Source organism: Schistocerca nitens, chromosome 2 (assembly GCF_023898315.1).
Source record: "Schistocerca nitens isolate TAMUIC-IGC-003100 chromosome 2, iqSchNite1.1, whole genome shotgun sequence".
In the NCBI taxonomy this organism is placed as follows: domain Eukaryota; kingdom Metazoa; phylum Arthropoda; class Insecta; order Orthoptera; family Acrididae; genus Schistocerca; species Schistocerca nitens.
In genome coordinates this window covers 658,033,453-658,105,541 of record NC_064615.1, presented here as the reverse complement: position 1 = coordinate 658,105,541, position 72,089 = coordinate 658,033,453, and positions in this window count along the sequence as shown.

Sequence of the window (72,089 nt, the reverse complement as noted above, 5' to 3'; positions counted from 1 at the left end):
GTAACAGTAAGGAGGTGAAAGTACTGATGTGTCAATAACGCATTACGTATTTTGCGTTTTTATCATTCAACGGAAGATCACCCGTGAGAATAATTTTTATATTTGTTTCTCCCGCCGATGAAAAGATGAGACACGGCCAATTAATTGTTTAAAAATATTCAAGAAATTTTGGACTCGAGGCAGTATCAAAATCAGATGAAAAGAATATAAGTTTGCTGAAAAGGGGAGGGGGTCGTAATACCACTTCGTTTAAATACATTTGGTGCCTGGTTTTCATTATCAGTTACGAAAACTTAAGAATAGCTAAATTGATCGTGTAAAATGTTTTAGGGCATCAGGAAATGACAAACAAATTAGTACCGACATTTCCGGATGCATTGTGTACAAGGAAAAAGATGTTGGGCAAAATAACGGATTGTTACATATTAACACCCTGGTGTCTCACAAATGAAATCACCAGAATTCTGCATATCTTGGAGGACACGAACACGGAGCTGCATTACTCATTTACCGCTGTTAAGCGTAAATCCGAAGTTGGCGTGAGGGATAGAGAAAGTGCCATCCGACTGGCTGGGAAGAGCTGCGGGAACGGGTCTGCCATGAATACTGCATGCACCTTGCTCGGCTCGGCGCACCCAGGTGGCTGAATGCGAGATACAGCCAGTTCTGCCGCCGACGCGCAGTTATCCCTCCTTTGCCGCTGCTTCGCTACCTGCTGTTGAGCGATTCAGGACTGAGATACGCCCCTTCAGATACACAGTACTCCTTTCTCAGTTTTGTCTCCAGTCACTGAGCAGCAGAAATCCTCGGCTGCCTAAAGCATCTTGCACTGACAACAGTAAGGTGGGCTCAGATGTACAGAATACTGAGAAGTAACATAAAGAGTTGAAATGGGAGGCAGCCTGCTTGTCCTTTGTCTTTTGTGAGCATATTTAAAGGGGTTCTTGGTTAGGCTAGCTCACAGCCTTACATAAGAAGAGCTGACGCCCACCGTACGTGTCAGTGACGTACTGATTCGAGATTTCATAAAGAACATTGAACCTCTGGTTTCTATGTTTTATACTATAAAAGGAAAGACAGTGGAAACACAAGAGATCTCACACGACCATGCAATAGAGAATGGATTTATCCTCGCTCAGTGTACGTTTGTCGAATTACGGAAATAATATGAGTATCTTATAAGGAAGTAACTGATCTTCAGTGACACTAATGCTTCTTAAGATTGATTGTCTTTTATGGAGTTAATTTACAGTTTAATATGAATCACAAAATCTTAACACAAACATGAGAAATGAGAGAGGTTAAGCAGAACACAAATATCAGTGGGAAGACTTCTTTGTATACATAAGGCTTTTGATCTGCTTTAAGAAAAATTAATGTCATGTACATAGGTTGGAAACTAGGATGATGATGTTTGGTTTGTGGGGCGCCCCTACAAAGCCCCAATCATTGCACAGTCCAAACACGGCACTTTCTCGAATGATTACGAAATGATTGGGACAACACAAACACCCAGTCCCCAGGCAGAGAATCATATGCACCGTTTTTGACTGCAGGGAACACAGGCTGCTGGAGTGGTAGGATCAAGCCCAATTGAGGATACAAAACGTATTTCAAACTATATTTTTAAAGTCACAGCACTGAACACATATGCTGGTGATAACATGTGAAAATTTCATGAAGTTAAATTTTTTATAACTGGCATTCACTCAAGGAAGTGCCCTCAAAAATTGGACATTGAGATCAATATACCGAAAATTTACAATTTGGATACATGGTTCAAAGATTGTCACCGAAACCACTAAGTCGCCTGAGCTAAATCTTTTATAAGTGAAAGAATGAGTCAAATTAATTGCGGCAAGTTAATCAACAAGCAAATCTTTGATTTAATTACAAGAGACTACCGTAAGGACCACAAGTTGCCAATATGCCTCAAATATATTAAAAACGAGAGATGCTTATCACAGGAATTTAGATTACCTTAATAAGTCACCAGGTTTAATTTAAATAGCTCAGAGAACACTTCCTTTAGAATTTTAGCTATTGCGCCCAATCCGGCCAGAAAAACAGGCGTTGTATTTTTCGCATATTCCTAAATATATCCAGCACATATATACAAGTTTCGCAAGTTTTTGTTGCGAAGTTGCAGGATTGTATTTTTCGCATATTCTTAAATATATCCAGCACATATACACAAGTTACGTAAGTGCTGCAACTTCGCAACAAAATCGAGCGGAATTTTCGACGGCAACAACACACCAAAAATACTTCGCCACATGGAATAATAAAAATCGAAAACGGATGATAATGTAAAGTGTATCTTGAAAATCATGTGAACAGCCGTCCGATGATGAACATGCCAGTTCGAAATCGGCCACGGCGCTATTTAAATAAATTAATAGCAGTATTAATAGTGGCTGGTTTCTGTTTTCTTCTTTGTAGGAATTATCTTACGCCGGATTATCTAGGTGGAGGGCAACTTCAGCTCTTTAACAGTGAGTGTTAGCTTAACTGGCTGCCTGATGATTCAGTCGAGGTTACTTTGAACATGCAAGCAAGTAACTACTAGTGATATTAAAAAAGGATAGCTAAATTCGTAAATGAAAACCACTGGTTATGCACATCAGAGTACATAAATGCATTTCTCTCAAACTCAGTGCAATGCAGAACAGACTGTGTAACATTAGGACCGATACTTGTCAAACAATGCGCAGCCACATCCACCACATAACGATTGTTAAGGGATTCAGCTTCCTTTCGAAACTGATGCGCCGGCCGGAGTGGCCGAGCGGTTCTATTCGCTACAGTAGGGAACTGCGGGACCGCTAGGGTCACAGGTTCGAATCCTGCCTGGTGCATGGATGTGTGTGATGTCCTTAGGTTAATTACGTTTAAGTAGTTCTAAGTTCTAAGGGACTGATGACCTCAGAAGTTAAGTCCCATAGAAAAAAAAAAAAAAGACAATGTCAGGCTTTAGCCCACAGGCTCAAGTATACTTTAGTATAAGTTGTAACTTGGAAGAAAACAGCGTGTGCATGTAGTCTTGACGAATTTCTTTTTATGCAAGTAACACCTACTTTTCCACTTTATGAAGACAGCTGCTTGGGAGCTGGTGTGAACGTATAAACATTCTAATTCAACCCCAGACAGGTGACAGAACAGGGGACCGGGACGCCAGTATAAGATTCGCAGATTTCTCAAGTCTTTATTTTGTGAACTGCAGCTTAGCGCCCTGCGTTATCCTGCTGAAATATGCTACTTCAAACGCTAGTCGTAAGGGAAAATCAAGAAGATTTACCATTGGTTTTACATGCTGGTGATCATTCCGCCTCCCTTTAAGAAAATCTATATAAGCACTGGTTTCATTTCCGAAAATTTCACAGACCTCTATTACAGGTGTTGTGGAGGTATAGGTCCTCAGAACCGCTGTTTCTATGACCATTAACTACTCCATTTACGAAGATTATAGTGTCTCTCTGAACACAGTGGACACCATAGAATGCCATGCATTGTGCCAACTTGTCCCATTGGCCCTACACTGTGCAGACCTCCATTATGGAGTGAGTGGTAAACGAAAACTGGGATTTCTAGATCGGAATCCAGCAATCTATTCCTTACAGCTCGTGGTGATACTCTGCCTTCAACTTCTGCTCCAGATTCAACTGTTTTCATTCACCTGTTCGTCAAATCCACTCCATCAATCCTACGATTGCCTCTTGGAATAGTCCTTCTGGAAGGATCTGTGCTTTCCATTCCTGCTCTAATTCTTGAGTCTATCTGTAGACTACCGGTTCGACATTAACTGCAACACAGCCAACAGTCCGTACGCTGTATGGCACCATATTATTGGCAATGATTCGATGTTCCTCAAAGGTCGACTGTGATGAGCGGCGCGTTAACATTTTCAGTGTTTGCTCTGACGGGATCCGTATTTGAAACGTTCCAGTAGCATTGTACACACCCAATAACATTCGTTTGAGGTGAAGAGATTTGCACAAGAGAGAAATTCGTGGCCAGCCGCATCAAACTAGTCAGAAGATTAACAACTCAAAAAAGAAATCAAAGGCACTTCCTCTCTGCAGTCAGCACCGTAGAGACGCACACTGGTCCTGAGCAACAGTGGTTATTTAGCACATCACCTGGCTGCAGAAGGTGTGTGGAGGCAGTCGTTCGTCTAGCCAGACCGATGGCTGCAATGAAGTTAGGCATCAGTGGGAGCTGAGATTTACTTCAGGACCAGACAGCCTATAAAACATAGCCGCTAATTTCGACACAACCCACTCACACTATTTACCACAAATGAGCAACCAGCCAGCGGCCTGGGTCGGGCCCATTTCAAGAGCACCCTGCACAGACTGCGAACTTAGGACCCCTGTGAAAACGCCTCGAAGTCGCTTGAAGTCAGCTAGCAGTGGCCTGGAGCTGGAAGGGACGCGTTCGACTCTTGCGGGCATCAGGCATAGGTGGAATCCTTAGTTACATACCTAGTGGAGACAGTGTCTGGTAGTAGTTGAGACTGTATGACTCACACAAGGTCGACAAGGGTTTTGTCGTACTGGTGGTGTATACCAAGGAGTTGTTAGGTTCTAAGACAAAGAGCAAAGTAATGAGAAGCACAGGTAGCGTTTGATAAAAAACTTCAACTTAACGTTAATAACAGTACGTCCAGAGACCATGTAGAGTACTTCTCAGAACTGGCTGCAGACGAAGATTCTACATATCCCAAGCAGGTGATATTTGTGGCCACTCCATTTGGCCCTGTTATAGTAGGACATCATATTTGACCGAGCCGACTCTGGGTGCGGCATAGTACCAGACACAGGCAAGGGGAAATCCATGTCACCACTGTGACCGCCTGTTCCTCTTACTGTACCGCGTCAATAATATTCCAGCCTGGGGAAAGTGCAGCAGGGCTAGACTTGTGGCATACAAACTTGCCTTGGAGCATGATGGTGACTTCTGTCACGTCACGTTAGGCCCTCCACCATCTTCTAGAGAAGAATATGGCGACAGCCTTTTGCTTTGCTTTGGAAGTAGTGGTGTAATGGTATGTATAGCATATTTCTGAACTACTAACACTTGAAAGAAAATTAAATCTACATATTCCATATCATATAAATACTGGAAAAACAGTTTGGCAGCTTTACGTCTAAATTTTTATTTTGTAACACTTTCAATTTCCGTCATTCTCATAACAAAAAATGGTTCAAATGGCTCTGAGAAGTATGGGACTTAACTTCTGAGGTCATCAGTCACCTAGAACTTAGAACTACTTAAACCTAACTAAGGACATAACACACACTCATGCCCGAGCGGTCGCGCGGTTACAGACTGTATCGCCTAGAACCGCTCGTCCAACCCGGCCGGCTTCTCGTAACAAAGCACTATCTGTTCCGTAATAAGCTTCATCGTCTGCAGCATCAGATATCTTCCTTCCTTCGCATAAACGTCACTATCGTGCGTTTACCTCGGCGAGAGTCACGTGGGAGAGACGTATGACTGTCGGAAACAGAGGAATCGGGTGAAATGATAGCAGAGGCAGGCAGCAGCGCCGCTTAATTTGCACGGCTGACTGCGGTGGGGAAACGGCACGGCAGACAATTGCCGGTGTGGGCCGCGCGACGCCATATGCTAATTGCTGCGGCCGAACGTTAATATTTCAGCGGTGCGACAAGTCGGAATTTACACGTTGCGGGGGATGGGGAACGCCGCTTGATGGCCACGTGTAGCGCGGAGCGTCCTCATCCAGCGGACGTCGCACCTGTCAGCGGGGGAAACTGATTGTCCCGCCTAATGGCTCTCCTCTCGCAGCACGAAAAACGACTCGACTCTAACAAGGGGCTAATTTCACGAGGTTCATTCTTTTGAGTTGAACATATGTTTCAAAGCTGTGTTAAGTTTCATTTTATATGTCAGACTTTTTAAGCAGTCGACTTTATCCCGCCTCAGTATTTCGTTTAATTGCGGAGAACTTCGCCATAATTTGAAAGCGCGATACTGTGCCACCCTACAGTTCTTCTTTCCTAACCAAGTTAGTGTTACATATCCTTTAACTAACACTATCACATCCTAGTTTCGTGAAATTCACTATCATCTTAAAGAGATAAATACAAAACACTATACAGTTTAGTGATGGACTTACTACGAGACCGGGTTAGGGCTTCTGGTAAATTTGAACAAAGTAGGACGAATTTGTTAACTAATACCACTACTGAGAAAGCGGGATATTTATATCTGTTTCGTCCACTCTTTCACGCAAATAAGTCGCAATATCTTGTTGGCAGTTGTCTTAAGTACAATTTTTAAACATTACTCAACGAGAAAATATATTTATTTGCAGCAGAAACAGAAAAGAGCATTAATTTTACAGAATGAATGCAGAGGAGTTGATGACCATTTATTACAGGATAAATCAACTGCAGGTTCAACGTTCACCCGCGCAAAGTTGACATGATCTGAGATTCCTGATGAATAAATGATAACAGATGAAACACTAACACGACAACTCCTGAAATGTGTTTTAGACTGCAGGCAACTTGTGATGCCGTACTTCTTTACACCAGACGAAAAGACATCGAGGGATACCAACTTGATGACCAAACGTGATCTATGATCTGATAATTGTCTAGGGTGTTCATACAGTTATACACGTCATATGGATCAACGATAGCACTCTGTACAAAAATCAGTAGTAAATAAAGTGGGTTTATCAATATGAAAGTGGAGCCACGAATACCGGTACCATGTTTTCAACAAATACAGGGAGTCGATACAGTACCTTTACAACTTAAAAAATCTTATTACAACGGCAGTTGTAGAAATATTTTAACAAAATTCCCTTTATTGTAATAACTGTTTACTAAAGTTTTTATATATGCTAAAATTTGTGTTTCAGATACTCTGTAGATGGAAGGAAGTGAACCTCAATAAAATGGCAACCCCTGAAGAGAAGGCACAATATGTGTCCTGGTTTATTGAGACAAAATCGGATGTCCAGATTCAACGAAACTTCAGAACGAAGTATGGAAGAGATCCATCATCGCGCCCTTCAATCCGTGCATGGAACAAAAAAATTTATAGAGACAGGACCAGTGTTTTGGATAAAGGGCGGAGCGAGCGACCAAGAACATCCGAGGAAAACATCGATCGCCTTTTAAACGTCTTCACTCCTTCACCTACGAAGTCCATCCGCACTGCTACTAGATAGTTGCAACTACCACGTTCAACTGTGCATAAGGTCCTCCACAAGAACTTACAGTTGTACGCTTACAAAGTGCAACTGTTACAGACACTTGAGCCAAATGACAAATCAAAACGGACAGAGTTTCCATTCAGCATGCTAGAACGCCTTTCGGAGGATGTAGCATTCCTCAAGCGTGTTTGTTTCAGTGATGAGCCGTGCGTGGCTATCGGTAATGCCGTTTATTGCTCGTCGGCTTCTTTTGGTGGTTCCGTCGCCTCGTTTCTGCTATTCTATTTATTGGCGTCACTAAATTGCTGGTTTGCTTGTCCATGAGTGGCAGCAGCAGCGCTTACCGGTAAGGGCACTCTCGTACTATTTCTGGAGGGACCACTAGTGTTTCCGGGTCGTCGTTTGTCGGGAGTCGAGTCGGAACGGAGCAGCAGTGAAGTCGGGGACGGAGCGCCGATGAGGTGGGGACAGCCAGTGCTCGACGACCGCTGGCGACATACATGAACTGTCCGACGGAAGGAGATAGGAGTGGGCCAACAGTTGGTCGGTTGTTCGCTTGGTCGTCTCATCGGGCGACGTGTATTCGGTCCTTTGGCCGCTTCTGGGCCTCGCCAGTTGATCATCTTGCCAGACGTGGGTCGGTTCCTTTCTTGTGCAGAGATGTCGTGGCCAATAGGCAAGGGTTACCCACGCATGGTTGGGTCAGAGCCAATGTGCCTGGGTCATCGTGTCTATGAATTCCGAACGAACATCGAGTTTAGTCGGGTTGGAGCTGCAGTCAGCTTCGGACAGCCAAAACTGGGCCGACCGTTGCCGACACATAAGGCTTCAGTTGGAACGACCTGGGTTGGTCTTTCGGTCGGTCGTCTCGTCGGACGACGTGTATTTGGTCGCCGACCCTTTGTGGAAACTGTGTGTCGAATTGATTCGTCCTTGTTATTCCACAGTGATTGCTTTTACGATTTTTTTCGAGTTCTTGTGCAAGTATGTATACGTGGAACAGTGTGTAGCTTCTGTCATTTCCGCTGAGCAGACGAATGCTGTCTGCGCACTGGAGTAGTCAGTCGGTCGGTTGAAATAGAGCAGCGAGTGTGTCGTGTGGATGGGAATTGATTAGGCTGTTGGTTGCCTCTTCAGCCGTCCCTGGGTCGTGTTGCCACCCCATTGTTTAGTGCTACGCTTGGCTGCCTGTCTCATCTAAACTATTGTTAGAGTTTCCTCCCCAGGCCGACCCAGGGACACTTCTGAACACCATAGTCTGTTGTTTGTGAATGTCATTTTATTTGGTCGCAGACACTGTGCCAGGGCTTCAGCCGTGTATTAATATTGTCTGTTTTATGTGTAGTATATGGATTTCCCCCCTCCCCCCACCAATTAACCATGGAACTTACCGTTGGTGGGGAGGCATGCGTGCCTTAACGATACAGATAGCCGTACCGTAGGTGCAACCACAAAGGAGAGGAATCTGTTGAGAGGGAAGACAAACGTGTAGTTCCTGAGAAGGGGCAGCAGCCTTTTCAGTAGTTGCAGGGGCAACAGTCTGGATGATTGACTGATCTGGCCTTGTAACATTAACCAAAACGACCTTGCTGTTACTGCGAACGGCTGAAAGCAAGGGGAAACTACAGCCGTAATTTTTCCCGAGGACATGCAGCTATACTGTATGATTAAATGATGATGGCGTCCTCTTGGGTAAAATATTCCGGAGGTAAAATAGTCTCCGGGCGGGGAATACTCAGGAGGACGACGTTATCAGTAGAAAGAAAACTGGCGTTCTACGGATCGGAGCGTGGAATGTAGGATCCTTTAATCGAAAAGGTAAGTCAAGAAAATTTAAATAGGGAAATGGATAGGTTAAATTTAGATATAGTGGGAATTAGTCACGTTAGGTGGCTAGAGAGACCTTACATTTCGTCAGGTGGATACAGGGTTATAAATATAAAATCAAATAGGGGTAATGCAGGAGTTGTTGTTGTTGTTGTTGTTGTGGTCTTCAGTCCTGAGACTGGTTTGATGCAGCTCTCCATGCTACTCTATCCTGTGCAAGCTTCTTCATCTCGCAGTACCTACTGCAACCTACATCCTTCTGAATCTGCTTAGTGTATTGATCTCTTGGTCTCCCTCTACGATTTTTACCCTCCACGCTGCCCTCCAATGCTAAATTTGTGATCCCTTGATGCCTCAAAACATGTCCTACCAACCGATCCCTTCTTCTAGTCAAGTTGTGCCACAAACTTCTCTTCTCCCCAATCCTATTCAATACCTCCTCATTAGTTACGTGATCTACCCACCTTATCTTCAGCATTCTTCTGTAGCACCACATTTCGAAAGCTTCTATTCTCTTCTTGTCCAAACTGGTTATCGTCCATGTTTCACTTCCATACATGGCTACACTCCACACAAATACTTTCAGAAACGACTTCCCGACACTTAAATCTATACTCGATGTTAACAAATTTCTCTTCTTCAGAAACGATTTCCTTGCCATTGCCAGTCTACATTTTATATCCTCTCTACTTCGACCATCATCAGTTATTTTACTCCCTAAATAGCAAAACTCCTTTACTACTTTAAGTGTCTCATTTCCTAATCTAATCCCCTCAGCATCACCCGATTTAATTTGAATACATTCCATTATCGTCGTTTTGCTTTTGTTGATGTTCATCTTATATCCTCCTTTCAAGACACTGTCCATTCCGTTCAACTGCTCTTCCAAGTCCTTTGCTGTCTCTGACAGAATTACAATGTCATCGGCGAACGTCAAAGTTTTTACTTCTTCTCCATGAATTTTAATACCTACTCCGAATTTTTCTTTTGTTTCCTTTACTGCTTGCTCAATATACAGATTGAATAACATCGGGGAGAGGCTACAACCCTGTCTCACTCCTTTCCCAACCACTGCTTCCCTTTCATGCCCCTCGACTCTTATAACTGCCATCTGGTTTCTGTACAAATTGAAAATAGCCTTTCGCTCCCTGTATTTTACCCCTGCTACCTTCACAATTTGAAAGAGAGTATTCCAGTTAACGTTGTCAAAAGCTTTCTCTAAGTCTACAAATGCTAGAAACGTAGGTTTGCCTTTTCTTAATCTTTCTTCTAAGATAAGTCGTAAGGTTAGTATTGCCTCACGTGTTCCAACATTTCTACGGAATCCAAACTGATCTTCCCCGAGGTCCGCTTCTACCAGTTTTTCCATTCGTCTGTAAAGAATTCGCGTTAGTATTTTGCAGCTGTGACTTATTAAACTGATAGTTCGGTAATTTTCACATCTGTCAACACCTGCTTTCTTTGGTATTGGAATTATTATATTCTTCTTGAAGTCTGTGGTTATTTCGCCAGTCTCATACATCTTGCTCACCAGACGGTAGAGTTTTGTCATGACTGGCTCTCCCAAGGCCATCAGTAGTTCTAATGGAATGTTGTCTACTCCCGGGGCCTTGTTTCGACTCAGGTCTTTCAGTGCTCTGTCAAACTCTTCACGCAGTATCTTATCTCCCATTTCATCTTCATCTACATCATCTTCCACTTCCATAATACTGTCCTCAAGTACATCGCCCTTGTATAAACCCTCTATATACTCCTTCCACCTTTCTGCCTTCCCTTCTTTGTTTAGAACTGGGTTGCCATCTGAGCTCTTGATAATCATACAAGTGGTTCTCTTCTCTCCAAAGGTCTCTTTAATTTTCCTGTAGGCCGTATCTATCTTACCCCTAGTGAGACAAGCCTCTACATCCTTACATTTGTCCTCTAGCCATCCCTGCTTAGCCATTTTGCACTTCCTGTCGATCTCATTTTTGACACGTTTGTATTCCCTTTGGCCTGCTTCATTTACTGCATTTTTATATTTTCTCCTTTCATCAATTAAATTCAATATTTCTTCTGTTACCCAAGGATTTCTATTAGCCCTCGTCTTTTTACCTACTTGATCCTCTGCTGCCTTCACTACTTCATCCCTCAGAGCTACCCATTCTTCTTCTACTGTATTTCTTTCCCCCATTCCTGTCAATTGTTCCCTTATGCTCTCCCTGAAACTCTCTACAACCTCTGGTTCTTTCAGTTTATCCAGGTCCCATCTCCTTAAATTCCCACCTTTTTGCAGTTTCTTGAGTTTCAATCTGCAGTTCATAACCAATAGATTGTGGTCAGAATCCACATCTGCCCCTGGAAATGTCTTACAATTTAAAACCTGGTTCCTAAATCTCTGTCTTACCATTATATAATATATCTGATACCTATTAGTATCTCCAGGATTCTTCCAGGTATACAACCTTCTTTTATGATTCTTGAACCAAGTGTTAGCTATGATTAAGTTACGCTCTGTGCAAAATTCTACAAGGCGGCTTCCTCTTTCATTTCTTCCCCCCAATCCATATTCACCTACTATGTTTCCATCTCTCCCTTTTCCTACTGACGAATTCCAGTCACACATGACTATTAAATTTTCATCTCCCTTCACTACCTGAATAATTTCTTTTATCTCGTCATACATTTCATCAATTTCTTCATCATCTGCAGAGCTAGTTGGCATATAAACTTGTACTACTGTAGTAGGCATGGGCTTTGTGTCTATCTTGGCCACAATAATGCGTTCACTATGCTGTTTGTAGTAGCTAACCCGCACTCCTATTTTTTTATTCATTATTAAACCTACTCCTGCATTACCCCTATTTGATTTAGTATTTATAACCCTGTAATCACCTGACCAAAAGTCTTGTTCCTCCTGCCACCGAACTTCACTAATTCCCACTATATCTAACTTTAACCTATCCATTTCCCTTTTTAAATTTTCTAACCTACCTGCCCGATTAAGGGATCTGACATTCCACGCTCCGATCCGTAGAATGCCAGTTTTCTTTCTCCTGATAACGACGTCCTCTTGAGTAGTCCCCGCCCGGAGATCCGAATGGGGGACTATTTTACCTCCGGATTATTTTACCCAAGAGGACGCCATCATCATTTAATCATACAGTAAAGCTGCATGTCCTCGGGAAAAATTATGGCTGTAGTTTCCCCTTGCTTTCAGCCGTTCGCAGTACCAGCACATCAAGGCCGTTTTGGTTAATGTTACAAGGCCAGATCAGTCAATCATCCAGACTGTTGACCCTGCAACTACTGAAAAGGCTGCTGCCCCTCTTCAGGAACCACATGTTTGTCTGGCCTCTCAACAGATACCCCTCCGTTGTGGTTGCACCTACGGTACGGCCATCTGTATCGCTGAGGCACGCAAGCCTCCCCACCAACGGCAAGGTCCATGGTTCATGGGGGAAGAATGCAGGAGTAGGTTTAATAATTAATAACAAAATTAGAAGTGCGGGTAAGTTCTAAATACAGCATAGCAAATGCATTATTGTGGCCAAGATAGACACAAAGCCCATGCCTACTACAGTAGTGCAAGTTTATATGCCAACTTGCTCTGCAGATGATGAAGAAATTGATGAAATGTATGATGAAAGACAAGAATAGTGAAAGAAGGCTGTATACATGGAAGAACCCTGGAGATACTAGAAGGTTTCTGGTAGATTATCTAATGGTAACCCCAAGATTTAGTAACCAGGTTTTAAATTGTAAGACATTTCAGGAGCAGATCTGGACTCTGACCACAGTCTATTGGTTATGAACTGTAGATTTAAACTGATGAAACTTCAAAATTGTGCGAATTTAAGGAGATGGGACCTGGATAAACTGAAAGAACCGGAGGTTGTACAGAGTTTCAGGGAGAGCATAAGGAACAATTGACAGGAATGGGGGACAGAAATACAGTAGAAGAGAAATGGGTAGCTTTGAGAGATGAAAGAGTGAAGGCAGCAGAGGATTAAATAGGTAAAATGACGAGGGCTAGTAGAAATCCTTGGGTAACAGAAGAGATAACGTATTTAACTGATGAAAGGAGAAAATACAAAGATGCAGTAAATGAAGTAGGCATAAAGGAATACAAACGTCTCAATAATGAGATCGACATGAAGTGCAAAATGGCTAAGCACGGATGGCTAGAGGACAAATGTAAGGATGTAGAGGCTTATCTCAGCAGGGGTAAGATGGATACTGCCTACAGGAAAATTAAGGAGACCTTTGGAGAAAAGAGAACCACTTGTATGAATATCAAGAGCACAGATGGAAACCCAGTTCTAAGCAAAGAAGGGAAAGCAGAAAGGTTGAAGGAGTATATAGAGGGTCTATACAAGGGCGATGTACTTGAGGACAATATTATGATAATGGAAGAGGATGTAGATAAAGATGAAATGGGAGATATGATACTGCGGGAAGAGTTTGACAAAGACCTGAGTCGAAAAACGGAGCCGGGAGTAGACAACATTCCATTAGAACTACTGACAGCCTTGGGAGAGCCAGTCCTGAAAAACTCTTCCATCTGGTGAGCGAGATGTATGAGACAGGCGAAATACCCTCAGACTGCAAGAAGAATGTAATAATTCCAATACCAAAGAAAGCAGGTGTTGACAGATGTGGAAATTACCGAACTATCAGTTTAATAAGTCACAGCTGCAAAATACTAATGCGAATTCTTTACAGACGAATGGAAAAACTGGTAGAAGCCGATCTCGGGAAAGATCAGTTTGGATTCCGTAGAAATCTAGGAATACGTGAGGCAATACTAACCCTACTACTTATCTTGGAAGAAAGATTAAGCAAAGGCAAACCTACGTTTCTAGCATTTGTAGACTTAGAGAAAGCACTTAACAATGTTGACTGGAATACTCTCTTTCAAATTCTGAATGTGGCAGGGGTAAAATACAGGGAGCGAAAGGCTATTTACAATTTGTACAGAAAGCAGATGGCAGTTATAAGAGTCGAGGGACATGAAAGGGAAGTAGTGGTTGGGGAGGGAGTGAGACAGGTTTGTAGCCTCTCCCCGATGCTATTCAATCTGTATATTGAGCAAGCAGTAAAGGAAACAAAAGAAAAGTTCGGAGTAGGTATTAAAATCATTGGAGAAGAAATAGAAACTTTGAGGTTCGCGGATGACATTGTAATTACGTCAGAGACAGCAAAGGGCTTGGAAGAGCAGTTGAACGGAATGGACAGTGTCTTTCAAAGAGGGTATAAGATGAACATCAACAAAAGCAAAACAAGTGTAATGGAATGTAGTCGAATTATGTCAGGTGATGGTGAGGGAATTAGATTAGGAAATGAGACAGTTAAATGAGTAAAGGAGTTTTGCTATTTGGTGAGCAAAATAACTGATGATGGTTGAAGTAGAGAGGAGATAAAATGTAGACGTGCAATGGCAAGGAAAGCGTTTCTGATGTAGAGAAATTTGTTAACATCGAGTATAGATTTAACTGTCAGGAGGTCGTTTCTGAAAGTATTTGTATGGAGTGTTGCTGTGTATGGAAGTGAAACATGGACGATAAATAGTTTGGACAAGAAGAGGATAGAAGCTTTTGAAATGTGGTGCTACAGAAGAATGCTGTAGATTAGATGGGTAGATCACATAACTAATGAGGATGTATTGGATAGGAATGAGGAGAAGAGAACTACAACTTGGCTACAAGAAGGGATCGGTTGGTAGGACATGTTCTGAGGCATCAAGGGAGAACCAATTTAGTATTGGAGGGCAGCGTGGAGGGTTAAGATCGTAGAGGGAGACCAAGAAATGAATACACTAAGCTGATTCAGAAGATGTAGGCTGCAGTAGGTACTGGGAGATAGAGACGCTTGCTCAGGATAGAGTAGCATGGAGAGCTGCATCTAACCAGTCTCAGGACTGAAGACCATAACAAAAAAAAAAAATGGTTCAAGTGGCTCTGAGCACTATGGGACTTAACATCTATGGTCATCAGCCCCTAGAACGTAGAACTACTTAAACCTAACTAACCTAAGGGCATCACACAACACCAAGTCATCACGAGCAGAGATAGTCCCTGACCCCCCCCTAAAATCGAACCCGGGAACCCGAAGACCATAAAAACAACAACAACAACAATATGGCCTTCAACTATTTTAAGAATTGGTTTTCAGTCGTGTTTTATTTCAAATTATTGTTGCTCTATATTTAGGCCGTCAGACGCGTTTCTTTCAGAATCTGTGGCTTTAATATGTAAATCCTTGCCTGTTAGATCCCTCTTTAATTATCTTGAATTCTTGAAAGGGCCTTTAGCCGTGTTCTCTTTAATTATTCTGCGAAGAGCACTTGCCCGCGAAAGGCAAATGTCCCGAGTTCGAGTCTCGGTCCGGCACACAGTTTTAATCTGCCAGGATGTTTCATATCAGCGCACACTCCGCTGCAGAGTGAAAATCTCATTCTGAAAAGAAATCTTAATATATTTTAAGATCTGCCGTTGTAAATAAAATTTTGAAGTTGTAAAGGGACTTTATGGACACCCCGTACTTAAGTCGTTTCACTGTTTCCCCGTAAATTTAAAATCTTTGACTCATAAAGTCTTAGGTATTTTGGACTTCGGTACCACTGTCAACATGTTCCAAGAAGCAACCAAATAAGTAACTGGGTTACGTCCTTGGATATAAGGGACAGTATATGACGCAACCGTCACCATAAGTTGTTGATATTGTTTTTAAAACGAAAGAAAACAGGCACCAATGAAAGAAACTAAATTTTGAAACATCTGTATCTATAATAGTTTGTTTTGTTGAATAATTATTATTATTTATACTACCTCCTTATCGGGTGAACTCTGTCAAGGCAGACTGACTTCCGTGTCACTTAATGCGAATATGGAGAGCATGTGGTCATCATACCGCTCTCCTGGTCGTCGTCAGTATTCGTGACCGGAGCCGCTACTTCTCAATCAAGTAGTTGCTCAAGTGGTCTCTCAAGGAATGAGTGCACACCTCTTATGAACAGTTCTCAGCAGACCCAGATCGTTACCCAGTCATGTGCTAGCCAAGCTCAACAGCGTTTAACTTTGGTGATCTGAAGGGAACCGGTGTTACCACTGTGGCAAGGCCACTGGCACTTCATTGGGTAAAACATAGAAGGAAAATTATAAGTTATTTATGACAACATAAGACATTACAAGAGCCATCTGTCAGAGTAGTGAAATGGAGAGGCTACTTAATTTGGTGTTTGACTGGAGAGTAATAATAACTGACAAACATTAAATTAAAATGATAACAATGTCGCCATCAGTGCAATGAGAATAATTAATAAATAAAGTTAGAGAATGTAGCCAAATAATTGACCACGTAAGAAAGACAAATGGTTGAAATGGCTCTAAGCACTATGGGACTTAATATCTGAGGTCATCAGTCCCCTATAACTTAGAACTACTTGAACCTAACTAACCTAAGGACATCATACACATCCATGCCCAAGGCAGGATTCGAACCTGCGACCGTAGCAGAAACTCGGTTCCAGACTGAAGCGCCTAGAACCGCACGGCCACAACGGCCGGCACAAAGACAGAGATGCACGGCACAGACATCATCAAACTACACCTACCAACTTCGTGTGATATTAGATGGAGTCCAAAGAAATTCCTACGGGACCAAACTGCTGAAGTCATCGGGCCCTCAGCTTACGCAATACTTAATCTAACTTAAACTAACTTACACTAAGGATAACTGACACACCCATGCCCGAGGGAGGACTCGAACCTCCGACCGGTTTGGGGGGTGAGTGGGGGTGGGAGGGTCCGAACCGTGGCAAGGCGCCTTACACCCCGCGGCGTGGACCATAGGTACCCATGTGCTACAGGTCGCCTAAGGTATAAGAGGAAACGAATGCAGCTAGCCGTCCTTTCGGCAACAATATCAGTCTATTAGTTCTCCAATGTTCGCATGATTGCGTAGGCTTCCACGGCCGTTGATACAGACACAGAAGTTTTCTGAACATTGCACTGCATCATGATATAAAAAACTATAAATGGGAAAATCACGTTTCGGTCACCGTTACAGTGGTCTTAGTCTGGATCTAATGACGTGCTTTAGCTATATAGAGTCGCTTATACTTTGATATTACAGCTCACAGATCATAACGTTACGTCACAAATTAAAAAAAAAGGAATAGTCATTTGGACACATGAGATGACAGGCATGGGAAGTTTATTATAAGGGGTTGTTACGGTGGGGGGAGTGGGGCTCTCCTGTCGCCTGTTGCTTCTTGCTTCGTTTGCTCTGGTGCTCATCGGCGAATGAGGAGTGGGCCTCCTGCGTTACTCCCGCTTGACGCAGGCTGCTGCGTGGGGGCAGTTACTCGCCGCTAGCGCCCGCGTCACGTGTAGTTGGTGCAGCCTGTTGGACTATGAGGGCTGGCAGTCAGGATCCGGCAAGCACGTATCCATTCTCTGTGTTCATGTCGTAAAAGAGTTTTATTATTTCTATTACGTTCTTTGACCATGTGCTTCGTCAAATCAGGCTGCTTGGTCAGAATGCAGGTTTCGTTAAATTTGATTTCCTTGACGCATTTCTGCCGGTGTTCTGCCACTGTAGACACTCGGTGCTGCTCTAGAAGAATGTAGTTCTATGTTCTCCTATGCGCATTGTTGTCGCCTTGTCGGTCTCATCGACGTATACTTCTCTACACTCCTGTTCCACCTTGTACTCTCCTACAGTGTATAAAGCATTTATCTTTTCCAACGTTGAGCGTAGCACATCTTGGATATTGCGGCTGCTGTGGTAGAGAAGCTGGAGACCAACCCGCGAAGCAGACAGACGCTGTTGCAAAGGTGTCTCATTTATCACCATTAGCAGCATATATTCTCATAGAGACCCTTGAAGGAAGGGCACTCTGTTCCACATCTTTACGCCCGCGATGCTGGTTCAGATACTGGATGTTTCGTTCGTTATATGGGCTCTGGGTGAAACAGAGTTATACAGGTTTCACGAATATTTGATTAAAATTCATTGGAAGATACAGTTCACGTTTGAGGTAGAGAATGGCACAATTCCGTTCCTGACATGGAAGTATAAAGGACTATGGATTGGACACTAAAACACCTTGTATGTCGAAGTCTAAACGTAGGGACAGGTATTTGAACATCCAGTTCAACCACCAACCAGCAAAAGAAAACTCAGTTATCCGTCCTTTGGCAGTCTGTATTCGGCGCCTAACCGATATTCAAAACATAAAATATGTGGTCAAAAGGCTGCGTACAACTTTAGTTCAAAATGGTTCAAATGGCTCTAAGCACTATGGGACTTAACATCTGAGATCATCAGTGCCCTAGACTAAGAACTACTTAAACCTAACTAACCTATTGAAATCACACACATCCATGCCCGAGGTAGGATTCGAAACTGCGACCGTAGCAGCAGCGCGGTTCCGGACTGAAGTGCCTAGAACCGTTCAGCCACAGCGGCCGGCACATCTTTTGTGACCATTGGATACAACTATAAATCGTTCCAAACAGACATGGAAACAAACAAAACGAAGTGAGATAGCCAAGAAATAGTCCAACTGCAGCCAACAGGGCGTTTACCTTACGAGAAGAATGTAGCTGACCTGACTAGTGAACTCCTTCGCCTTGTTGGTGTCCAGGCTGTCTACCACAGCAGTCGCAATATCCAGGACGTATTACTCTCCACACACTACAGATGTGTACTAGGCGGGATATCAGTGTGGAGCATTATACGTGGATGAGACCGTCAAGCCGATAGGAACGCGCATAGGAGAACACGGGAACTACATTCGTCTGGGGCAGCAGGGCGAGTCTGCAGTGGCTTCACGACAGAAGAAATGCGGCAACGGTATCAAATTTAACGAAACCAGTATATTAGCCAGTCAGCTGGTTTTATCAAAGAGCAAGATCACAGAAGCCATAGAAACAATAAAATCCCCCAACGCAATGAACAGAGACAATGGATACGTGCTTACCGCATCCTGGCTGCCAATCCTCCGCGTCCAACAGGCCGCACCAACAACACGTGCCGGCGAGCGCTAACGGCTGGTAACTGTTGTCGCGCGTTCTGTGTTCAGCAGTAGGAAAACACGAGTCCGCCGACGAGCACTATTCGCAGAAAACATTGCAAGAATCGATAGACAAGAGCGGTTCCTCACTCCCTTGACGGTAGCAACCTACTATAATAAAATTCACGTTCATTCAGCCGGTAGCGACCAATCATACGAAGGAACTCATTAAAATTATGACGCGACGTCATACTCAGTGTGCATCAATGCCAAAATACAAGCAACCCCACACAGATAAAACTCATCTGTAGAGCCAGAAGAAGGTAACTGTAATTGTGATCGAAACTTTGGTTTCTTCTGTATGATGTTTTACATTACCACGCGTTACGATTCTCAGATAAAGTTCTGCAGTTTGTTGATTGCTGCATGCTGGATTTCTACGGCACCCAGTATCCTAAATACTGTCAACTTTGGAGTACCACTTCCTCTCAGCCCTGACGTATTCTAGAAACTAGCTCACTGATATTTTCCCAGTATTTTGCTGCAAGTGGCCCACGGTCTCCGTTGGTTTCTTGGAGAGTAATAGCATTTAGTTTGACCTGTTACCTTAATTTATATTATTATCGGTATTGCAATGAAAATCTCTGCACTACCGAGGAAATCTCAACAACTTTTACTGTGTGCATTGTTTGGAAACAAAGTTATTCAGTTCATTCAAGGTACTTGTTGTCGCCTACAGTAACGTCTACGTTACCCTTCGCCCTCAAGTCTGCGTTATTAAGAATTTCAGTGATCAGTATAAGTAAAGGACTCCATCTCGCCAATGAAATTATCACAAGGATGTTATGTTGCAACCATATCTCCTGTTCACAGCAAATGTATCCCTTTTTGCCGTTAGTACATCAGTAAAGGTGTCTTTGTGTAAAACTGAAATATCTTGAATGTCGTTCTCTGATCGAATGTTTGGTTTGCCACTTGAGTGTATTCACAACAGCACATTGCGTATCTATAGAAATAAACCACACCTAAATAACAACTATGTTACGTTATGGTGATACTGCCAGTTTCAACGGACTCATTAGTTATTTTAAAGTGCATTGTTCTTTCTAAACTATCTTGACAGCTTTCCATTATGCAAACACCTCCTAGGTGCGGTGAAAAGAACCCGACTCCGCACTGAAGAAATAAAGCCATTGAGTAACACTGTAGTTGTATCAAAAGTATGTTTTAGTTTCTTAATGTAGAAGCTATTCCTTATTCAGTAAAACTGACTCCAGTAATGTCGTCGACTATATCATTATGTTTGTGTTTGTGTTTGTGTTTGTGTTTGTGTGTGTGTGTGTGTGTGTGTGTGTGTGTGTGTGCGCGTGTGTGTGTGTGTGTGTGTGTGTGTGTGTGTGTGTGTGTGTATGTGTGTGATCAGAACTGTCATAGTTATTTGGGACTGCCAGATATTAGCTATTTTTGGTGACTTACAGAGTACATTGGTTCGATTCCCGGTACTTCCAGGGATTTTTCAGGACTTGCATAGGATGCACTCAGCATCGTGAGCCCAACTAAGGAGCTACTCAAGTGATCTGTACCGACTCCAAGGCCAATAAAACCGCCAACGAACAGGGCAATAGTGTGCTCCCCAAATTTCGCAACATACCGCATGACGCCATTGCGAGATCATGACATACCTGTAGGCCGGATTCGATTGGGCCGTCAGGGGCCTGATAGCGGTCCTTTGCGTCTCTTGCCTTATTATGTGGTATTTTGACATCAGTATGACACCATTACGTTTTGGAATTACAACAGCACGTAATATACACTCCTGGAAATTGAAATAAGAACACCGTGAATTCATTGTCCCAGGAAGGGGAAACTTTATTGACACATTCCTGGGGTCAGATACATCACATGATCACACTGACAGAACCACAGGCACATAGACACAGGCAACAGAGCATGCACAATGTCGGCACTAGTACAGCGTAAATCCACCTTTCGCAGCAATGCAGGCTGCTATTCTCCCATGGAGACGATCGTAGAGATGCTGGATGTAGTCCTGTGGAACGGCTTGCCATGCCATTTCCACCTGGCGCCTCAGTTGGACCAGCGTTCGTGCTGGACGTGCAGACCGCGTGAGTCGACGCTTCATCCAGTCCCAAACATGCTCAATGGGGGAGGGGATCCGGAGATCTTGCTGGCCAGGGTAGTTGACTTACACCTTCTAGAGCACGTCGGGTGGCACGGGATACATGCGGACGTGCATTGTCCTGTTGGAACAGCAAGTTCCCTTGCCGGTCTAGGAATGGTAGAACGATGGGTTCGATGACGGTTTGGATGTACCGTGCACTATTCAGTGTCCCCTCGACGATCACCAGTGGTGTACGGCCAGTGTAGGAGATCGCTCCCCACACCATGATGCCGGGTGTTGGCCCTGTGTGCCTCGGTCGTATGCAGTCCTGATTGTGGCGCTCACCTGCACGGCGCTCAACACGCATACGACCATCATTGGCACCAAGGCAGAAGCGACTCTCATCGCTGAAGACGACACGTCTCCATTCGTCCCTCCATTCACGCCTGTCGCGACACCACTGGAGGCGGGCTGCACGATGTTGGGGCGTGAGCGGAAGACGGCCTAACGGTGTGCGGGACCGTAGCCCAGCTTCATGGAGACGGTTGCGAATGGTCCTCGCCGATACCCCAGGAGCAACAGTGTCCCTAATTTGCTGGGAAGTGGCGGTGCGGTCCCCTACGGCACTGCGTAGGATCCTACGGTCTTGGCGTGCATCCGTGCGTCGCTGCGGTCCGGTCCCAGGTCGACGGGCACGTGCACCTTCCGCCGACCACTGGCGACAACATCGATGTACTGTGGAGACCTCACGCCCCACGTGTTGAGCAATTCGGCGGTACGTCCACCCGGCCTCCCGCATGCCCACTATACGCCCTCGCTCAAAGTCCGTCAACTGCACATACGGTTCACGTCCACGCTGTCGCGGCATGCTACCAGTGTTAAAGACGGCGATGGAGCTCCGTATGCCACGGCAAACTGGCTGACACTGACGGCGGCGGTGCACAAATGCTGCGCAGCTAGCGCCATTCGACGGCCAACACCGCGGATCCTGGTGTGTCCGCTGTGCCGTGCGTGTGATCATTGCTTGTACAGCCCTCTCGCAGTGTCCGGAGCAAGTATGGTGGGTCTGACACACCGGTGTCAATGTGTTCTTTCTCCATTTCCAGGAGTGTACAATGAAGCACCAAGAAAACCGGCATAGACATGCGTATTCAGATACAGAGGTACGTAAACACGCGGAATGTATCGCAGCGGTCGGCATCGCCTACATCAGGCAACAAGTAAGTGTCTGATGCAGTTGTTAGATGGGTTACTACTGCAACAATGGTAAGTTATCAAGATTCAAGTTAATTTTTAGCACACTGGACTCGCATTCGGGAGGACGACGGTTCAATCCCGTCACCGGCCATCCTGATTTAGGTTTTCCGTGATTTCCCTAAATCACTCCAGACAAATGCGGGGATGGTTCCTTTGAAAGGGCACGACCGATTTCCTTCCCCATCCTTCCGTCACCCGAGCTTGCACTCCGTCTCTAATGACCTCGTTGTCGACGGGGCGTTAAACACTAATCCCCTCCTCCTCTTCAAGTTAATTTAAACGTGGTGTTATAGTTGGCGCCCAGGCGATAGGACACAGCATCTCCGAGGTAGCGATGAAGTGCGGATTCTCCCGTACTACCATTTCACGAGTGTACCGTAAATACCAGGAATCCGGTAAAATATCAAATCTCCGACATCGCTGAGGCCGGAAAAGATCCTGCAAGAAAGGGACCAACGACTACTGAACAGAATCGTTCAGTGTGACAGAAGTGCAGCTCTTCCGCAAATTGCTGCAGCTTTCAGTACTGGTCCATCAACAAGTGCTAGGTGCGAACCATTCAACGAAACATCATCGGTATAAACTCTCCGAGCCGAAGGCCAACTCGTCTACCCAGATGACTGGGTCCCGTCAACAGCAACATTGGACTATTGATGACTGGAAACATGTTGTCTGGTCGGACGAGTCTCGTTTCAAATTATATCGAGCGGATGGACGTGTACGCGTATGGAGACATCATCATGAACCCATGGACCCTGCATGTCAGCAGGGGAGTGTTCAAGCTGCTGCATACTCTGTAATGATGTAGCGCGTGTGCAGATGAAGTGATATGGGACCCCTGATACTTCTGGATACGACTGTGACAGGTAACAAGTACGTAAGCGTCCTGTCTGATCACCTGCTTCCATTCATGTCCATTGCGCATTCCGACGGACTTGGGCAATTCCAGCAGGATAATACGACACCCCATACGTCCAGATTTGCTAGAGAGTAGCTCCAGGAACATTTCTAAGTTTAAACACTTCAGCCGGCCACCAAACTCCCCAGACGTGAACATTACCGAGCAAATTTAGGATGCCTTGTAACATGGTTTTGAAAAGAGAACTTCATCCCCTCGTACTGTTACGGATTTATAGAGAGCCCTGATGGACTCATGTTGTCAGTTCCCTCCAGCACTACTTCAGAGATTAATCGAGGTCATACCACGTCGCCGGCCGCGGTGGTCTAGCGGTTCTAGGCGCGCAGTCCGGAACCGTGCGACTGCTACGGTCGCAGGTTCGAATCCTGCCTCGGGCATGGATGTGTGTGATGTCCTTAGGTTAGTTGGGTTTAGGTAGTTCTAAGTTCTAGGGGACTGATGACCACAGATGTTAAGTCCCATAGTGCTCAGAACCATCTGAACCATTTGAACCACGTCGTTTTGCAGCACTTCTGCGTGCTCGCGGAGGCCCTACACGATATTAGGCTGGTTTACCAGTTTCTTTATCTCTTCAATGTGGTTCTATGTGTTGCTAACTTCAAGTAGTCGCTGAGTATTTTAAGTTTAAAATGGTCACTTTTCTTAACTACACACAAAGTAGTTGTATCAATAAAAATATTTTTGCTTGTTTTATGTACGCGTTAAATATTTTTGTATTTAATGTAACACTTGTTTATTCTTAAACAGCCTTATCGTCGTAACGTATGTCTGCTTCACATATCCTGTGCAGAAAGACACGTAAATTTAAGTATTAACAGTGTTTCTCTTACTTGTCACTTCTTTTTCCGTGTGTTTTTGCATTTAGGAAGCTTTAATTTTCGAGTACTAGCAATAGTGTACCATATATTTCTTGTTTTGAATACAGTCCAGAGACAGTTAGTGCTGATTTTCATTGTTTCCAGCAAGATGTGTCTAGTAAATTCAGTTTAGTCAGCTATCAGCCGCCTGTAGTGAATTAGCAGTCTAGTTAAAAGTTCATTACTGAACTCTCTACAGTAAATTGTTGATTTCTTAGGATGGATAGGATGTGTGACTGCTGTGTACGGACGCAGGAGGAGCTGGCCACTGTTTGCGAACAGCTGAACGTGCTGATGGCCATGATCAGCCGTCTTCAGGCCGCTGCCTCGGAATGTAGCGGCAGTGGGGAGTCTGGTGCGTCGCATGGTACACCCCAGGTGTTACACGCTTCACCCACGGTCCCTGCTGTCGATACATCTTCGCGGGTACTGTTCGCGGTTGGGCCACCCTCTCCCCAAGAAGAGTTGAGGGTTCAACGGCGTTCGCGTCTCACGAGGTGGAGGGTCAATGTGGAGGCTGGCCCTGTGGCACCGCCCGCTCTGCCTATGAGTGGACATGTGGCCGCTCCTTCAGCAAGGCCCGAGCAGGTACACGGGGGGATGGGTTTATTAGTGATTTGGAGCTCCAATGTTAGGTGGGTGATGGAGCCCCCTTAGGGAAATAGCGGAAAGGTCGGGGAAGAAGGCCGGTGTTTGTCTGCTTTGTCTGCTTGCTGGAGGGTCTCATTCGAGATATGGAGGAGGCCCTGCCGGCGGCGATAGAGAGAACTGGGCGCACCCGACAGCAAATTGTTGCTCATGTTGGCACCAGTGACTACTGCCGTCTGGTTTCAGAGGTCATCCTCAGTTAATACAGGCGGTTAGCGGACTTGTTGAAGGCGGAAAGCTAACTATTTGTAGTGTCGTTCGAAGAACCGATCGCGGTCCTCTGGTTTGGAGCCGAGTGGAAGGCTAAACTAGACGCTCATACGATCCTGCGGAGATCTGGGGTGCAAATTTCTCGACCTCCGCTATCAGGTGGAGAAATGTAGGGTCCCCCTGAATTGGTCAGACATGCACTGCACGCAGGAAGCGGCTACAAGTGTAGCGGAGAACGAGTGGGTTTTTGTAGGTTAGAGAATTTCCTCCCTAGGCCCAACAAGACACCTCCTGAGACGTTACAAGGTAGCACGTGGCAAAACGCAACAGGGAATGACAATATTAATGTGGTAATAGTAAACTGCAGGAGCGTCTATAGAAAGGTCCCTAAATTGCTCTCATTAATAAACGGTCACAAGGCCCACACAGTACTAGGGACGGGAAGCCGGCTGAAACCAGATGTAAACAGTAATGAAATTCGATACTCAGATTGGAATGTATACCGCAGAGAGAGGCTGGACAGTGAAGGGAGAGGCGTATTTATAGCGAGAAAAAGTGCAATATTATCGAAGGAAATTGACATGGATCCGAAATGTGAAATAATTTTGGTGTAGGTCACGGTTAAAACAGGCTGAAATATGGTAACTGGCTGTCTCTATAGGCCCCTTGGCTCAGCTACTGTTGTGGCAGAACACCTCACGGAAAGTTTGGAAAATATTATGAGTAGCTTTCCTGACCATTTTATGGTTTTGGGTGGAGTTATTACTTTACCAGATATAGACTGAGATACTCAAACGTTTATAACGGGTGGCAGGGATACACAATCCAGGGAAATGGTTTTAGTGCATTAGCTCAAAACTACCTTGATCAATTAAACAGAGAACCGACTCGAGGCGACAACGTATTAGACCTTCTGGTGAAACAGTTAACGCAGAAAAGGGAATAAGCGATCATAAAGCGGTAAATAGAAATATTAAAAGAGGTAGGAAGATTTTTGTTTACCAAAAGTGACAAAAAGCAGATTTGAGAGTACTTGACGGCTCAACACAAAATGTTTATCTCAAATGCAGATAGTGTTGAGGATCAGTGGACAAAGTTCAAAACTGTCGTACCATATGCATTAGATGAGTATGTGCCAAGCAAGATCGTAAGAGATGGAAAAGAGCCACCGTGGTACAGCAACCATGTTAGAAAACTGCTACGGAAGCAAACGGAACTTCACAGCAAACACAAATATGGCCAAAGCCTTGCAGACAAACAAAAATTACACGAAGCAAAATGTAGTATGAGGAGGGCTATGCGAGAGGCGTTCAACGAATTCGAAAGTAAAGTTCTATGTACTGACTTGGCAGAAAATCCTAAGAAATTTTAGTCTTATATCAAAGTGGTAGGTTGATCAAAACAGAATGTCCAGACACTTTGTGACAAAAATGGTACTGAAACAGAGGATGACAGACAAAAGGCCGAAATACTGAATGTATTTTTCCTAAGCTGCTTCACAGAGGAAGACTGCATTGTAGTTCCTGTCGCACAGATGACAAAATGGTAGATATTGAAATAGATGACAGAGGGATAGAAAAACAATTAAAACAGCTCAAAAGAGGAAAGGCCGCTGGACCTGATGGGATACCAGTTCGATTTTAAACAGAGTACGCGAAGGAATTGGCCCCCCTTCATGCAGTGTTGTACCGTAGGTCTCTAGAACAGCGTAGCGTTCTAAAAGATTGGAAAAGGGCACACTTCTTCCCCGTTTTCAAGAAGGGACGTCGAACAGATGTGCAGAACTCTGACGTCGATCAGTCGTAGAATTTGGAACACGTATTATGTTCGAGTATAAGGACTTTTCTGGAGACTAGAAATTGTAGGAATCAGCATGGGTTTCGAAAAAGACGATCGTGTGAAACCCAGCTCGCGCTTTTCGTGCACGAGACTCAGAGGGCCATTGACACGAGTTCCCAGGTAGATGTCGTGTTTCTTCTACAGGACGCTTGATACAGTTCCTCACAGTGGTTTAATGAACAAAGTAAGAGCATATGGACTATCAGACCAGTTGTGTGATTGGATTGAAGAGTTCCTAGATAACAGAACGCAGCCTGCCATTCTCAATGGAGAGAAGTCTTCCGAAGTAAGAGTGATTTCAGGTGTGCCGCAGGGGAGTGTCGTAGGACCGTTGCTATTCACAATATATATGAATGATCTTGTCGATAACATGGGAAGTTCACTGAGGCTTTTTGCAGATGATGCTGTAGTATATCGAGAGGTTGTAACATTGGAAAATTGTATTGGAATGCAGGAGGATCTTCAACGAATTGAGTCTCAATGTAGACAAGTGTAATGTGCTGCGAATACATAGAAAGAAAGAGCCTTTATCATTCAGCTACAATATAGGTCAGCAACTGGAAGCAGTTAATTCCATAAATTATCTGGGAGTAGGCATTAAGGGTGATTTAAAATGGTTCAAATGGTTCAAATGGCTTTGAGCACTATGGGACTCAACTGCTGAGGTCATTAGTCCCCTAGAGCTGAGAACTAGTTAAACCTAACTAACCTAAGGACATCACAAACATCCATGCCCGAAGCAGGATTCGAACCTGCGACCGTAGCGGTCTTGTGGTTCCAGACTGGAGCGCCTTTAACCGCACGGCTACTTCAGCCGGCTGATTTAAAATGGAATGAGAATATAAAATTAATCGTCGGTAAAGCAGATGCCAGACTGTGACTCATTGGAAGAATCCTAAGGAAATGCTGTCCGAAAACAAAGGCAGCAGGTTACAGTACACTTGTTCGCCCACTGCTTGAATATTGGTCACCGGTGTGGGATCCGTACCAGATGGGGATGATAGAAGAGATAGAGAAGATCCAACAGAGAGCGGTGTACTTCGTTACAGGATCATTTAGTAATTGCGAAAGCGTTACGGATATGATAGATAAACTCCAGTGGAAGACTCTGCAAGAGAGACACTCAGTAGCTCGTTACGGGCTATTGCTGAAGTTTCGAGAACATACCTTCACCGAGGAGTGGAGTCAACCAGTATATTGCTCCCTCCTACGTATATCTCGCGAAGAAACCATGAGGATAAAATCAGAGAGATCTGAGCCCACACAGAGGCAAACCGACAATCTTTCTTTCCACGAACAATACGAGATTGGAATAGAAGGGAGAGCCGATAGAGGTACCCAAGGTACCCTCCGCCAGACACCGTCAGGTGGCTTGCGGAGTATGGTTGTAGATGTAGATGTAGGTATTTCGTTTTTAATTATGTGAGTGGGGAAGGAACTGTGAACTGAAAAGTGTAATCAAGCAGCTCGATAATGTGTAATCCTTCCCTTCTTTGTCATTTCTTTGTCGTAAAGATTTTTAATTAGGTACACAGAGAGAACAATAATAATTAAGAGCTCGATACTAATTGAAAAGTAGAGGACGACACACCCTTCACCTCGTAATCGTTAACAGCAACTGCTCACTACGTTATCTTCCAGTTGAGCCTGTATGCGTATCGTATTGTCCGTCGCGCTACAGAATTTCGAGTATAATAATTTTAGCGGCCTACTCAGGACGCATAAAGCTCTTGAGATTTTCTTATATTTCTGTAATGGCTTCTTGGATGTACAGCTTTAACAGTAGTGGTGAAACACTGCGTCACTGTCTTAGACCCTTTTTTACCAAGCACATCGTTGTTGGTCTTCCATTTTTCTTGTACCCTGCTGGATGTTGTATGAGTTGTATTTTATCCGTCTTCCCTTGTTTTTCTGAGAACTTTTGATGGGACAGCGAAAGAGAATAATAAAAAGCACAGGAACTGGTAAGTAGCAGAAGAAGACTCATCGCTACCTTGCAATCATTACTTGCACCTGCCCCCTATGCTATCTTACAATTGAGGCCGTATATCTTGGTTCAAATGGCTCTGAGTACTATGGGACTTAACTGCTGAGGTCATCAGTCCCTTGAACTTAGAACTACTTAAACCTAACTAACATAACCACATCACACACATCCATGCCCGAGGCAGGATCCGAACCTGCGACCGCTTATGGTTTTATATTCCAGTTTTCAATAGTATACCCTGACCTTCCATTAGCATTAATTCATATACTGTGATACATTCTCTGTTAAATTCACCGAAAATTTATATCTCTCTCTAACGTTTAGCAAGAACTACAACGTCTCTAAATACAGACGTAAATTTGTTTTTCCGCTTGACTTTATCTTGTTATGAGAACCCTGAAGTTAACAACGGGTATGATATAAAAAGAGCAAACAGTTAATGCTGAATTTCGCAGGTTTGACGTAGTCGAGATAACTGAATTCAAATTGCTAAATAACGGTTAGGGATAAATCGGTCACGATTAAGATCGGAGTGTGTTGCAAAGAAACTAAGGGAAAATCATGAATCAACTTTGAAGAACTTTTTCTGTTGATGATCAGAATGAAAATTCCCTCGGTGCGAAAGGGAAACAGTCACTGTTTGCCTAACGAGATAGTCTCGGGGGGTGAGAGAAGGAGGTGGAAAATGAAGGCAGGCGAGGAAAGATCGGCAGTCGGCAGGAGAGCCAGGGGTGATTAATTAAGTCACGAGACGGGATAAGATGCTAATTTGAAGGGCCAGTCGATTTGGCGGGCGCCTTTTAAATAAGGCCAGGAACGCCGCCAACCCCGCACCGCGGGGCTGCGCTCAGATTAACGAGCGGCTGGCGACGCGACACGGCGAGCACAGCAACTCATTTAGCGGCTCCGCGATTACCGCCTCCACGGCCGGCGGCAGTTGCCAGATATCGCCGGTAGTTGGCAGCTAGTTGCCTACCGCCTGGTTCACTCCAGCGTCGTGAGTGTCTTTAATCTCTTCAAATCAATAGTACACCTTTTCTGCAACGTTTGTATCGTACAGGTTCAATATTTACAGAAACGACAAACGTTAACGCATTATGAGTAAATATTTCTAGTTTTCTCTAGTTTAGGTACCATAAGGCCTGCAGCTTTCTGTAAGTCAGCAAGTGAAATATTTATTAGGAGTCTCTCGACTAGCTGGCTCAGTGATATTAATTTTTACTCCTTTTCTATTAATACATATCCATTTCGGTTAACATTGCCCTTATGGAGTAACCTGTGGTACAATGCGGATGACTTAATTTTCATTATACATGTGTTATGGTAAAGCATTAATTGTGGGTTGCATCTTACGTATGTATTGGCTAGTTGGATCATCATACATATAAGATCATTGGCAACTGTATTTTTACTGTCTTCTATATTTCTCGAATTAAGTTCGTAGTTAATTTGTTATAACAATTTCGGAGCAACGATGTCACTGGTTTGCAACGTATAAGCATTGTTATCAGATAATATAAACGTTTCTTGGTTGCTCGTATACGTATAGTTTCTGTGTACTTGTAGTATTCTGTGCTTATAGCGATGGTAGGTCTTATTAATTAATAGGTGTTTACTGTGTAGGGATTTCCTTATTTCACGTAAACTCTTTTGTTAACACCTATTTTCGATAATTTATAACATTCTCGTAGGTAGTATATTGCAGCTGTGACATAAGTTTGCATAGTATGTGTATGAGCAACGATGTTAAGGCTTTATAACTATGTGCGTCAATTGCGCTTTGAATTTAATTCGATTTGATTGGTTGTTGCCACCCTATTTCTCAATCTAAAAGGCTGGCAACACATGGTAGATACTATTGATTACAGAATGCAGATACTTCCTAACATTCTGAAAAGTTCTACGATGAATATCCTCGAGAAAATTGAAATTTATTTACTCGTAAGAAACCAACCACAAGACATATTCAAAGAACAAACACATCTTAAACACCAGTACTACTCAAAACATTTTATTGAAATGATCGAAGAAGAAAGCGGATAAATTGAAAAATGCAGTGGCCAGCCTGAGATGACGCACATCAAATTAAAAATTACTGTTAACATCGTTTCTCAGGAAACAAATGTCAGGGTGCCAATACAGTACATACTAAGTCATAATTTACAACAAATCACAAAAGCATTGACGCTAAATAAGAAAACCCCTACTCAATAACACCTATAAATTAATAGCAACTACGATCGTTGGTGGAGGACTTGGCGCACGAACTAACATACCGATTATGTTCCATAAATGTTCGATGGGATTCATGTCGGGCGACCGCTGTGGCCACAACATCCGCTCAGGATGTCCAGAATATTCTTCAAACCGACAGCGAATAATTGTGACCTGTGACATGGGGCATTGTCATCCACACAACTTCCGTCGCTGTTTAGAAATACGAAGTCAACTAACTGCTGCAAATGGTCTCCGAGTAGCCGAACATAGCCATCTCCAGTCAATGACTGGTTCAGTTGGAGCAAAGGACCAAGACAATTTCACGTAAACACAGCCCAAACCATAAAAGAGTCTCCGCCAACCTGCACAGTTCCTTGATCACAACTTAGGTCAATGGCTTCGTGAGGTTTGCGCCACACTCTGACACTGCCATCACTTCTAACCTACTGATGCCGGGATTTATCCGACCAGGCCACGGGTTTCCAGTAGTCTAAGGTTCAACTATTATGGTCACGAGCCCAGGAGAGTCTGTAATGAAAGGCTCTTGGGTCGATCGTCTCCTGCCTTAGCCCATCAACGTCAGCTTTCACCGCACTTTCCTAACGGATGCGTTTTTGCCGTACGTCTCTCACTGAATTCTGCGGTTATGTCACACCGTGTCTGTTATCACTGACAGCTCTACGCATGCGCCGCTTCTCCCGGTCGGCGAGTTGTCCGCGTTGAGAGATAATGCCTGAAATTTGGTATTCTCTGCATACTCTTGACACTGCAAATCTCAGAATTCTAAATTCCCTAACGATTCCCGAAATGGAATGTCGCACACGTCTAACTGCAACTATCTTTCCGCGTTCAGAGTCTACTAATTTCCAGCCAGAGGTCATAAGCACATTGGAAATCTTTTCACGTGAATCGCCCCAGTGCTAGTGAAAGCTCCGCCAATGGTTCAAATGGCTCTGAGCACTATGGGACTTAACTTCTAAGGTCAACAGTCCCCTAGAACTTAGAACTACTTAAAAGTAACAAACCTAAGGACATCACACATATCCATGCCCGAGGCAGGATTCGAACCTACGACCGTAGAGGTCGCGCAGCTCCAGTTTGTAGCGCCTAGAACCGCACGGCCACTCCAGCCAGCGCTCCGCCAATACACTGCCTTATTATACCTTGTCTTCGCGATGCTACCGCTATCATACGATGTAATTAACATTATCGCATGAGTTTTGTCATCTCAGTGTAAAACGACCCTCTCCCAGTAAACATCTATAAGTCAGTAACGCATACGATAGCTAGACACGTAGTTTACTACAAACATACAGCCACCATTGATATATGCACAACAAAATAAAGCGTATAATATACGTACAAAGTGCTTATGCCTTGTAAACGGATACTATCGTAGGTTCAAAACCGTAATAAGAAATTAACAAATAACTTAAATCAACAAATATAGAACGATAGTCAAAATACAATTGTCAACGTGTGTAGTCTTATTAGCTCAAAATTCTTGGTAAGGATCGTTCGTTCTTTCATAGCAATGAGATATGTGCTCTTAAGTACGGTAAAAAATAAAATAAACTTTATTTAACTTTTTATCTTATTCTAGTGTTGATGCACTTTTGTGTTGAGTGAAAAATACACTTTCAAAATTTTACATGTTCCTTCATTTAAGGAATGACAAAAGCCAGCAAGATTAGGGTTTGGTGTCCTATCAATACTGGGATAATTGGAGACATACTAGAACCTCTTAATAGTTCAAGAATGGGTAGGAATCATACTGGATTTCGCTTGGAATGATTTAGGGAAATTGCGGCGTACCACATTCCGCCTGGGCGGACGTGGATTTCACCTATCGTTCTCCCGAATGCGAGTCCAGTGTGCTAGCCACTGCGGCACCTCGCTTGTCGCAGTCCATATTATTGCGTGCTATGAAGTGGGGAAGTGATGGAATTTTTCGATATTGTAAGCAAAATAACACATGGCGAACACAGATGAAGCAAGGAGAACGTGAAAAGCAGGCTAACACAGTAAGGAGGGTATTCGTCGCCGCAATATGTCAGTCTGCTACCATTAAACATCAACTTTAACTTGAGGAAGAAATTTATGCGAAGTAAGTTTGTAGAAAGCGAATTATAGAGTGTAAGGAAACGAAAAAAAACTAATCGAAGTGTTTTAAATGTTATAGCCTTAGAGCAGGGCTGGGCCAATACACTACTGGGCATTAAAATTGCTGCACTACGAAGATGTGCTACAGATGCGAAATTTAACCGACAGGAAGAAGATGCTGTGATATGCAAATGATTACCTATTCAGAGAATTCACACAAGGTTGGCGCCGGTGGCGACACCTACAATTTGCTGGCATGAGGAAAGTTTCCAACCGATTTCTACACAAAGAGCAGTTGACCGGCGTTACCTGCTGAAACGTTGTTGTGATGCCTCGTGTAAGGAGGAGAAATGCGTACCATCACGTATCCGACTTTGATAAAGATCTGATTGTAGCCTATTCCGATTGCTGTTTATCGTATCGCGACATTGCTGCTCGCGTTGGTCGAGATCCAATGACTGTTAGCAGAATATGGAATCGATGGGTTCAGGAGAGTAAGACGGAAAGCCGTGTTGGGATCCCAACGGCCTCGTATCACTAGCAGTCGAGATGACAGGCATCTTATCCGCATGGCTGTAACGGATCGTGCAGCCACGTCTCGATCCCAGAGTCAAGAAATGGGGACGTTTGCAAGACAACAACCATCTGCATGAACAGTTCGACTACGTTTGCAGCAGCAGGGGCTATCAGCTCGGAGACCATGGCTGCGGTTACCGTTGACGCTGCGTCACAGACAGGAGCGCCTGCGATGGTGTACTCAACGACGAACAAGGGTGCACGAATGGGAACACGTCATTTATTCGGATGAATCAGGTTCTATTTACAGCATCACGATGGTCGCATCCGTGTTTGGCGACATCGCAGTGAACGCACATTGGAAGCGTGTATTCGTCATCGCCATACTGGGGTATCACCCGGCGTGATGGTATGGGGTGCCACTGGTTACTAGTCTCGGTTACCTCTTGTTCGCATTGACGGCACTTTGAACAGTGGAAGTTACATTTCAGATGTGTTACGACCCGTGGCTCTACCCTTCATTCGGTCCCTGCGAAACCCTACATTTCAGCAGGATAGTGCACGACTGCATATTGCAGGTCCTGTACGGGCCTTTCTGTTTGACTGCTGCCCTGGCCAGTACATTCTCCAGATCTCTCACCAACTGAAAACGTCTGGTCAATGGTGGCCGAGCAACTGGCTCGTCACAATACGTTTGATGAACTGTGGTATCGTGTTGAAGCTGCATTGGCAGCTGTACCTGTACACGCCATCCAAACTCTGTTTGACTCAATGCCCAGGCGTATCAAGGCCTTTATTACGGCCAGAGGTGTTTGTTCTGGGGACTGATTTCTCAGGATCTATGCACCCAAATTGGGTGAAATTGTAATCACTTGTCAGTTCTAGTATAATATATTTGTCCAAAGAATACCCGTTTATAAAGTACATTTTCTCTTGGTGTAGCAATTTTAATGGCCTGTAGTGTACCATTTCGCGAACGCGGGCGCTCGCAGATGCCCGCAGTGCGTGCCCGCGGCTCTCCCCCGCCGTGCCAGCCAGCAGTACGACCACCATCTACACGCCTAGCCACGTACGTCACTGCATTGCGCGGAGCCACTCGGTCCTTTTACATCCCGTCGTTTCTATTGTCTGTGTAGACATTGCGTTTGGTGATAAAAACAGAACTAGTGTGTGGAAAATGGCTGATGAGAAGTTAAAATCGTTTCACCCACACTCATTAATCCACAGTGGTAAGATGAGTATATTTTGTTGGAAAGCAAAGCGAACCTTAGTGTTTGATTTGCAATGCAACATTGTCTTCACGGCAGAAGTAGAATGTGAAGAGATATTATCAACTGCTTCACGAGAAGCCTATAGTCGGTTTTGTACAATAAAGAAAGAAAAGCCTAATTTTTCGAACTGAAGCAGAAAAAGGAGAAAGACGTACGTATGCATGTTGATAATTATGACATTGTTTCAATTTGTTACTGTTATTAATAATATGTTATGAGCATTTTCCGTCACTTTTACCTTCTTCTATTCGCATTTACAGGACGAAAACCTCATCATCCACAACGATGCAGTGATGATAGTAAGCTATCATGTAGCTCTTAAAACAGCTGAAACAGCACGGCCCGTCGGTGATGGAGAATTTGTGAAGACTCTTTTGTTGCTGCCGCAACAATGTTGTGCCCAGAAAAATTTCCTGTTTTCGAAACCGTCCCTCTTTCACGGAGAATGGTTTGCAGGCGAATTGAAGAAATGGCACACGATGTGGAAGTCCAATAGAAAAACAAGATCAGAGATTTTGTTTTCTTTTCATTGGCATTGGCCGAAAGAACAGATGTATGTGATGTTGCCCAACTTGCGGTCATTCTCAGATCGCACGGTTTGGCGCACAGACAGTTGAAATCGTTCCTGGTAGATCTCGAATGTGAATACGACGATGTTCAACCTTTTTGTGAAGTACGCTGGTTGAGTCGAGGCGTCGTTTTACTACGTTTTTTTTTAATTTACGTAAAGATATAGCGTTATGCATAGATGCGAAAGGAAAATCGGTGAAAGAACTGGACGACCGTCAGTGGATTTTAGACCTTCCGTTTTTAACTGATGTAACCAAGAATCTGAATAGCATGAATGTAGCTTTGCAAGGTAGAAATAAAGTAATTAGCAAGGCATTCAAGAGAAAACTGATTTTGTGGGCAAAGCAACTGTCAGAAATGTCATGTGTACAGTTCCCGAGCGTTGCACTAGTTGTTAGTGAAAACAATTTGGAATAGGAGAAGCTCAAAGAACATTTTGATTGGTTTGTAACGGTGCTACAGTCTATCGAAGGCATTTTTAATAGTATATTAGAAGACTTCAACCTTTCGGAATGTGATATCAACCTTTTTGCTACTCCTCTTGCAATTAACGTTGAAAATGTGCCTTCTGAAATTCAGTTGAAACTCATTGGCTACCAATGCAATCGTGTGTTGAAGGAGAAGTTTTGCACTGCAGAAACCTTGGAAAACTTCTACAAAGATTTCCTACGTGAACAGTTTCCATTGTTATTTAAAATAGCTGCTCGTGTGTATAGATATTTTGGAACAACATACCTGTGCGAAAGTGTTTTCTCCATAATGAAACTGACAAAATTGAGGCTTGAGAGTAGTCTTACTGATATTCATCTGACTGATGCAGTGCGCCTAGTGACCAGTAATTTGACACCAAATATTGAGATGCTAGTTGGAAATCATTGTAAAAACGCCCAGGATGATGTAAATGATTGCCTACGTCCTATTCGTACGTAGTACCCCTCCTCTGAACTACACACTACTTTGTAAATATAACGTAACGTTTACAATACAAATCTGTCGTCTTTTATTCATTTACCACTGTATCCTAGTTGTGGCCATGAAAGTAGAACGTGTTAAAATTGTTTGAAGCTGTGTTTCCTCCGTGCATGGATCACCGTTGCATGGCACAGGATACACAAACTTCGGGTAAGCATGTTTTACACTTACATCTCACACACGCTTGTTGTGACACATACGATTGGCCTTCCGATAACCGTGTACCGGAGCCGTGTTCACAGACGCCGCACAAGCGTGAAACGACCTCGGACATATTTGCGTTCTACCTACACTACTTAAGTTAGCTTGTCCGTACTCACCTGTGTGTTCGAAGCGCTGTTACAGCGGCACGGTTGCCCCCGTGCAGTGTGCATACCCAAGCGGCCAGACACCTCGCACAGCTCCGCTACCCGCACTACGTGCCCCCACAGATCCTCAGCGTTGCCCTCGCGGATCACCGTGCCCGCGGGGACCCTGTGGGCAGCTCTCGTGACGACCCCTGCTACAAAGCGATGTTTGCAATTAAGAAATAAGATAGTAGATGTGGTTTTTCCTCACAGAACAAACGTGGAATACACAGGGTGTTACAAAAAGGTACGGCCAAACTTTCAGGAAACATTCCTCACACACAAATAAAGAAAAGATGTTATGTGGACATTTGTCCGGAAACGCTTAATTTCCATGTTAGAGCTCATTATAGTTTCGTCCACCTACGCTCAATGAAGCACGTTATCATGATTTCATACGGGATACTCTACCTGTGCTGCTAGAACATGTGCCTTTACAAGTACGACACAACATGTGGTTCATGCACGATGGAGCTCCTGCACATTTCAGTCGAAGTGTTCGTACGCTTCTCAACAACAGATTCGGTGACCGATGGATTGGTAGAGGCGGACCAATTCCTTAACCTCCACGCTCTCTTGACCTCAGCCCTCTTGACTTTCATTTATGGGGGCATTTGAATGCTCTTGTCTACGCAACCCCGGTACAAAATGTAGAGACTCTTCGTGCTCGTATTGTGGACGGCTGTGATACAGTACGCCATTCTCCAGGGCTGCAACAGCGCATCAGGGATTCCATGCGACGGAGGGTCGATGCATGTATCCTCGCTAACGGAGGACATTTTGAACATTTTCTGTAACAAAGTGTTTGAAGTCACGCTGGTACGTTCTGTTGCTGTGTGTTTCCATTCCATGATTAATATGATTTGAAGAGAAGTAATAAAATGAGCTCTAACATGGAAAGTCAGCGTTTCCGGACACATGTCCACATAACATATTTTCTTTCTTTGTGTGTGAGGAATGTTTCCTGAAAGTTTGGCCGTACCTTTTTGTAACACCCTGTACATGAAATGAATACAGGTTGACTGCACTTTTCTAGTTCTTGAAGGTACTTACAGGGAAAAAAATTTAGGTAATCAAAGACTTTCCCCTTGGCAAAGTATCATAGATCATCGTTAGATTAGCAAAAGCGAAACGACGTAGGTCATTGATAATATGGAACATCGGAGAGTACTTATTTCCCTGCATTAGAAGGGAAAATGTTGCAACAATCTGTTGTGAGTTTGGAGGGAGGGGGGTGGGGTAGTGGAAAGAAAATACCCACTGTCAGTGCTAATATGACGCGCACGCTTCCACTGCTGCGATCAAACGATTCTGAATGAAGAAAAATGTAGAGTGAAGGCCCAGGATTTGCCACAGATGTGGAAAATTTAGTGCCCGAAGGCGTAACACAGTCGAGGCGATAGTGGATGGTGAAATAGGATACGAAGTATTTTCTTTCATTAAATGTCGCTATTAAGGCAATTTTGAAGCTAGATCTACGAAAATTGATATTTGGTTTCTCAGTAAATAGTGGGTAAAAGCTTCCTTTGAATGTATATCATCATTGAAGAAGTACTGAAGTGTGGAACTACATCTTTGAACATCGGATGTGAATGAAAAAATAAGAGGGGATGAGATATTTTACAAAATGTTTTATTATGAAAGAGTATTTAAAGCTAAATCTACCCTTTTATGATCATTTAAAATTGGCTTCTCAGTTATAAATAAAAAAATACGTTTTAATGTTTTCGGAAAATTAATCTCTATGAGAGTGAAATGCTAAATCTATGAAATTTTCTATTTGGCTTCTCAATCAGAAATGAATCATATGCAGTCACTGTTTCTTGAACTTCTTCAACTACGGTGGTGAAATAGAGAGGTGAAACGTTTCATGAGATTATTTCATTTTGAAAGCATTGTTGAAGCTAAATCTATGAAAACTGATGTCTGGCTTCTCGGTTAGAGATGAAAAAATACTTGTTTCACTGTTCTAGAAATTCAGCCCATATGGGTGCGAAATAGGGAGAGACTGATTCATTGACCTATCATCGGCCAGCCCGAACCACTAAGGATAGAGACTTGGAGTTCGGAGAGGGATCTTTTACTGTAGGCATCTTTTACGAAAGGATTGTCCAAAATTCCAATCTTAAGGTGGTGAAATAAGAGATAAAAAGCTTTTTGAAAGAATGTCGCTATTAAGAATGTTTGAAGCTAGAACTATGAAAAGTAGTATTTGCTTTCTCGATCATAAAAACATATATGTGTCTGCATTTGTGGGAATTCAACCACTATGAAGGTAAAGTATTTGGTGAAAGTTTTTTGAAAGTTTTACTAAAGAACTGATAAAGGACTTTTGAACCTACATCTGTGGCAACTGATATTTGACTTCTCGGTTAGAAATTAAAAACACGTGTTTCAGTGATTCTGGAAATTCAATCACAGAATATATTTCGTTACAGTAAAAAAAAATTATAGTTAAATTTACGAAAATTGTAAAACTTTAGAACACATGCAGCGGTAGAAGCACAAACATATTACTTAGAGGTCGTAATAGTTTGTCGTGCCAATTAGAGTTGGAGAAACTTCCTGGAAGATTAAAACTGTGTGCCGGACCGAGACTCGAACTCGGGACCTTTGCCTTTCGCTGGCAAGTGCTCTACAACTGAGCTACCTAAGCAGGACTCACTCCCCGTCCTCACAGCTTTACTTCCGCCAGTACCTCGTCTCCTACCTTATAAACCTTACAGAAGCTCTCCTGCGAACCTTGCAGAACTAGCACTCCTCACTAGCGTGAGTCGAGTTTGGGTAGCTCAGATGGTAGAGCACTTGCCCGCGAAAGGCAAAGGTCCCGTGTTCGAGCCTCGGTCCAGCACACTGTTTTAATCTGCCAGGAAGTTTCATATCAGCGCACACTCCGCTGCAGAGTGAAATTTTCATTCTGAAAAGAACCCCCAGGCTGTGGCTAAGCCATGTCCCTTCAATATTCTTTCATTCAGGAGTGCTAGTTCTGCAAGATTCGCAGTAGAGTTTCTGTAAGGTTTGGAAGGTAGGAGACGAGGTACTGGCAGAAGTAAAGCTGTGAGGACGGGGTGTGAGTCGTGCTTGGGTAGCTCAGTTGGTAGAGTACTTTCCCGCGAAAGGAAAAGGTCCCGAGTTAGAGTTTCGGTCCGGCACACAGTTTAAATCTGCCAGGAAGTCTGATATCAGCGCACACTCTGCTGCAGAGTGAATATCTCATTCTAGTGTTGGTGACTTTTAGCTGATGGAAATACCCAAACATTTTCAGACGTATAGGGTGGTACTTGCCTCTAGACTGGGAAGACTGTAACTATTATGCAGTCAAATGTGAAATGTTTGGATACTACAAAATTAGATTCGTGCTTTCCCCCACACATTTTGACGGTGACAATCGAAAATTTAGTTTCTGGAAGAAACTCGATGGTTTGTCTTCTACGGGCATTAAATTAAGAGTTTGAGCCTGTGGTTCCCTTCAGCATACTACTCTGCTCCTATTTAAAGGCTGCTACGCCTTCAACGAAAATGAAGTTATGTTGGATTAGATGTTTCATTTCAGTAGTGTATGCCATAATCATTTTTATTGACCATAGAGCATTACAATAGAAAGGATGGCCGTAGAAACACCATTCGTAGCATGGCAAAGTACGAGTGCATGCTGAAAAGTAATGTCTCCGAATGTTTTATGTGAAAACACATGAAGCTTTTTGAATAAACCAAATGTTATTAATGTTACACATATTTACTCTACATATTTATTCCTCCACATATGCTGCAAAAATATTCTGCATTACTACCAGATGGTTTCTAGGAACCACATATTGTAGTGCTGAAGATCATGCTAAAGTTTTGTACAGGTAAAATCCAGTTTGAGATGCAAAACTTGTTTTTCATTATTTCAGTTTCACACAAGTAAACTATCAGGATATTGCTGATCCATAAAGTTCTTTTCATATTGTAGTACTGAATATATTGCTAAAGTTTCGTACACGTAAAAATCCACTTTGCGGTGCAAAATTTGTTTTGCATTATTTCAGTTTCACATAAGTAAACTATCAAAATTTTACTGACCATTAAAGATCTTTTCATATGAGAGACATGCACTGCTGTGGCAGGGGAAAGAAGATGCCAGCGGAAAATGTTCCTATCGGACCACTAGTGAGGCTATTATTCTCCTGTTTATAGGACTCTGAGTGAAAAGTGAATTACCAGTTACCTTAGTCTACCTTCTTCAGCAGTTTTAAAAATTTTCCTAATATTTTAGGATATCAGCGTATTCGCACTTTTCTGTGCTGACAGTAAAGGAAACAGTGTCATTGGGAGAGAGACAGGAAACTAATAATTACTGGAGTAGGCAGTGGTTGTAGTATAGAAAGGCGAAGTAGTGTGCGAGAAAGAGAGAAAACTGTGGCAGTGAACATATTTGACAGTGGCAGAACAGTGCCAGATAAATAATGAAGGAAACGTTGCCAGTGGGAGAGGAACAAGGAAAAGGAGAAAGTGGAAGTGATAACGAGAGGCATCGTGTATGAATTGACAACGAAGACAAGATAGAAAGTTATAGCTACAAGACATAGCAGCAGTGGAAAGGGATTAGTGAGATAGTAGTAGTAAGAGAGAGCAAGAGGGAGACAATAACAAAGAGAGGAGACAGTAGTAGCAAGACGGAACGAAGAAGACTTTCGCTATGAGACAGGAGACGATGATTGGAGAGAGACTGAAAGAATAAAGGATAACAACGAGAGGCATCGTGTATGAATTGACAACGAAGACGAGATAGAAAGTTAGAGCTACAAGACATAGCAGCAGTGGAAAGGGATTAATGAGATAGTAGTAGTAAGAGAGAGCAAGAGGGAGACAATAACAAAGAGAGGAGACAGTAGTAGCAAGACGGAACGAAGAAGACTTTCGCTATGAGACAGGAGACGATGATTGGAGAGAGACTGAAAGAATAAAGGATAACCAGTTGGACTGAATAAGTAAGTCATAATGGACAAATGGGAGTGGATGCGTATCAGCGGCTTCCAGCGATGAGTTGCAGTTAGTGAGTTACAGTCAGGGAAACTTCTGAGCTTTATGTTACAAATATTGCATTACAAAATGTTTCGGAAGATTTTTATACGTGCCGAGGAAAGTATATTGAAGCAGCTGGTACCCCACTTTACAGACCTGCGTTTTTCGTTCTGCGATAAGAGCATGTGTCCGCTTGTTTCCTCTAGCTTGTTCTCAACATATCATGCTCGGAACACTAATTTTAATACTTCGGAGCCAGAAAGACGTCTGTACTGATCATTCAGCATAGTTTAGGGATGCTATTGTGCGATTACAGATGCACTTCGACATTCAGATTTACATAATTTTAATACTCGTTCCGATTGTAATTTCAGAAAGCATGCCCGTATCATATCGTGTGAAGAAAATTACGTTCTGACTGTAAAATTGTCCCCTATGCAGAGGTAGCGTCATACGGCAATTACCACTTTATGCGCTATCCTTAAAACATTTCGCGTTAAAATTTTATCGCAGCTTATGTGCTCACGGTTTAACGACAAACGGGATGGCGATATAGCTCGTTGGAAGCCGGCGAGACAGAATCACAGCAACTCCTAACGGCAGTCACCGATAGAAGCGCACCGCGTAGCGCTACAGGTGGAAGGATGCTGTTGACAGCCGGAGGCGGATATCTCCACGGCGTGGCGGATCAGCCACCCCTCACCGCACTGTGACTTCCTTGCCAAAGAGAGTGAGGCGGCAACCGCCAGAGGAGAAGTTCTTAGTGTCGCGTCCGTAACTGACTCCGAGTTCCCGTGCCCAGAGATGATAGCTACTGCCTACAAACTTATCTCGCACCGCTGAAATTTTGGACCACAATCCCATCAAGAGAAGTATGGAAGACTTAACGCATCTTCAGCTGCGTCCCTCTTAAATTTCAGAAAGACACTCTGCTTTCGAACTGTATTCGATCATGACAAGTTTCGGTAAAAGTCTTTTGGCTTTGTGTAAGTATTTACTTTACAGTTTCAGACTCACTACAGGTGATTTTCTTCAGTGTGACGACGTCTAATATTGATCAACAAATACTTACCTTCTCTAGTTTTATATGTAATTATTATGGTACAATCTGTTTTAAAGCGTGGGTAAACGAACAGTAACAGACATATACCCCTATCCGGCAAGCGTGGAATCACATCTCCAGTTAGTAATTTCTCTGATGGAATGATTTTTACTTCGATCATATTTTAAACTACAACAAATGAGCATGATACAGATCACTGGCGGTTCTTCCTAAGGCGCTACGGAGTAAAGATGTTATTGTTGTGGTCTTCAGTCCTGAGACTGGTTTGATGCAGCTCTCCAGGCTACTCCATCCTGTGCAAGCTTCTTCATCTCCCAGTACTTACTGCAACCTACAGCCTTCTGAATCTGCTTAGTGTATTCATCTCTTGGTCTCCCTCTACGATTTTTGCCCTCCACGCTAGCTCCAATGCTAAATTTGTGATCCCTTGATGCTTCAGAACATGTCCTACCAACCGGTCCTTTCTTCTTGTCAAGTTGTGCCACAAGCTCCTCATCTCCGCAATTCTATTCAATACCTCCTCATTAGTTACGTTATTTACCTATATAATCTTCAGCATTCTTCTGTAGCACCACATTTCGAAAGTTGTATTCTCTTCTTGTCCAAAATATTTATCGTCCATGTTTCACTTCCATGCATGGCTACACTCCATACAAATACTTTCAGAAACGACTTCCTGACACTTAAATCTATACTCGATGTTAACAAATTTCTCTTCTTCAGAAACGCTTTCCTTGCCATCGCCAGCCTACATTTTGTATCCTCTCTACTTCGAACATCATCAGTTATTTTGCTCCCCAAACAGCAAAACTCCGTTACTACTTTAAGTGTCTCGTTTCCTAATCTCATTTCCTCACCACCACCCGACTTAATTCGACTACATTCCATGATCCTCGTTTTGCTTTTGTTGATGTTGATCTTATATCCTCCTTTCAAGACACTGTCCATTCCGTTCCGCTGCTCTTCCAAGTCCTTTGCTGTCTCTGACAGAATTACAATAACATCGGCGAACCTCAAGGTATTTCTTTCTTCTCCATGCATTTTAATACCTACTCCGAATTTTTCTTTTCTTTTCTTTACTGCTTGCTCGATATACAGATTGAATAACAGCGGGGAGAGGCTACAACCCTGTCTCACTCCCTTCCCAGCCACTGCCTCCCTTTCATGCCCCTCGACTCTTATAACTGCCATCTCGTATCTGTACCAATTGTAAACAGACTTTCGCTTCCTGTATTTTACCCCTGCCACCTTCAGAATGTGAAAGAGAGTATTCCAGTCAACATTGTCAAAAGCTTTCTCTAAGTCTACAAATGCTGAAAACGTAGGTTTGTTTTTCCTTATTCTATTTTCTAAGATAAGTCGTGGGGTCAGTATTGCCTCACGTGTTCCAACATTTCTATGGAATCCAAAACTGATCTTCCCTGGGGTCGGCTTCTACCAGTTTTTCCATTCGTCTGTAAAGAATTCGCGTTAGTATTTTGCAGCCGTGACTTATTAAACAAAGCAAAGATTTCCTACAGAAATATTTGCGTCTGAGAAAATGTTACTGTTCATACAACTTCAAATTAAAATAATCCTTTTCTACATCTCAGTGACAGAAAATTACTCAGAAATATGTATAAACCTCCCCACTGAAGTCTCTAGGCACGTTCGAAAATGGCGGCCAGCTCTCATATGGTTGGCATGATGCGTGCGTGCACCCTCGGATATCACATTCCAGCCATTGAGTTCGGCGGCATTTAACCAACTCTGATGTGTACCGGACAGAGCTACCGCTTTCCCTCCTACTGCTAAAACTTGCCAAAGTGTGGATACTGTACCTCCTCAGACGTTTCACCAACATTAAACATAAGTAGTAGATTCTGAATTTCAATAAAAAATCCATCATTCTTTAAAGTACATTTATGGTACCATTGATGCCTGTGCGCAGTTATATTTCTGAAACCGAATAGCAACAAGCGTCCAGACAGCATCGATATGTAGAACATTTCTCTTATTTGTTGCAGTCAGGTCACCAATACACTGAGAAGCTTTTGCTATTTGTCAGGTGGAAGCAATCGACATCTTCTTTGCGTAGGTAAAATTTGAAAAGCAGGCCTAACCCTCAGAGAAGGAAAGCGTGAAATCTGCAGTTTTTCTGTTGTCACGCCACAAAAGAATGTTCGTTTAGTTCCTAGTAACGAACTCTCTGATTAGTTTACAGTAATTCTTTCTGTAGAAGGCACATGTTCCCGTGTGTGTCTACGTGTGAGCCCTTTGGATGATTGAGGTTAGAAACCCGTCATGGACAGGAAGTGAATTTCTGCCTTTCTCCCATGTAACAGTGCTTTCGTAAAGCATGAAAAAATCGGCAAGAGTAAGATATACTTATTTATGAAATTCGCCCATCTTCTAGATTCTTCCGCGTTGCACGTCGAGCGAGCAACTTATTCTTACTACCACCAGCTCCGCAGCACCGTGTGTGTCGAACTTGCGTGTACTCAGCCTCATGTGTCCATTGGCCGGTGTCGCATCGTTATTGCCTAGCGGAGTCTGTCGAGCTTTCCAGAAATACTCCTAGCCGGGGTACCGTTCATTTCAGTTTTCACAAGAGTACGCATCATGTGCAGTCGGGCTCTCAAGGAATTCACGATTGGTATGTTGATATGATTCGGGTCATATCTGAGAAGCTAATATGATATATTGTGTTTCTTATTTGTAAGTTGTTTATTTTTGTGAGTTTCCAAGCTCTCTTGCAAGCATGCGAAGTTCTCATTCAGTTTTTCCTCGGGTGATGTTTACTCACCGTGATGGTTCCATAGCCCAGACATTCTTGCAAATGTCTTGATCGAGTAGATTGTCGTTCGAGTTTACTATCTTCCTTCTTCTAACAACCGTATCACAACAACGGTCTAAAATTAATTATGATTGTAGTGTGGCTCACGCTGCTAAATATTGCATTTTCGGGCAACAACAAAGTTATATTATGCGGCAGGTGTCATTACAGCACAGTTAATAAAGGCATTTCTTGAAATAATGGATAAACTAGGCACTCATCTTTTCTTGTTTGCCACGCTGGTCTCGTTGTGAACTCATGGCTCAATCGTCGAAAATCTAGGTAGTGGTGATTCTAAGTTCGAATACAAAGAGGCCTAGGTGTTATTCTGCGATATTAAAAAGTCTTATAGATGTGTTTCATAAACCATGCTTGTACATTAAACTTTTGCAGGTTAGGACAATGGTGATGTAAAAAAGGAATCAGCACTCCGAATTTAAGTTACACTTCTTTTTTATTACTTTTGTTGCAATATCACTTAACTCGTTCCAAAACATCACTTCACAATATAAAACATACCTGAAAATATCTTCCTCGATGTTAAACTTCACATTTCATTAACATGACGACCAAAGCTTGACTCTCTAATAACCGCTTACGTGCCCAAAACTCAGAGTTACAAGTGTTGTGACTTGGCAAAACAGCCAAGCCACTGTGAGGTGAAGCCGAAAGACACGCGTTTAAGCTCACGCAGGCTGGCGTGAGGTCTGGAAAATTACAAGGTCTTTATAGTAGCAAAAATAGTACGTAGCTTCTGGAATACTTTAATCCATAATTGGTGTACATCTGTCTGACGGTACATGCATCACAAGATAAATAGCAAATGATAAGGGCGCCTTGCTAGGTCGTAGCAAATGACATAGCTGAAGGCTATGCTAACTATCGTCTCGGCAAATGAGAGCGTAATTTGTCAGTGAACCATCGCGAGCAAAGTCGGCTGTACAACTGGGACGAGTGCTAGGAAATCTCTCTAGACCTGCCATGTGGCGGCGCTCGGTCTGCAATCACTGATAGTGGCGACACGCGGGTCCGACGTATACTAGCGGACCGCGGCCGATTTAAAGGCTACCACCTAGCAAGTGTGGTGTCTGGCGGTGACACCACATTCCTCCCCCGCAAATCGGCGGACGATTGTGTTATAAGGCTTCCGCCCGCCGTGGGAAGGACCCCATGTTGACGTATGTGACGAGGTGGGGAGCCTAACAACAGGCGAGGCTTTGCCACCCGCACCCTGCCATTCGGTCCGAGGGGAGCTAGGAAACGCCTGAAAACCTAGTCCAGGGTGCACGCCAACATGCGGTGTATGCGCCCGTAGAGAGACAGGAGGGGCCGAAGGGTCGACCTCCATCGGGTCGGGGCACCCGACGGGCGAAGACGCCATGTGGTTCGGAGCAGGCAAGAAGTCCATGGCGGAGGACAACTGGTCACGGGAAGCGACCGGCGGCGCGTGACCCAGGGAGGCGCCCGGCGGTTGCAGCGACGCGTCCACGGCGGGCGTCGCCGGCTGGAGAACAGGCGGCGGCGCGTCGCCATGGGGCAAAATGGAAGGCAGCGTCGGTAACACCTGGGGATGAGGCGAGCTAGTAGATGGGTCCCCAGGGCGCTGACCGGACGGCACCGTCGCTGAAAGCAGACGGGGAGCGGCAGAACCCGTGCGACGACAGAGGCGCAGCTGATTGAGATGCCGACGCACCTCACCAGAGGCCCCCAAAACCAGATACATAGCGCGGCCGAGGCAGCGAAGAATGCGCCCTGCGAGCCAACGCCATGAACCTCGATAGTTGCGATAGTATACAGGTGGCTGCCGCTGCACAGGAACCTGATGCGGCGGATGTAGAAAAGACATCAAGGTTCGATGAGGACGACCGTGGAGCAACTCAGCTGGCGAGCTACCATCTCGGGGCTGAGAGCGATACGAGGACAAAAAGAGCAATAACGCGTCCTCCCGAGAATGCGACTCTTTCAACTTCAACATCTGTGACTTGAAAGTCCGGACCAATCGTTCAGCGGCACCGTTTGACTGAGGCAAAAACGGCGCGGATGTCAGATGTTGAATACCATTGGCCTTGCAGAATGACTGAAATTCTGCGGACATGAATTGTGGTCCATTGTCTGAAACAATAGTCTGTGGAAGACCTTCAATGCAAAACATAGCAGATAACGCTTGGTTGGTGGCAGAAGACGTCATGGAAGACATCCGGACAACAAAAGGAAAATTACTGAATGAATTGACAACAACCAACCATCGAGCATTCTTGAATGGACCAGCAAAATCGATGTGTAAGCGTTGCCAAGGGGACGTGGCTGTTGGCCATGCAAAGAATTTCCGCGGTGTTGCGGATTGTTGTTCGGCACATGCCATGCAAGAAGAGCACATATTCGTAATCACAGCACCCATTTCGAACCAAGGACAGTGCTGACGAGCAAGTTGTTTCGTTCGCACTATACCCCAATGTCCTTGGTGGAGAAGCCGTAAGACAGAGGACTGTAACGAACGTGGAACCACGACCCTGGACTGATCATTATCAGAACGCAACAGCGAAACACCACGTCGAACAAAAAGTCTCTCCTTCTGAGCAAAAAATCGGCGAACCAACGGATCCTCGATCCATGACTTTGACAAGGGCCATTGCGTAGCAACAAAACGCAGGACGGTAGCAAGGACAGGGTCAGCAGCTGTGGCTGTAGCTACACGACGAAAATCAATCGGAAACGATTCGACCACGTCATCGGTTTCTGCATCAATGAACATGCAAGTAAGTTCGGAAGAATCGAATGCTCTATCCTCAGCAACAGGCAAACGGGACAACGCATCGGCGTTTCCGTGCTTAGCAGTGGACCGATACAAGATATCGTAGCGGTACTGCGAGAGGAAAATAGACCAGCGAATGTATTTCTGCGCTGTACGTGGAGGTACAGGCTTGTTCGAATGAAAAAGCGATGTCAAAGGTTTGTGGTCTGTGATGATGGTAAAGTGACGACCATACAAGAAATCATGAAACTTAGTAACACCAATTACGAGAGCCAATGCTTCTTTCTCGATCTGCGAATAATTTCTTTGCGCAGACGAGAGCAATTTGGACGCAAAGGCAATAGGGCGATCATGTGATCCATCTTTGCGCGCGAGCACAGCACCGATCCCGAAATCCGATGCATCTACCATCAACAAAAGGGGTTTCTGGGGATCGAATGGCGTAAGGCAAGTATTGGAAAGCAACGCCGATTTCAACTGGCGAAAGGCGCGTTCGCATTCCGTCGTCCAGACGAACGGAACACCTTTACGGCGTAAGCGATGAAGCGGAGCTGAAATGGAAGAGGCGTGGCTCACATAGCGATGATAATAATTAATTTTTCCCAGCACACTCTATAGCTGCTTCAAAGTCTGCGGCGAAGGCAAGTCTTGTATGGCACGGAGGTGCTGGGGACTGGGATGTATGCCTTGGGCATTGATTACATGTCCCAGATAGGGTAAGTCACGAGCAAAAAACACACATTTGTCCTTCCGCAAGCGAAGACCATTTTGTCGCAAGACCTGAAATAATGTTCCGAAATTAGCTAAATGTTCTTCTTCCATCTTTCCGGAGATCACAATATCGTCCAGATAGTTTGCTGCAGTAGGGACTGAAGCACAAACAGTTTGCAGATATTGCTGAAACAATGCAGGGGCGGATGCACACCCGAATGGTAGTCTTTTGAAGAGATACAAACCAAGATGCGTGTTAACCACCAAAACGCGCTGGGATTCTTCGTCCACCGGTAGTTGCAAGTACGCATCTGCTAGGTCCAACTTCGAAAAATATTTACCGGGCACAGTTTGTCACAAAGATCTTCTGGGTGGGGCAAAGGAAAAGTTGCAATCACTAGTTGTGGATTCACTGTTGCCTTGAAGTCCACACAAAGTCTCTATTTTCCGGAATGTTTTGGTAAAATTACTAAGGGTGATGCCCAGAGAGAAGCCTGCGCACATTGAATTACACCTTGTGATTCCAACTCGTTTAATGTTCTTGCGACCTCATCTCGCAATGCGTGGGGAACATTGCGCACTCTGAAAAATTTCGGCTGCGCTTTTACTTTCAGTTCTAAATGTGTTTTATAGTTCTTAGCGCAACCAAGGCCCGGTGCAAAAACGTCTGCAGACTCTTCACATAGACAAGAAACACTGTCTGAAGGCACAGTCAGGTTCACTGACAGGACCTGATTGACTATAGACAAGTGAAACAACTGAAATAAATCTAAACCAAACAAGTTGACAGCAGAAGAAGAACGAAGGACGTAAAATGACCCAAGTTTTGTTTCTCCCTTGTATGTTGCAAGAAGGCTGCATTGTCCTAACACAAGGATATGCTGACCGGAATAGCTACTGAGCTTAACATTTGCGGCACGCAACCGAGGTGTGCCCAACTGTTTGTACGTGTCTTGATTGAGCAGTGAAACTGCAGCTCTGGTATCGAGCTGGAATGGTATCACTTTGCCATTAATGTCCAAGTCTACAAAAAGTTTATTGTCCTGCTGACGACAAGAGCGACTGTCTCGTGCAACGTGAACTGACACTGGTACAGAATCACTTGCGAATGGATGGGATATCCGTCGATGTCGACGCACACTAGTTGTGGGATGAACACAGTCACTGTTAGAGAGAGTGGCACGGGGCCGAGTGGAATGAACTACATGAATTTCCATGGGCGAAGTTTCACGAGCTGGAGTATCCTTGGTTCGATTCTGATTCAGGCGCGAAGCAACGGGCCTGGAATGGTTGTGAGTGTCCGATCTGAGCTTTTTCTGGCAAACACTCTGAACATGTCCTTTTTTATAACAGAAAAAGCAAATAGCCTGGCGTGACGGGCAATTCTCACACGAATGTCTAGTAGCACACCACGGGCATGATTTCACTGCATTTGCATGCTGACGCGGGACACGTGGCTGAGAGCCTGGTGGCAGCTGCGTGTATGGGCGCAAGGGCTGTTTACTGTTCCGTGCAGCTCGCCCGACGGGCCGGTTAATGTGACACATGGCTGGCGAAGCTTCAAATGATTCCTGAGTGAAGTCAAATGGGTCCTGCCGATCCAATATGTCCATCACTTGTTGAAGGGAGGGATTGACTAGTTTCAAAATCTGTTCTCTTATACGAACATCAGAAAAGTTCTGTGCAATTGCATCACGCACCATAGTATCTGAATAAGGGAGTCCACATTGACACTCAAAAGCACAATCCCTAGTAAGGCCTTGCAAGGTTGCAACCCACTCCCGATTAGTTTGACCGGCCATACGTTTTGTACGAAAGAACGTATACCTTTTTGCAACTACATTGACTGATTCCTTGAAATATGCATCTAATGCAGACAAAATTTCGTCGTAGGACAGAGTTACTACGTCGTGTCGGGGAAATAATTTCACTATCACACAGTACGTCTGGATGCCGACGGATGCTAACAAAAAAGGCTGCCGCTCATTAACTTGAATTCTGTAGGCGGCGAGATGGAATCCAAACTGGCGTGACCACCCCGTCCAGCTTTCCAGTGCCGCATCAAAAGGACGAAAAGGTGGTGCAACTGCGTGTTGTGGCTGCGTGAGCGGTTGAGCGGCTGCCGCCGCCTCGGTTTGCATTGCACGTTGACCCTGGACGAGCTGTACAAGGGCATCCAGCAAGGCCTGCGTCTGCTGGTTCTGTAAGCGATAAAATTCGGACAGTACATCTGGAGATTGTGACGAAGCCATTACACAAGTAGATCAGAAAGTATAGTTACGAACGCGAATTGGCCTCGTCGCCAACTGTTGTGACTTGGCAAGACAGCCAAGCCACTATGAGGTGAAGCCGAAAGGCACGCGTTTAAGCTCACGCAGGCTGGCGTGAGGTATGGAAATTTACAAGGTCTTTATAGTAGCAAAAATAGTACGTAGCTTCTGGAATACTTAACTTTAATCCATAATTGGTGTACATCTGTCTGACGGTACATGCATCACTAGATTAATAGCAAATGATAATGGTGCCTTGCTAGGTCGTAGCAAATGACGTAGCTGAAGGCTATGCTATCGTCTCGGCAAATGAGAGCGTAATTTGTCAGTGAACCATCGCTAGCAAAGTCGGCTGTACAACTGGGACGAGTGCTAGGAAATCTCTCTAGACCTGCCGTGTGGCGGCGCTCGGTCTGCAATCACTGATAGTGGCGACACGCGGGTCCGACGTACACTAGCGGACTGCGGCCGATTTAAAGGCTACCACCTAGCAAGTGTGGTGTCTGGCGGTGACACCAAAACAAGTACGTCAAAGTTCATAGTGACAAAAGAAAGAATACACATAAGAATAATATCATTGCAATATATACATATCGATGTATCGAAGTACCTCTACATGAATGAAACCAAATCAGAATGTTTTCACAGAAATATGTTAACAATTTTACAGAAACACAGTAGAATATTGCTGGTATCGAGTGGTTGAGGTAAGGTGCCGTAATGGTTACGTAATTCAAGTACCATTTGACCTGGACTATCCATTTCTTAAGGGAGTGTTGCTTCGTTTCTGAATCGGTCAGCGTATCCAGCGGGAACTCTTGTCTGCATAAATGATAACGGGTGTTAAAAATAATATTCCTTGACACCCAAATTTTTGTGGTTACCAGATTCATTCTTCCTTTGTAATGAAAGTGGCCATCTCAGATCCAACTGACTGCGTCGTGTTATGGTTTTAAGGTCGTCCTATGAGAAATGTTGTCAATTGATATTAGCTGAATTAGTGTCTTCGCAGTCTGCTGTAAGTACTTTTCCCGCTATAGCGGTTTTTGGAAAGACATTACCCCACTTCGCGTGATTTTACGCCGCCATTAGCACGTGCAGATACAGCTTCTGCTGCCGCTAATGTACCCGCAGCTATGCCCTGCCGCCTCTAGGACATATATTTTCACGTAGTTGTGTGAAACAACATTTTCAACTAGAGCATGCGGCGTCACGCGGAAAGAAAGAAACCATGGAATCTGCACCTACCAGTGGGAAGGACTGAAATCCTGCACCTTCTTCTTCGACATCTCCCGGTGTTGGGGACAGCTGAATAAGATGCGTAAACTATTTTGTATCTCTCCTTTCGTGCTTTACATTTCTTAACTAATACAGGGGTATACATTTCATGGGATACATTACATGGGATAACATTACATGGTCTAAGCCGGCCGCGGTGGTCTAGCGGTTCTAGGCGCTCAGTCCGGAACCGCGCGACTGCTACGGTTGCAGGTTCGAATCCTGCCTCGGGCATGGATGTGCGTTATGTTCTTAGGTTAGTTAGGTTTAAGTAGTTCTAAGTTCTAGGGGACTGATGACCATAGATGTTAAGTCCTATAGTGCTCAGAACCAATTTTACAAGGGATAAGCTCTCCATTATGGCTAACTGCATTAGGAAAGTTTATTTATTACTCCCTAGCTGACGTAGTGTGTTTCCAAGAAATGCAATTTCATTCGTGTTGTCTATCTGGGTATTTCATGTTTTTACTGTTGCGCCGGAAAATTCTACTGGCATGGTCATGCCTTATTGGGACGGTGTTCTGTTGACAGACTTTGAAACATAGGACGATTTCCGGGGTATAGGGTATAGTTCTTATGATCTCGCCGTAATTGTTGTTTATGCTCCAGCTAGATCTGGTCGTATGTATGACTAATCGCGTTTTTACAAGGAAAATGGCACTTCTTGACGCCTCAAAACCCAAGGAAAATTTTGGTGCGTGAAGATTTTAACTGCATCTTAGGTTCTGCGGATCAGGCTCCCAGTTATAACCGAGCTTAATAATATGGTGGTGCCTTTGAGTCTGTAGGATGCTTGGATCTGCAGATGTCCCACATTAGTGCGTGTTACGTATTTCACAGCTATTTCTAGTATCCACTGTTCCGTTTTAATTTTTCTGCTTCCCTACGTTCCCAGCTTTCGTCAACTGAAATGTCTATGCTGTTTCAGTGCTCTTACTCACACCATGATTTGGGTACATCTTTCTCGCCCTATATGGAAGCTACATACCTTACATCTGCGGACCCCTCTCTGGATGATATCATCGCTGCGGTGTGGGGGCAGGAAAACCGTTCACAAATGCGTTATCCCTCAGTTATGGAATGGTCCGTTGCCATTGCCAAAAATCGGCTTCTAACTGCTCTCATGTTTTTTAACGCTAGAAGAGCGGCTTACATGAGGAATCGAAAATTTTATTATGCTGTCCTTAGTGGTCTTTGTGGTGGTTCTAAAGACGTCCCCTGAGAGTTATGAATGTTTAACGCGGGGAGACGATACCACAGCAACTCAAAAGACTACAACTAAGTGGTCTTGCGTTTCCAGCCACGTTCGATTCTCCAAGATCAGTTGGCGTCTCTGTATCAGCTAATGTGGCACTGAACACTATTTCAGAGGACGTCTTTCACTACTCTTCGTTCTATCGATGGACGTAAGTGGTCATCCCAACCTGATATAATGTGTGAGATTTTCCGGTATTTTTTTGATCTCATTGGAATCAGACGGTATTCTGTTAACTGACTTTACTTCCCTCATTGATAGTGTTGTTACGCCAGCTCTCCATGAGGAGTTTTTGGCAGCTTTTCACCTCGGTGATGTATCTGACGACGTAGTTCGCTCTCCTTCCCCCAATTCGCAGGGGTTTGGCTGGTCTCCCCAAGGAATTTTATGTTCGGCTTTGTCCTCTTAAAGGAGATACGATAATATTTATGGTGGTGAACGAATTGGTGCAACGGGTACACATCACGAATTCCTTAAAGGTCAGAAAAATTGATTAAATTCTCGGAAAGATGGGACGTCTTCCCAGAATCAAGACCGGCCGATATTATATTATTCTGTTATAAAATTATATTATAAAATCGCAGTGCAGGCGATATATACCGTCTGTCGGTTTTGCTTGCTGAAACTGTTGTGCGTCATCGAACATGTCTCTCTCGACTCTAGTAGCTGAATTTCGCGGTATCTTCTCGATATTGCTTTCACCGTTCCTGTGTGGGGAGCTTTACCTTTTACTGATTTTTATCATACGTTTGACCGTGTTAGACACGATTTTTTGTTGTGAGTGTTGACAACTGTTGTTCTTAATGATACTGCACGCCGGCCGAAGTGGCCGTGCGGTTAAAGGCACTGCAGTCTGGAACCGCAAGACCGCTACGGTCGCAGGTTCGAATCCTGCCTCGGGCATGGACGTTTGTGATGTCCTTAGGTTAGTTAGGTTTAACTAGTTCTAAGTTCTAGGGGACTAATGACCTCAGCAGTTGAGTCCCATAGTGCTCAGAACCATTTGAACCATTTGACTGCACGACGGATATTCACTTCTCTAATTACTGATATTTAGGTGGCCATTGACGAGACGGATCGTCATATTCCCCTCAACAAAAGCTTGTCGAGATGTCGAGAAGGGGAGTACCTTATCAGAATCCCTTATTTGTGGTATTTCTGGATATCTTACTGCGGTACATAGATTCTCGATTGAGTGGGTGGTCGTTATTTGGAGAAAGGTTGCTAGTCCGCCAACATGCCGACGACGTTATAGTATTTCTTCATACTCGTGCATTTTTTCGTCTTGCTGGAGAACAGATTAACTACCGGAAATGTCGGTTACTCAAATTGCGGGGTTTAGACGCGGTTGAGATTCCACGGGCTGTAGCGGTCACCAGTCATACCATGTTGGGTGTTTAACTGGCGAGACTATGTTTTCCGGGTGCGCTATGATTCTCTTTTCCCTTTTTTTTTTTTTTTTTTGAGTCATCAGTCATCTGACTGGTTTAATGCGACCCGCCAAGAATTTCTCTCCGTGTGATCCTATTCATCTCAGAGTAGCACATGCAACCAGTGTCTTCAACAATTTACTGGATGTATTCCAATCTCTGCCTTCCTCTACAGTTTTTGCCCTCTACAGCTCCCTCTAGTACCACGGATGTCATTCCCTCATGTTTTAACACTCGCCCTACAGTCTTGTCCCTTCTCCTTATCAGTGTTTTCCACATATTCCTTTCCTCTCCGACTCTTCATAGAACTTCCTCATTGCTTAACTTACCAGTCCACCTAATTTTCAACATTCGTCTGTAGCACCACATCTCAAATGCTTCGATTCTCTTCTGTTACGGTTTTCCCACAGTCCATGTTTCACTACCATACAATGCTGTAGTTCAGACGTACATTCTCATAAATGTATTTCTCAAGGCCTATATTTGATATTAGTAGACTTCTCTTGGCCAGGAATGGCCTTTTTGTCAGTGCTGATATTCTTTTGATGTCATCCTTGCTTGCCTGTGGATAGCTATTTTCCTGTCTAGGAAGCAGAATTCCTTAACTTCATCTACTTCATGACCATAAGTCCTGTTCTCTTTTCTGTTATTTCTCATTACTTTCGTTGTTCTTCGATTCACTCACAGTCCATATTCTTTACTCATTAGGTTTTCGAATCCATTCAGCAGATCATGTAGTTCTTCTTTACTTTCATACAGGATAGCTATGCATCAGCGAATCGTATCATTGATATCCTTTCACCTTGAATTCTAATCGCACTCTTGAGCCTTTGTTTCATTTCCATCATTGCCTCTTCGATGTACAGATTGAACAGTAGGGACGAATGACTACATCCCTGTCTTACACCCATTTTAAACCGAGGATTCGCTCTTGGTCATCTACTTCTATTATTCCCTCTTGGTTCTTGTTCATATTGTACATTACCCGTCTCTCCCTGTAGCTTACACGTATGCGAACATTTAGCATCATTTTAAACTGTCGAACTCTTTTGCTAGGTCGACAAATCCTGTGAACGAGTCTTGATTTCTGTTTGGCCTTGCTTCGATTATCAGCTGCAAAGTCAGAATTGCCTCACTGATGGCTTTACTTTTTGTAAAGCCAAACTGATCGTCATCCAACGCATCCTCCATTTTCTTTTCCATTCTTCTGTAAATTATTCTTGTCAGCAACTTGGATGCGTGAGCTTTAAGCTGACTTGGTGATAATTTTTGCACTTGTCAGCTTAGCAGTCTTCGGAATTGGGTGGACGATGCTTTTCCGAAAGTCTGACTGTATATTCCCAGACTCATACATTCTACACAGGAACGTGAACAGCCGTTTTGTTGCCACTTCCCCCACTGATTTTAGAAATTCTCATGTTATCGATCCCTTCTGCTCTTAAAGAAGAACACGCATGACAGTTATGTAATGTTGGCTGTGTAGCTTCAGGCGAAATTTCTCATCAGGCCCTCGTACTTGGTGGGAGACACTATTTTTCTAGGTATGTTTACGTGCTCCTTGTGTGCTCAGAATTAAAAAGAGACACTGCTCAGCACACTTGTGCGACAATTCACAGGATTTTCACTCTGGTCTCCATTTCGCGACCGATCATTCCTTACTTTCCGAATAACCGTCATATTATTTGGCCATCAGTTGTGTAATTCGAGTCTTCTCCAATCCAATGCCGGTAAAGATCAATTTAACAGCACAGTAAACATTTTGAAGGTAAATGAGAACTTACATTTTGAATATAATTGTAAAGAATAAGTTGTGACTGAAGGTGCCTGCATGTAAAAGGTGTAGCCTTTCAAAACTGTCTCCTCCTTTTGAAAATAACATTTTTTTAGTTCGTTGTGTAAGTTAAATTTGAGGCTTTCTATTTTCGTTTAGGGAAAAGTTACTGTGAAATAACCGAGCACATTAAAGCTGTGTTCAGGACCGCGACTCGAACTCGGGACATTTGCCTTTTGCAACAAGTGCCCCACCGACTGAGCCACTCAAGCACGACTCACGATTCTTCCTCAGACCTTAACTTCTGCCAGTACCTCGTCTTCCTAGTTTGGCAGGAAAACTTCTGTTAAGTTTGGAACGTAGGAAACGAGGTACTGGCGAACGTAATGCTATGAGGACGTGTCGTGAGTCGTAGCTGGATAACTCAGTCGGTAGAGCACTTGCCCTCGGAAGGAAAAGGTGCTGAGTTGAGGTCTCGGTGCGGCACACAGTTTTAATCTGCCACGAAGTCTCATACTACTGCATACTCCGCTGTGGAGTGAAAATTTCATTCTAGAAGCTATAGTCTTCGGAAGTGGAAAGGAACTCTCTGAAACTCATCTAGTAGTAGAGGGCCTTGTTTCCCAGCCATCAGTGAAAGTAAGAGCGCGTTTGTCCTTAAGCTTCGCCGATTTGATATTTGCCAGTTTTAAATACGTGGTGCACGACTCTTTTAATTGGAATCAGCCGCCAAAATCAGTATTCCATACCAGCCCACGTTTTACCTGTGGTGTATGCAAGAACGGAACAAGTGAAATTCTGCACCAATTCACCTTGTGGTACACCATCTGCCATGTACCTCTTAAACACGTTTATGAAGATGGGATAGGGTGACAATATATCACAGGATACACACTTACTTGATTCATTATGATATGGTGGGAAATGAAGAAGATTCACAATTTTGATAATTATTCGACAAGGATCTTTACTTGGTCCTATCGGTACGAGGTCTGCTGGCGGCCATACAATGGGAAAAAGAGGCATAAAGGGGTTATTCACAATGAGGTCGGTTCCAACTCCAATGCCAATGGGCTTATCGAACATAATGCAGTTCGATATTGCAAATACCGTGACCAGAGGCAAAAGGCGCTTCAGAAACCAAAAGATAATCACCGTCCACAGTGGGGACAGACCATGAGAATATATTAGGGTTACACACCCACTTGACCATTATGGCATCATACATAAACAGCCGTACTTTTACGATGAGAAGCGATAGCTATACTGGATGATTATGAATTTTTACATAATGTTATCGTTCACAGAAGTCGGAAGGTTTGTTCTGAGGCTAATATCAATATATGTGAACGAGCGGTATTAAATTTTCCAGTCCATGCCCCGCACAACCAGTAGCAGTCGGTGCACCTGGAGCAAGCTAGATACGGCCGTTCTCTCCTAAGCCCATGGTGTGTGTGGAAGGAAGGTAATCGATACGCCGGCTTTGGCGGGCCCTGCATATAAAACGGCGATTATCTGACGGCTAAGATGCACGGCCGGACGGCTCGCGATGAAATGCGGCCTCTGGGTTCCTTATTCTAGCTCTTACGTGCTCTCTCAGCGACATCCTTATTGGACGATCCATCTTTCTGATAAAGGCGCACAAAAGCTACGAATTGATTTTCTGGCACAATCGGAGCTCGGTGGTCAAACGTATTCATTTGCAACTCTTTCAAAAATGCAATAGTTGATAACGTTGGGAGAATCTAGATGGACCTAGGTAGATGAAGACATGGTACGGAGAAATAATTAATACCATGCACTCTCTAAAAAGCAAAATATTATCGGAATGATATCAACGGTGGCCAATAGAAATGTGTGCTTTTGTTGAAAATTTATTGAATAAATCAGCAGGTGTCAAATTAAAAGAAAGTCAAAGATGAGAGTCTGCTATGATAAAGAGTAATGATACCAACCGTAAGAGTAATCTTTTTGTTCCTCGCTTTTGAGCGGCTTCATTTTTTACCCTCCACCATGACGTCTTTGTTGACTGATTTGAAAGCAGCACTGTTTAACGTGAACGAAGCCATTTTCGTATTTCTTTAAACAAATAATCACTATATATCATTTTCTGTTGCCTAATAGATTTTAGTCATAAAGTAATGTTAATGAAGACTGTCCACTAAATGTCTGTATAAGAAATTAGTCTACATTGAGCTCATTTAACTTCTATTTCGACGAAAAAGTTAGCTACAGAAATACGTAAAATTGCGTCCCAGGGAACAAATCTTGTCCTCCATTTACACATTTTAACATAACTTTGAAGAACATGGATTTTTCAGGAGATAACACATACAGTTACGAGCTTGCTGCAAGAGCCGGCAATGCCACCTTTTATTAAGGTTAATCAATCATTCTATCGTGAAGACCATTGCTGCAGTCTCAATTTATTCTTAATTTGTTGTTATAAAACGTCCTGAGTAGCACTTAACCTTCCGGTTCGGGAAATAAAATACAATTCATTCTTCTTCGGTTTTAGCGACAGAAGAGAAGGAAAATTTTGTGTAATGAAATTAGTAGTCCTAATGATACTTTGTAAACCTTTCTGTTTCTGAATTAACTGTCCTCAGAATAGCAGCCACGGAATATAGTAGTCGATTCTGTTTCCCCACAGCTTAAGGTCTACGTGTGCAATACGAATGACATGGACCAAATTATACATAGCAGATTAGAAAAATTTCCAGCCATTTACTTCTGTCTCACTCGTTGACAGTAAAAGGCCTGTGGGATGTCATACTTTAATTCGCATACAGTTTCTTTGTAACTAGAATCTACGGTAAATTAGTATACAAAATAATTTTTTTTGAGTCTTAATACACCGTTATATTATGACATATGGCCCTTTTAGTTAATGAGAGGTAACGTTCTACAATTTGTGTAATACATTTTTCAGCGCTCAGTAAGAAAAATATAAACTATTCGAGTACTATTCGGCAGCTGTTTACAATGTAGTACTCACAAATAAATCAGAGGTACTTAAAACTGAAGTTTGTTAACAATTAAAAAGAGTATGACAAGTAAAATCGAATTGGTTATGAAGGACGTTCTTAAAATGTGTACTAGCGAAAAGGAACTCACGATTTCTTTACGCTTCCTGAAATTTTAGGGATTAAAAACTTCGCTTACATATTTTATAGATGAAACTTCTTCCTGGAGATGTATAGAATTTCTGAAATTTATCAAAAGATTAACAATTTACCCAGCATACACAGTCACATTGTACGAAGTATTGTATGAGCCGACGTTGGACGCATATCAGGCTTCCCGATGCCCGACGTTATTTTAACAGATGATAAGAATCCAATATGATCTCATAACATGTTAGTAATAAATGTAAATGCCAGCCATGTATTGGTTTTATTTCAGTCACTAATTAACTTGATGCAAACTCGGTGACGCGACTCGTATTAGTTACGGAACGGGACGCGGAGAATTGGATGCGCCGAATGAAAACTAAATTAGCCACCGTCCAGAGTGTCAGAAACACTGCAATATGTTATATAATTCAGAACGCGCTTTTTCAGTCGCCGGGCGGCAAGAGTGGAACTGGAGTCAGACGTTATTAACATATTACCATTTAAATGTAGTAGGATGCTAGCACATACCGCAAACCGGCGAATGGAGTAGAAACGAAAGGGAAGTAAAGAGAAATCTCTGTTGAAGAGTACGGAAGTAGGAAACAAAGATTCAAGATTTAAAACAGAAAATTAATGGGAGTGGCAGTAGCGTTAAATTCAGATTGTTCTTGACTTTTCAGGGGAATCTGCAGAGAGGTGACTCAAAACGCGTGGTTCCTGTGATTGTGGTCGGTTACTGCATACGAGATGTTAATTACTACCTCGAAAAAATCATGCTGCGAATGTGAAATTCGGTGATAGTGCCGGTCACTCTTCACAACTGTGGCAAACATTCCAGGGGCCTTCGCTGCAGAAATTCGCATTTTGGCTGCTCAGGAAAGGTTACGTGTCGATAATGACATCGCCGTCATACACTGCTTTCTTCACCCGACGAAAGTGGAGGAAAGATGAAGTTAATGGGTGCCGTGGCAGATGAAACTTAAAGTTTACGATATCGTTGTGAGCACGTCAGGAAATTTCGTTAGTACACTACTGCGACGGTTTGTGCAATACGAGGATGATCTGTTAGCACCACACAACGGCAGTCACGAAGAACATCCAACAACAAAAATGGTTCAAATGGCTCTGAGCATTATGGGACTTAACGTCGATGGTCATCAGTCCCCTAGAATTTAGAACTACTTAAACCTAACTAATTTACGGACATCACACACATCCATGTCCGCGGCAGGATTCGAACCTGCGACGATAGCGGTCATGCGGTTCCAGAGTGAAGCGCCTAGAACCGCTCGGCTACACTGGCCGGCCATCCAACAACACATTCTCCGATAATGGCTGGGGCTTTTTCCTATTCGGCGTGTTTCCACAGCTTGATCTGCTCAGCAAATTTTGTCGAATCTGCACCAGACTTCTAACCTGTGGCTAAAAACTAAACAATTATTACGTAATGCAAATCCTTGACGGTGATAGTTATAACTTACTGACGACCTCTCGTACCTCAGACGCATTGATCTAAAATCACGGGTTGAAAACAGAATATACTAAACATATAATTCCAGTAATTTATGGAGTCTTACTCTATGTATAGAGAGTCGGCGTTCGCATGTATGCGTCGCGTACCGTAAGCGTGTGATTAACATTGCCTAAGTAACAAATAACATCTATATTTTTCATTTACACTTTATTAACTTGGAAGCATTCGTCAGTGGGACTGAGTCATAAAGAATTTCACATCGTACACGGAACTGACTAAGGGGAAGAGACCAATAAAAAATGGAGGAATCAAACGTTTATGATCTGTAATAAAACTATACATTAACAATAGTGAATGTACGCTTACTTCATATTCGGAATATTAGTAGTGGGGAAGTGCAGTACGTTCCCCGTGCCATTTTATGAGAACGATAATGGTATCGACGCGGAATTACGGTATCTGGAAAACGGGTGTGTATGCTCCTCACGTAAACAGCTTTCGCAAGTATGCAAATGTAATAACACTCTCAAGATAAGCAAAACTATTCACAAAATGTAACAAAAAGCAGAATGTCCAGATCGTAAATGGTTTTTATTCAATTAACAAAGTAGGCCAGGAATTTATAGCAGTTCACCATGAATAACACTAAATAAGCAACGTAGTTAGAACAGAAGTTGAAGCATGTGTATATACCAATTGGTGACGCGTGGAGTCGATGTGCCGACTGGTTGTAAGTGCAAGAATCACTCGTCAGTTGCCGGCAGGCATCGGGGTGCTAACGGCTTCGCTTGCAGGAGCGGTAGCTGATTTGTTTGTGAATCATAGTGAATCAAAGGTTTTTGAGGAATATCTGGAGTTATCTGCTATGAGCAGTACGTTGACGACACCTTTATCCTGCACAGGATAGAGAAGACGCAATTGTTAATTTGGCACTCACCTTATCTGAAATGCACCCTAAATTACAATTCACATTCGAACATTAGTATGAAAAGAAAATTAGTTTCCTTGAATTGATTACTAGTAATACAGACGAAAGCAAATATTTCAGCATTTTTAGAAATGCTATCGCAATTCGTGTTTAATAAATGCCGTAGCTTACCACCTGCGTAAATATAATGAAAGTACTTTACATTGCTATGATTCACAGAATGTCAAAGCTACCCGTAGACAGTAATGAGAGTGAAAAAGACATTTCCGTATAGCAACAAACAGAAAGAGCTAACGATTACAGTGCTTGTGAATTTGAGGCAATTTTTAGTATTTTTAGCATTTTCAATATAACAGAGCACGCGAGCGCGACCCTTGTACGGGATTCCACATTGATCGGAGAACCGATTACTATGGTACGATATGTTTTGGACCCATCCCCTATACTAGAATATGACATATTTTAATCCGTTACTTACCGTCTTTTAGCGGACAACGAAAGTTCGAAAAAATATTCCGAGATTTTCCGCTCTAATGTTTCAATCATGTGTAACCTGAAGATGTGATAGTAGTGCAGTAACAAAGTACCAAATACAGCTAAAGGGGTTATTAATACGCAATATGAATACTCATAGCTGTGGTTGCCCAACCTACAAGGCTGTCTGCACAGTTTTAGTAAAATGAAGCTAAGACCTAGGAATAAATTACTCACAGATAAACGGTGTGTTAACAATAAGACGTACTCGTGCCACGCACTATATTAAATAATAGGTTATTTTAGTAAAAAATTACATTACTAGGAATTTTCATCAGAAAGAACTGTAATATACCATTGACCGTCGTCGTAACAGATTCTGGTACTCCTGTGATTGATAAGCCATGTGTGGTGGATGTGCTGCACAGTGCAAAGGACAGACAAGATGTAATTTCAGTACTCGTTTTAAGACACGTACTACTAGAGTTGCGTGCCGTAAATCTTATTTGGACAACACCTCTTACAAGATAAACACTGAGCGGGATGAATCAGTGTCAATGTAAAGGCTTTACCCAATGCTTCTCACTGTCTCTTATTAGTTGCCCTGGGAGAAGTAGCGATTACGATCAGAATAAAAAATTTATCCTAAAGACTTGTGAAAGAGCAAATGTGTTTTACGGAGAAACATTTTTAAGATTTTTTGACGAGATATACAGGGTGTTACAAAAAGGTACGGCCAAACTTTCAGGAAACATTCTTCACACACAAATAAAGAAAAGATGTTATGTGGACATGTGTCCCGAAACGCTTAACTTACATGTTAGAGCTCGGTTTAGTTTCGTCAGTATGTATTGTACTTCCTCGATTCACCACCAGTTGCCCCAATTGAAAGAAAAGATGTTATGTGGACATGTGTCCCGAAACGCTTAACTTACATGTTAGAGCTCGGTTTAGTTTCGTCAGTATGTATTGTACTTCCTCGATTCACCACCAGTTGCCCCAATTGAAGGAAGGTAATTTTGACTTCGGTGCTTGTGTTGACATGCGACTCATTGCTCTACAGTAAAAGCATCAAGCACATCAGTACGTAGCATCAACAGGTTAGTGTGCCCCATGTTCTTCCACCTACGCTCAATAGAGCACGTTATCATGATTTAATACGGGCTACTCTACCTGTGCTGCCAGAACATGTGTCTTTACAAGTACGACACAACATGTGGTTCATGCACGATGGAGCTACTGCACATTTCAGTCGAAATGTTCGTATGCTTCTCAACAACAGATTCGATGACCGATGGATTGGTAGAGGCGGACAAATTCCATGGCCTCCACGCTCTACTGACCTCAACCCTCTTGACTTTCATTTATGGGGGCATTTGAAAGCTCTTGTCTACGCAACCCCGGTACCAAATGTAGAGACTCTTCCTGATCGTATTGTGGACGGCTGTGATACAATACTCCATTCTCCGGGGCTGCATCAGCGCATCAGGGATTCCATGCGACGGAGGGTGGATGCATGTATCCTCGCTAACGGGCGACATTTTGAACAGTTCCTGTAACAAAGTGAAGTCACGCTGGTACGTTCTGTTGCTGTGTGTTTCCATTCCATGATTAATGTGATTTGAAGAGAAGTAATAAAATGAGCTCTAACATTTTCTTTCTTTGTGTGTGAGAAATATTTCCTGAAAGTTTGGCCGTACCTTTTTGTAACACCCTGTATAACGATCGTACTTCCCCTAGGCTTTTAAGTTTCCTGTTTATCCTTGTGCTTTTATGACTTTGAACAACCGAATTTAATTCTGAATAGGCTTTTTACATACAATTTCATTTGTGTACAGGACTTCATATGTCGTCTTCTTTTTCTTTTAAAAGTACGACACCACTATATAGTCTAAAAGAAATAACATTGCTATGATCCTTCATGTCGTAACACTTAGTCTTGACCTATCATTTTGAACTGGTAATAACCCATTAGCCCAAGGAACCTCTTGACTGGCGTTAATGCCACTTCGTAGTAAGCCTTAAAAATTATGACTTTCTTAATGTAAATATTTACCTCTCCTTCTGCACGTATAAATGTTACAAGAACGCAAGGTGCGTGCAGTGGAACTCTCTCCGTGTACCCACTGTCAGTGGGACCGAAGTATGGCAGGAGCTGCGGTCCTAGCGATCGTCCGGTTCCTTGGTAACGACAGCATCGTGCAGTACAGACATTAGTGCCATGTGTGCATTGCCTATGCCATAACCTTTGTCAACATATACAACATCGAACAGTTTTATCTGTTGCACTCATAGGACACGTCATTGATTACTTAATGTTATTTAAGGTGAACAGCTGTATTACTCCTGTCCTATTTTTTTTAATTTCAGAGATAATAATGGTCCGTTAATGGTATATGTGCGACTGCAACCAGCTGCCGTATAAAAAGAAAAGGCATTTCTGATCTGGACTGATTTGTTGCATCACATTACGAAAATAGATCGCTGATGTTCCAGTTACGAGTTAAATATTTTTACTGACAAATTGACAGGAGAGTGCAGCCCCACATTGGGAATATGTGGATCAGAAGTGTCACTGCCAGTGGTTTTGAAATCTTCATTTTCTCACTTACAAACATTAGGTCTTCTAGATGCCTTTGAAAATATGTGTAGGAGCGTGATGCATACTTTATACCCAAAAATTTAAGGATAAACTCCCAACGGACATCTCATCCGACGTCCTTCTTTAGCCGAATGTCCGCTTATGATCATAGCGGTCTGATTGTGGTTGCTTAAAGGTCCAAGCACCACGAATTCATTAGTTGTGGCGGTAAGTACTCTGATGTTTCCCAAAACAGTGTTAGTAAATACTTGACACTGATGGAGGGAACTTTAGCGTCCCGTTAAGAAGGAATCGCTTTCCAATTGGGTGATGGATGAAATATGAAATCAGAAGTAGCCCACTGGAAAGAATCATCATAAAGCTTCACGTGAATTTATATTTAAAATATATTCATAACGTTCAACTAGGAATTTTCATCTCATTGATTAAAAATACACCAGTCTCTAAAATATGACTTTTTTCGGTTCCATACACTTGCCTTCCACAATCACTAATGAGCGTATATACCACACAAAAATGCTTATAAATACGTAAATTACAGTATAAGGTTATTATAAATGATTGACGGGAATTCATAGATTTACAGTAGCTATATTATTTTACATATTATCAGAGGGCTTTACACATGCGAAGACGAACTGAAACTGCTTTTTCTGACATATTACAAGTGTTCCGTATATGTCCCCCGCCCCTCCTCCACTAATTCTCCAGATATTAAACAGACAATCAAGTCCATTCTAATTTCGCTGCAGCAAGTCCATATCAATCCGTTCAAAAGCACTGTTGATGCGAGCTCATAATTCTGGTGGCTCTGCTGGTAGAGGAAGCGTAAAGACTGCATCTTTCACATAACCACTTACAAAACAATAGCATGGTGGTAGATCGGGAGAGTGTGGTGGCTATGACATTAATTACTGATCATCAACCGCACAATGGCCGATCTATCGATTTCTCAGTTTCATGTTTAATAATTCACGAACATCATGACAAAGGGGGAGGGTGGAGGGTGGAGCACCATCCTGTTGGCAGATGTGGTCCACACTGTCGATCTCCAGTTGTGACATCAGCAAATTTTCCTGCATATCCACATACATGTGTTCTGAAACGGTCTTTTCGCAGAAAAGAAAGGGACTGTAGAGTTTGAACTGTGGAACTGCAGAGAACACATTGGTTTTTGGTGAGCGGCACGCGGTGGCCGAGCGGTTCTAGGCGCGACATTGTTGAACCTAGCGACAGCTACGGTCGCAGGTTCGAATCCTGCCTCGGGCATGGATGTGTGTGCTGTCCTTAGGTTAGTTAGGTTTAAGTAGTTCTAAGTTCTAGGGGACTGATGACCTTAGAAGTTAAGTCCCAAAGTGCTCAGAGCCATTTGAACCAATTTGGCTTTTGGTGAGTCTCGTATTTGCTGCATGATTGCGTGGTGATTCTCAGTACCCCATATTCGCACACTGTGACTATTCAATCTGCCGTTCATCACTGAAGATGGGTTTCTCACAAAATCCATCCTCTTCCATAAGCTTATGCAACTGCGCTGAACAGTCAAATCACCTGACTTTGTCTTCGGGACTCAGAGCTTGTTATATCTGAAGGCATTAAGGCTTCGGCTTCAGTTGTTTTCTTAAGGTCTGCCAAACTCTTTTTATTCAGCTTCCTGCTTGCTCTTTTCATCGTCTTCCGTAGACTAGGTGCGAAACTCGCTGCATATAGGCAATCTTTTCTTCACCTACTGTAAGCTGATCCGTTTATTTCCCATGCCAGACACATCCTGAAACTTTAAATTGCGCATACCATCGCCTAATGGAGTTGGCAATTGACGGATCTTTGTTGAACTACATTCTGAAATGTCATTGTACAGTTATTGTGGACTGATGAGAATGCATTTCAAGCACGCTATAGGCTTTCTCGGACCCTGTCAACATCTTGCCTAAATGCTCACAGTTGCGCTCTCGTTGCAGAAATCTGCAGTGCCGTTGCATCAATACCAGACTTTTTGAGTTCTACAAAACGATTTGTTGAGTTTTGCGGCACATGCCAATCAAAGTAGTTACGCTGAAACCACGAAATCGCTTCAGAGATTTGGAATAACTTTGTGTAATTAGCTTAATCGTTCAAATATTGAAGTTCTGGCACCTAAAACGTCCTTCGTACCAGTCTCCTAAGGACTCCAGTGCGTTGGTGCGTAGACGACAGCTAAGGCACTGGTAAGCAACGTACAAGAGGAAATTATCGTGAGCAAACCTACACATACTGACAGGCTACGTCTTGCGACTAGCTGTCGCCAACATCAACTGTTCTCGCAAGAGGAGCATGGCATTACTAAAAATTACTTCATATAAGTATATCAATTTTTCCGTTTAGTATAGTGACAGAGGTCTCAGTGAATAAAATTGACACTTAAAGCACATGCAAAACTAAACGTTTACTGCATTACACCGCACAAGTAGGGAGCATCTTCCTCAACATCTAAGGAGACAATCTTGTGCAGCATAAACCCTTATATGTATATAAAATTCTCGTGTCACAGTGTTAGTTGCCATACTCCTCCGAAACGGCTCGATCGATACTGATGAAATGTTACTTGCATATTCGGTAGGTCTGAGAATCGGTCGTAATTTATTTTTCATACCCCTAAGTGGTAAGGGTGGTAAAGCTCAAAAAAATTTTCTTATTTTTTGGACAGAACTTTTTTTTATTTTTTATGATGTGGCATTAAAAAATACACACAACCGTAAATTTTCACATTTCTACCACCAACCCCTCTTTTAATAGCGATTTTAGTAATTTAATAATTTTCAACCCTGGTCGATAACTTATCAATTATCACTTGATCAGTTATCCCCACCACTATTCGTTAAAAAGGTAATTGAAGAAAACGTACCAAAAGCAACGACTCGAAAACCCCTCTTTGAATCGAGCTAAGTAGACTGAGAAGATTAACTATGTAGCAAGCGTCATTCGCCAAACCGACATTTAAGCCTAGCGTACACGCATCGATTTTTATCGTAAAGAAATATATCTTACGATCAAATTCCTTTAATGGAACAAATAAGTCCCTATGATCTCCTTTTGTCCGCTAAAAGAATTTAATCGTACAATAGTTTTACGTACGATAAAAGTCGATGCGTATGCACTTGGTCTTATTCATAATGCTGGCGAACACGTTTCGACACAAAATTGCTGCTACGTTTGTATGCTCATGTACGAGCCGTGTATTGGCTGCAGTTGTTAAATCCGCGCAGTCTACCATAGAAACGCTAGAACTAATAGTGACCGATGCTGCCGGTCTTCCCCCTAAGCCTTTTCTCACTCTTTACACAGTTTTCGGCCGTTATTATTGTGTCACGAGCTCCAGCCAACAATGGTTATTGTGTTACATGTATACATTATTCTTGTAGGCTAGAGATAATGTATATGGCAAAACAACGTCAGCTATAATATATAAAGATTTGCAGAGGCGGAACGAAGTTCGCCAGGTATAGCTGGTATCTAATAAAAAGGGATGAAGACAGAAATCTGGAAAGATACCAACTTAGAATTAATCTTTAAAGTAAGTTTTACAGTATAAAATACTTGCAACTTTCCAAACACGAAAACTGCAGAACTTAAGATAAATACGATGGAAAAGGCAGACATTACCGAAGTAAAGTTATGAATTTCAAACTTACGTATGGTGTCAGTTTTGAAACATATCACTATCCATCGAAAATTAGCACACAATTACTCTGATAATTTGAAATGTAAATTTAAACAAAAACGCTTTTGGAAAATCACTTCTGTTTGACCAAAATATTAGAGCAAATCAACAGCAAAGAGTGAAATGAAATCGCAAAAACATTACACAAGAAGTCGAAGATGTAGCTCCTCTAACTAGACGTATGAGATAGATGGTGGAACATATCTTACGACATAGTTGAGGATAAAATTCGACTATGGTTAAAATGTCCCTTTTATACAACCAACAAAATCACCGAATGTAAATCGCAAAATGAAATTCCATGTGATTATGAAATGGTGTACAAAAATGAGACAAATAGCAATTACATTGTATCAAATACATATTTAAAAAATAATACAACGATTTGCACAACGTACATGAAAGAACTACAGATATATCAGTCATAAGTCGTGCCCAACTGAATACAAACTGGGGACCTCACAGTCAACAAAGGGAGAACAGTTCACAATAGACTAAGTACTTTAAAAATATTTTTAAGAACGAAGAAGCTAGAAAATCTTAAAAATTTCAACAATCTTAAAAACAAATATATAACCTTACACTCTGACTTAAAAGAAGTACATAGAATAGTCAAAATTTAAAAAAACCACAAGCAATCTGCAGAAATGTAGAATTTTACTGTTCAACACTCAAAAATTATTCTGAAAATATAATTACAAGTATTTGGGAAACAGAGCAAGGGTCAGCGGGTTGCGAACGCGCAGTATTCTATCGACCTCAAAATAAAGGAAGCAAGACAAACAGAAACCATTAAAGACATATCTCCTTCCAAGTTATTAACAAAATGTTTGGTCATGAAATATTAACTACACTAAAATGGGTGAGCAGAAAGGGATATAATAGGCACGTTTCTGGAAAGAATTTGCAAATCATTAATCCAATGCTACACACTGATAAAATAAACATTTGTCACCAATTTTGTGCCTTCACTAAAATAAATGATTATGTTGACACATCAGGACGGTTTTGCATGTTCCATTAATTCAATTTTGATGTGAAATAAACAAATCCAGTCAAAGTATAGCTCACAAACGTTTAATGACAGGTGAAGTTATCAGTGAAATTTTGGCAATATTTGAAACAAGTAAAAGAGTCAGGCAGTGATTTGGGTTATCACCCATGCACTTTAACAGCATATAGAGGTCATCTGCAATAAAAGGAAAAATCTGCCATTAATCTATAGATAGAACTATGAAGAAAATAAATTTTCAAGATCAGCTGCCTTATTTACGCAATAACCCAGAATGTACTAGTACGCAGTAGCCATGACTCAGATTAAGTTCTTTGAAAAAGTTCTGTGAAAACAGTTCCATAGCAAAAACGAATTGCGTGACTTCCATCTCTGATGCTCCTAAAACACTAGGAACATTGACCAGAAGGGTAAGAAAAATTTAAATAACTGAGATATCTGATAAATTAATCAAATCAGAGGATTAAATGAAGAAACAAATGGAATGATGCAGACTGATAACCGCATACCAGCTGTCCATGTATAGTCTACAACCATTCACGCAAAACTCGGTAATTATGCAATACTAGTAAGATCTTATACGCTCTATGCATCAGAATTCGCCGCATTTCTCAAATTAAAGAAGTTGAGAAATCAAAGGAACGAGAGGGAAAATATTGCAGACTTCAAAACCGATTAAAGCGGAAAATATGCATTAAGGAGTAACAAAGAATTGTACAAAAATTAGAAAAATTGAAATTTTTTTTGAGATATAATAAGAATGGAAAAATATAATAAGAATGGAACAGAGCATACTAACAAAACATTCCAACACCTAAACATCAAAAACGATTTGAAGACTGAATATTTCTGAACCATATATGCAATACAGAAATACATTGAACCCCAAATTAATAACATTGAGTATGTTATAGAGAAAGATTACAGAAAGTGCAGAAAATTTTTCTTTAAGGAAGACAGGCAACAACAGAGAGAACTAATGAAAAAACGTTAAGAATAAAGAAACACTCAAATGGAATCCATTGTTGGCTATACTGGATACAATACTTAAGCATATGGTGAAATCTTTTTTTTATGTACTGTTTGTGGATATAGAGCACTTTTATTTCTGTTTTTGCCTTTTACATGCTTCTATCAACTTGACAATTTCAGCCACTCAGATTTTACAAACAAATACTGACATACCATATGTACAAAACGTTATGCTGTTGACTAGGTAATCTATTTGTGTGGCACATATGTACCCTACAGGTTTGAAATTACAAGTATAATGAAATATATTGCGGCATTGCGGAATTTTTTAATGACCAGTTACAGGATCCAATGATGGCTCCATTCCCCTCTGTGCCTATAAATTACTCTTTTTTAACAGAGAAAATATTTGTTTAGATAATTGGAACAAGTATTGGAATTGCTCTGTTATGAACGTCAGTTCCATAAGACGTTAATAACACTGAACAAGTGTGTAAATTGTTTGATTTTCAGTTAGTTATGTTTATTACAGTAGAATATGATACAATATCGTCATCCTCATGAATATTTAGCTCTAGTTTTTTAAAAACAGTAATCTACATTTTTGTATAAAT